Source organism: Pelecanus crispus, chromosome 9 (genome assembly GCF_030463565.1).
Source record: "Pelecanus crispus isolate bPelCri1 chromosome 9, bPelCri1.pri, whole genome shotgun sequence".
Lineage (NCBI taxonomy): Eukaryota > Metazoa > Chordata > Aves > Pelecaniformes > Pelecanidae > Pelecanus > Pelecanus crispus.
This window is the reverse complement of record NC_134651.1, coordinates 25,985,743-26,041,180: the sequence shown is the minus strand read 5'-3', so window position 1 is coordinate 26,041,180 and position 55,438 is coordinate 25,985,743. Positions and strand designations below refer to the sequence as shown.

The following is a 55,438-nucleotide window of genomic DNA, read 5'->3' as shown; positions in this document are numbered from 1 at the left end:
GGATGTCTTACATTCTACATTATGTTTTGCTTTAAGAAGAGTTTCTAAGTAACATTCACTTCTGGTTGTTCCTAGCATTAGCATTACCAATATACAGGCAATAATTTAGGAATTTCAAGGCAATATTTTCCACCTTGCATATGCAAAGAGTTAATATTTATTAAAAGTATAAGCATGTCCTTTTCATTAAAGGATCACAAATTGCTTTAGGTAAAATCCATATACAATATTTACACTCACCCTAACAGCTATACAAATGACATAAATATTTTAGATCCTCTGGAGTCTGGTAGGTGCCTAGCTGACTGTCCATGCAATCCTCTCCGAACCAGGCTGGTATGTTGCTATCAGGGCTGTCTCCCGAAGTTCAGTCCCCTCTTGCTCCTGCATCAGCCCACCAATTTTGGAAATATCCAGATTTCCAGCCTTAAAGCCCCAAGACACTGTGTGTGCCAGTTTTATTTTAGAGTTCAATGATGATGACTTCCTCCAGCTTCTAAAACAACCCTGGAAGTTCAGACCAGCTCCTTTGATGCTATGATTTCTGGTGATGCCATTTGGGGTCCTATTTCCAAAACCCCTCAAGAAGCTCGGAAGCCAGCCAGACACTCCCTGTCTTTCACCAGCCTACTTAGAGGGTGCTCGTAAATAAAACCCTTTTTGGTTTTAATTATCCATCCCGCTTGTGATTGTGTTCCCTCCCACCCTGTGTAGTTAAGCGTAGGGATGTTGCCTGCAATACTGCCTTTGCTGCCCAAAGTCAATCTCCTAATGTGACGCCAGCTGGCATAGTAACGAGCCTGCTCCTGTGAAAAACTAGGTCACTCCTTGCAGTGTGTTTTGCCAGTTCTGAACAGAGCGCTTTGCGGTTTGTTGTGTTAACAGAAGGTGTATGTGCATATCATTAACCACTGGAGCTGCTTTTGGTAACACTGGTTCTTTGATCTTAACACTCCTCATGAAAATTGCATAGTGATAACATCTTAACAGAAACGCCGCATTTAAGCTGCCTGGTTGTGAGGAGGGTCCAGGTTCACACGTTGAGGATCCGTGACGGTGCCTGGAAAACAGCAGAAGGGTTGGGGGAGAACCTGGTCTTCACCTCTGGGATCTAGTGGGGTGAGGGGGGAGAGAAACGTTAGTGCAGCACAGGGTGCGACTGTCTGGAGAGCGTGAGGGGCATCTGCTCTCCCCTGTAATGGGCCACTACCCAACAAGCGTTAGCTCTTGCCTGGGTGTCGATGAGACTGGCCTCGGCGTACAGGATGATTCAAGGGCAGGTGTGATGCTGCGCCACCAAGGAGGGGCTTTGTTGTAACCCAGCCCTTGCACCTTGGGATGTGTGGTGTGATTGGGATAACCGTGGCTGGGCAGGCCTTGGCAGGAGCCAGACTCTGCAAGGTAAAGAGCTGCCCTCTTTGCAAAGCCCCTCTGGCACATACTCTGTAAACAGGCTCCATCAAAATGCTCCACTGTAATGCTTTATGGGGCCACAAGCTATGTGTGCTGTGAACAAAGGCACCTGGAGTACCCAAAGGAGAAAAATTGGTTACTGGCTATGCCATGCTGTGAAACTGCAAGGACTTTGCAGTAAGGACTGCAAGGACTTTGGATGTAAACTGCTCAGACCTGGAGGAAAGGTATAGATAACAGAGGCTGGTGTCTCTGATGTCTGCCGAGTCAGAATTTCACTCAATATGCAGCTGTTGTGGTTGTGCTGAAGCATGAATAGCTAGCGATAGGACAAGAGGAAATGGGCTTAAGCTGCGCCAGGGGAGGTTTAGACTGGAAATTAGGAAAAATTTCTTTACGGAAAGGGTGGTCAGGCATTGGAACAGGCTGCCCAGAGAGGTGGTGGAGTCACCATCCCTGGAGGCGTTTAAAAAACGGGTAGATGTGGCACTTCGGGATATGGTTTAGTCTAGTCTACCCTTGATTAGTCTAGAGTGGGCTTGGTAGTGTAGGTTAATGGTTGGACTGGATGATCTTAAAGGTCTTTTCCAACCTAGATGATTCTATGATTCTATGATTCTATTCTATGAAGGACACCTACATGCTTGTGTCTTCCCTAATGCTTAAAAACCAAAGGATTTGAAACAGGACTGGCCTTAGTTGTGCATCCAGCCCAGGACTCTGGCCATAAAACATGGAAGGCTTTGCTGGGTGCTCAGTATTCTGATGGCACCATCCAAGTAGAGGAAGAAGAGCAAGACCACAGGCATAGAGAGTATAGGAAAAGCTATCGATCTGGTGGTTGTTGCTGTTGCATTGTTCTGATTTTTCCATTCCTCTGGGGATGCATCTGACTTGCTAAGGAACAAGAGGAGTGTCACAAACAGCCTGTGCACAGCTCAGTAGCTGGGGAGAACCAGCAGTCGTGAGTCCTACACGCAGGCTGTCAGAAACCTGACTCCTACATGTCCAGCAAAGCCACGGGCTTCAGGCAAGAGGGAAAGTCCAAATGGCCAAGTGTAAACTAGGGAGAGTCTGACTTGTTTGAAATGGTGGCTCCTTGGCACCATCTTCATTCCAGACTGCACCTTTCCCATGCTGTCTGCGAGAGAGGCCGTGGTGGTACCCTGGGGCTCCAGGAAATGGGACCTTTGCTTACGTGGTCCAGAGTGTGGTGTCCTTGGCGGCGTGTGTTTGTGTCTGGGATTCCAGTCTTCTCTTTCCATTCCTTGAGAACTGGGATAGGAACTCTGAGGGGTTCATCTAGGACCCTCTCCTTTGCATCCTATCTGCTGTATTTTGCCCCTCCAGGGTCAAATCACAAGATTAAATACAAGAGTCAAAATACAAGTTTGAAGGGTTAAATACCCTCCATCCTCATTACTGCCCCTCAGTAAGCAGCCCAGACTATTCAGAGCAAGGAGGAAGTTTTGGTGAGGTTTGCAAATTCTGTTTTGCCTGAGGTCACTGTCCCACTTCCAGTGGAGCTGGATATACCCATTGTGTGCCTTGTCGCAGCAGTGTGCCAGCAATCCTCTGTGGAGGAGGCATTTGGCTGTCTGCTGATTAAACACTTCTTCCTTGTCTCCTCAAAGGCAAAGATTTACTTTTTACATGCGGCCCTGGAGTAGCTGCTATTACCTCTAATGGCATGGCACACTGTGGCTGGGGAATTCAGCCCCAGCTCCATCTCTGCTTTCCGAGTCACTCAACGCAGCCTGTGAACAGCTTTTGCAGTTGGTTGTGAAGTGCCATTCTCTTTGGTGGTCTAATGCAAGAAGCAGCTAAAACAGAGCCTCATCGGTGTGCGCTTTCCTTCTTCATGGGGACGGGGAGTGTGTGGGGGCCCCACCAGGGAAAACGCTGAGAACAGAGAGAACGTTTCCTCGTGGGATTTTCAGTAATGCTTAGATGTATTTTACCAACAAGTAAAACGATCTTACGCTGGTATAGAGGGTTGTAGAAACTCACAGGGAAGTCCCAAGGAAGTCTCAGAGGCCCAAGAGCTATGTGGCTCGGCTGCTCATCACAGCCATATCATCCTTGGTGTTGGTAGCGGGGGCAGCTTCTGCCCTTGCCAGCACAGGGGGGTTTTGTCCTGTCTGGGTGAGTGCTGTTCCTTAGGCAGTGATCTGCAAATGTTCCTGTGCGAACACCTGTGTCCGTGGTTGATGGTAGCAACATAGGTTGAATCTCAGGCTACAGCCCTAACGCTAGTGGCACACTAACCGCTCTAAGTGTGTGCGGAGGGTGTTAAATGCACCTTTTGCAGAGAGAATGACGCACACCTTGTAGATAAGGTATCCAACTGAGGGAATCACAAATCTTGAACTTGCTGACTGTCATGCAGTTTAAAATCTTGGTCTTGGATTGAATTATGATAAGTTACAGTATGACATTCTCTAGCATGTCTCTGAAAGTAAAGGATGGCCACACTACCTAATGGGCAGTGTTGAAAGAGCGGTCAATGAGGACATGGCTTTATTCCACACACACCACACCAGTAACAAATGAGGACTTCCTGATGCATACTTTGGGCTTTACTCACATTGACTTTGAGATTTTAAAAAATGTTAATTACCTTAAAATCTGCCTTGTAGCTTGTCTCTTGAACAAAATGGTCTTCTGGGATAATGAAGCCTCGCTTTGTCTTTATAGGCTTGGATGGTTTTGCTCCAGTCCACGGGCGATACTCTTGCCTGAAATGAGATTGTCAAGACAGAAGAACCCATAAAACACAACATACTCGCAGGGTGCTTCTGCTCAGAGTGGTTGCAAAGCCAGAAGGCAAGGCTGGTTACAATCAGCTCGTAATATTGAACTTGTCTAAGGCATACTGAGAATAAAAGAAGAACTGAGCCTAGAGGCCTGCCTCTCTCAGAAAGCCCAGGCTGAAAGATGCAGCAGGGCATAGACTGGGCTAACTGGCTGCCCTGACTTAACTCTTCTTTTATTCCTGGCAAAATGTGCTCTCTCCTGGAGGTGCCTGGTGCTTTCCTCCTGGATGAAAAGTCAGGGTGACTTTTTGCTTGATAGCTCATTGACCATTACAATGTAAAACATTGGCTGACCCACTGGCCACTTACAATGTAAAACATCTTGGTCTGGGGCTGCGAGGGCCTAGCCCTCATGCATGTGGAGGGAGGCTGCTGATGTTCCCTTACTTGGCATTAGCTCTCTTGACCGCAGGCACGTTTGCCAATGCGTGCTGTGCTGTGCCTCTGTGGTGACTCAGCCTGAAATGCATCCAAAGGAAGACACCATCTCAGCTGGCAGATGCTTCCGCTGATATTTTCCTTCAGATGGGGGCAAGTGCTTTGACTTTGCATGATAATGTCTGAGAAGGTGGCACTTGGCTGACTTACTCTTGGAGCAGTGAAATCTCAGAAATGGGTGCAGAGACCACACTGGGAAAGGGGCAACACGTTTCAAGAACACTGAAGAACAGCATGGCGGGGTCTGGCTTAACTTGGCTGCTAGCTCCCTTCTGCAGCCTTCCCTCTGCTTCTCTGTACCTCTTGTCACTAACAGGCTTCACTAATGCCCTCTGCATCAGGACTTCCTGGATGCTGCAGTAGCAGCCAACTGAGCTGGCTTGTTTGCTCTCAAGAGGAGACAGAAGTCTGCTCTTTTTGTGCACTTATCTCTGGCAATCAATTCAGGCAGCTTCTGTAGCGAGAGGTGACTAACAAAGCTATGACAATTTTACATTCATACCCTGGCATATTTAAATAATAACTGTATTTTACTAGCCGATTATAGACAGGATCAAGGGGTAAGACTGACTCCTGAGCCATGGCCAGGCTAGGGAAATAGGCTGTGTTTTAAAGTGCCAAGCTTAGCTTTGGTCACAGCCTTTCTAATAATTCATTTTTTCCAAGCATGTTATTTGCTATTTTCATAGTAGCTGCAAACTCTTCTTTTAAAAATCTTATTTCAAGAGAATAAGTGTGGAGTATTATTTCAGAATCTGTAGTTTGGTCTTGATCCTTTTAGTGTATTACCAAAATATCCGCTGCCTGGTTTATGCTTGATTTCTAAAGATAGCCTTAAAACGCTGCCCCTTTTCTTGGTTGATTTGTAGATACAGGGTACAACCCTGGACCGTGTCTAAGCCAGTGAGACACCAGCATGCTAACAAAATTAATTCTAAAAAATTAAGTTATTGTTTCTTGACTGAGTTAGCTGCTGACACTGGCCTTCTGTCAGGGTGGATGAGTGCGGGTGCAGGCACGAGGAAACGGGCAGAAGCCCGCAGCTGAGGCTCACAGCAGTTTGTTAGCTTAAGTGGAGGTGGAGTGAGTGCTTAAATCCACTCAGTAACAGATACTGCTCTACAGAAAAGCTTCCTGCCCACTGGAAAGCAAGACCAGGCCCCAGTCAGGGCTGTCTATGTGCTCTGCAGATCTTCGTCTCTAATCGGTTTACTCTCGCTGTTCTAAGCTGCCACCTTCTGCCTTCTCTGCATCTTGCTGTTCAAGCTTGCTCAGGCAGCAGGTTAAGTGCCTGCACAGCTCTCCCGGTGCTGCTGGTGTGATTCCTGCTGCCTTAGCACCTCGGGATAAGGAAGCGCCTTTGCAGAAAGGTGATTTTGGCCAAGCGACGCCCCAAGAAAGCAACCTTTCAGCAGGGAATCCCAAACGCCTTGTGAATGCAGAGTTAAATCTGAGCTCTGCTCTGCTGTGCAGCCAGAGGGAGGACGCAGAGCTACTGGGCAAAATACCAGCAAAATGCTACAAAGCCATCAATTCCATTCCAGCAGTTTCCAGGAACTGGAACCTGCCACCCCAGATAAAGCTGGATTGCCGCAAGGATGCTGGTGGCATTGATTCCTAACCATTCATCCTCGTGCCGGCTGGTCTCCCCGCTGCATTACGCTGCAATGGAGCGTGTCCCTGGCTTTCAATGAATGTCTGTGCCGCCTGTCTCTACAGCCAGCTCTGTCTCACTGCTTTGTAGCAGATCATTTGCTGATTTGGCAGGCCCCCAAACACAGCCCTTTTGGATCTCAGGACCCTCATTTTGGCCAGAAGCCAAACTGTTCTCCTCTCAGCCTGGATAGCCAGAACTATTTTTGAGGCACCAACATGCAATGAGGAAATGCTCTGCCTTCAGCCACAGAAACAGAAATGTGAGGGCAGATACAGTCATGGCTCAGATCCACAGCAGCATTTCTTATTTGGACCCAGCATTTCCTCCTGGTGAACCCAGGACTCTGAGCCACAGGGAAGGGCTGGGCAAAACAGAGACGACTTACCTCCTTTGGGAGCTGGGGTCCTTGAAACAAAACAAGAAATTAATTATAACCTTTGGTCCAAGAAAGTACAGCTAACTAAATGTGCTCTGTCTTTCAGCTTGCAGAACACATGCACTCATCTCCAGCTGTACAGCCAAGAGTCAGAAGGAGCACGAGCCCAAATGCCAGTTTGCTGACTTGACTAGAAATCAGTCAAGGAGTCATGAGTGGAGTCAAAATGCAGGAGCTACTCACAACCTGGGGAAAAGGAATGACCTCTTTTTAAAGTTACTTAAAGACGTCAAGTGTCAAGATTTAGTAATTGTCTCCCCCTTGTACTCCCTGGTGCAACGTTTGCTCGCTGTGCTCGAGGAAGCCAAAGCCTCAGGTCCAGCTCAGCCGGTGCACTGCCTCTCCTGCCCTTCCCCATGTCCATCACTGCAGGTGGCATCTTGTTGAAGATCGCACAAGTAGCAGTTACTAGCAAGAAAACAGCGTGGTGGGAGAGGAGATCACAGGAATGGCATGGAGGAGGAGAGAGCCCTGCATGGTGTGCCATCCAGCTGCTGCTGGGGATGAACACAAGAGACATTGACTGTTGCTGCTGGAGATAATCTTCTTCCTGCTGTACCCCTCCTCCTTCTCCCCTTGCCCCTAGGCAGCAGCAGTTGCCAGGTTACTTTGGAGCTGCAAGGACCTCCTGCGGTGGAGGGGAAATGGCCCTAGCTCAGTGTCCAGGCTCTCTTTAGGTTCTGTTTTGCTCTCCATTGTTACAACCCAGAGGTGAGATTTTTGATCTCCCTAAACAGAAGTGACCCAGTGATACTTAGAAGTACTAAAGCATTGGGGTTGTGAAAGAAAAAGGCCTCCTGAGTTGTAGGAAGCCTTTAAAATAGTAGAGATCAAAAGGGAAGGGCTGTTTTTTGTGTACTGCTGTTGCTTTACATCTGAGTCGCTCTAGGAAGGAATAAGAAGCAGCTTTTTGCAGGTGGTTGCCCTGTTACTCTGTGGAACTGCTTTGATCACATAAATCACTGGTTTGTTGATCATTTCTTTGCTCTTTCTCGTAATTGGTTAATAGAGCCCAGGGAAAGGCATTTCTTCTTTTGTAACGTGTCAGGATGAGTTGTCTGGAGGGGAAGGTTCGAATCAACGCAGCGTGGGGAGCCAGGAGGCTTGTGGCCTGCTGGGACAGTTCAACCCCCCCAGGGGAGACGGGAAATGGAGCAAGTGGGAGTACAGCTACAGTGGATGGGCGAAAGAAAAAACAGTGTTGGACTGTAATTACCAGAGGGTTACCACGCAGCCCAGCTTTGAAGAGAGCTGTTTCAGTGAGCTGGTGGTTGTGTGCCATCCCCCTCCCCGGGTGAGCAGGACCACCTGTACCGGGGCTGTCGAACAGCCTGGACAGGGCGTCAGGCAGGGGTGCGCTCCCACCGGCTCTCACCATGTGACCTCACGGACTTCAGGGCATGATTTGGGAATGATGGACTCAGGATTGGTCCTTCTGTTCCTTCCAAACACAGTGTGCTGCTGCTACTGCCAGCTCTGCCTGCTGCGGCTCAGGCTGCTGGGTGCTGCGAGCCACGTGGCTGCCGGCCCATGCGCTGCCTCCCGCTCTTTCCCTGTTTCGTGTGCTCCACAAATATTTTCTGGCCTTGCAGAGAAAGCTGCCTGTGAAATCTCTTTGATTTCACTGACCTGGTGAAAACCAGAAGCCTAGAAAGCTTTTTGATTTCACTGAGATGAAGGCCATTTCTACTGGGCGTGGGGAGGCAGAGGGTGGAAATCAAATACCGACCATGCTGTTTGCAATGCTGGGGCTGCCATTTCCAGCCAGATGTACCTTCAGTATTTATGGTATTCATATGCCTCGTTGTATGCCATCAATGGCATCACAGTTGGCACTTTAGTGCCTCATCTTTATGTCATGGTTTGCTTCACGTGATTAATTATCCGTGGTGTTTGGAGCCACTGCATTACAATCCCATTTCTCATTTAAGAAATAGAGAAGGCTCATCCTGCATAGCTGAACGTAACTCTGAGCTACACTGCCGGAGCTAGTCTGCATTTATTCTTCCACTGCCCTCTTCCTTCTCATACCCAGCATGCCAGTGAGAATTAAGCAGCATAATGAACATTTGTTCCATTTTCCCTTCAGAAGAAAAGTTGTGCATACAGTTTGGAGGTCCCTGTTACTTTCTTTTCAAAGTACACGCTACTCTAGACATCTGTTGGGGAAGCCAGACTGGTGTGCAAGAGGTTCAGGCAGAAGGTACGAAATAGCACCCCCTTTGCAATGCAGCTCCTCACAGGTGCTCAGGCAGGTTCCTGGCACAGCTGCGCAGCCACCCCTTCAGGTGGGACAGTTTTGTTTTGCCCAGGCAGAGCTGGGCAGCCAGTGGTGCTCTCCCAGAGAACAGGCTGTGTCTGCTTATGGCAAAGACCTGCACAGATCAGGGCGGTATGACATCTCCTGGTCAACAAGGGATTGCAAATATCATGAGTCATGGATGCGGCGGTGAGAGCTCTGTGGGATGGACCAAGCCAGGAGCTCTCCTGGATAGCAGAACCATTAAACTGCTTTTCTTCTGAGCTATGTCAGACACCGGTGGGGTGCTGGAGGCCCCTCCAAGCCTTGGACACAGGAGCAGATTGTGCCCATTATTCTATCCAGCCACAGAGCACAGCATGAGGACAGAAATGAGGGAAAGGAAAGGCTGAAGGAGAGAAAAGCTAGAGGGGTCGAGGAAAGACATAGCAGAGGGGCAGAGAGACCAGCACACAAGAATTACAGAGGAGGAAAGCAGAAGATGCCTGTCTGCTTGTCTCAGCTCTCACCTGTAGCAAGGTCAGGCAGTACTTGGAGCAGCTCATAACTCACAGGAAAGAAGCAACAGCAAAAGACTGGACTGAAATGCCAGGAAAGAATCCTTAAGCCTAAAACTGTTGTCTTAGGGTGAGTTTTGGGCGCTTGCTCTGCTCACAGACAGATCCCCAAGGAAAGAGCACTTAGAGTTGTGTGATAGGACAGGCAGCTGCTTCCCTTTTATCAGAGCTGTGTGAATGTGGGTGGTCTTAGGGTCTTGACTTCTGTCATTATCCCATTTCCCATTCTTTCCCCTTTTCCTCTAACAGAAGTCTGGGTGTACTTTGAGTGGAGGAAATTCCTCCTACCTTTATGCAACAGCTTTGAATCTTCCCTGTTTCAGTTCTGCAGTGTACTTTGCAGAACAGACATCCTCTCTTGAGCCGCTATTTCCAGCCCCCCTCACTCTCTCCTCCCACAGCTCTGTCCCCCCCCCCCCCCCAAGTCCTCCCTTCCCCCAGCCAGGCTATGCAGCGCACAGCAAGTCTCTCTGGATCCATCCCAATGCCTGCACCAAGCAAGCTTACTTCTTAAATAGCATAAAAATCAGGGGCTTCGGTATTAATTTCCCCAGGCAGCAAGATACTTAAGAATGTAAAGATAACTGTAAGCCTTGATTATAAAAGATTTACTCCTATTATTAAGGATAAGCATGTGTTTAAATATCTTGCTGGATCAAGGATGGAGCTCCTCATACACAGTACTATTAACCCTGCCAGCTCAGGTGTGTGCTGTGATCCCATACTCTGCTGAACATGAGTGCAGGAATTTTCCGTTTTCCTCTGCACAGCTGAAATAAGATGCTTGTCAACGTGAAGCAGCCACCACAGTTCACCTTGCCCTTCTGCACCAGCACTATGCGAAGGCAGGTGAATAGTACAGGCAGCAAAACATGGGGAAAAGTGTCATTCCCCTTCCTTCTGCGGGATCTCCCCTGGTGGGGAGGATGTCTTTGCTCCTGGTCACAGTGCAACAGCACACGCTCACTCAAGAAGGCGGGAGTTCAGTTTGCTGAGGGATCTTCTACCCTGCTATTCCCAAAAGCATTAGCAATGGCACATAAGGCTCTTTCTCCTTAACAACCCCAGCTATTTACGTGTTTTCATCAAAGCGGGAAACCCTGCTGATCTCAAGGCCCTCAGTTTGGTCTGCTTTACTGCTGTGCCCTCCCACCTGCAATAAGTCAGGTGTTCTCCACTCTCATGCCTGCTCAAAACACCTAGAGTATGGAAACACCAACTGCAGAGATTAGGCTCAGCTCGGGGCTGGCATTCTGATTTTTGTGCAGAAATTCGCAGTCATCCTCCCCCTTCCCCAAGGGCTAATACAAGCAAAGCGGATGGGTGGGGGAAGAAGAGGCAAAACAATCGCTCACAGCTCTGATGCAACGTTTTCACTTACGTATTTAAAGTGCTTTCCAGAAACTGGCAGTTTACCGAAAGGGAAACTGAGGACTGAAGTGACTTAAAGAGGTACAGCTGAGCCTTGAACAGGGCTCCCCTCCCAGCAATACCAGCCCTAGCAGAGAGGTTGTGTCCTCATCCCTGTTGCCTTCTAACAAGGTAAGAAGATAACATACAGAGAACAGAGCCAGCTGGAGATACCTGCTGACAACAGCAGCTTCTCTCATCCACTGTAGAAAGGAGCTAAGTAAAGCACTTATCTATTTCTAAAACATCTCCTAAATGCAATCAAGACCTAGTACTACAATTAATTCTGTGCAAAGTCAGAAGTACACAGCACCTGCAACGTGCTGCTGGAAGAGAGAAGCCACTACCATGACCCCAAAGGACAAACCCTTGGGAAGGTGCAGAGGGGGCTGCTAAGTGTCTCCTTCTGCCTCCTCCAGAATCACTAAGGAGTAATCTCTGCAGCAGTCCCCGGGATCTTTTCACAGTTGGAGCACATCCCGTTTTAGCCTTTCAAGTGCAGCTTGTATTGATCTGCCTTGGTCTGCGTGCCTGAGCTCCCCCCGACATACCCCAGTTAGGGTTTGCCTTTATTCAGAGCCTGCAGAACTCCAGCTGAAATCCCAGGACTGGAGACAGGAGCTGCCCCAAAGATCTGGAGACATTGGGCAATAGTTTGGAGGGCAGGCAGCTGTGCTGTCCTTCCACATATAGAGTTACTCTTTAAAAAAACCTTTGGTTCCTCAGAGGTACAGGTATTCTTCCAACACCCCCTACACCTTTATCTTTCTTCTGGCCATAGAAAGACTCCCACCAGAAGTCACTAGGAATGAGACTGGTCTTGGTCGCTGATCCTGGGGGCGGCTTTATTTTGTTCTGGTAAATGCCAGGTCAGGCTGGCTGCCTGCACCACATACAGCCAGTTTTGTATGCAGCTGACTTTCCTTCTGTGCTTAAACAAGAGTGCCGAGAGAAAGATGTAGTAGGAACTTGCAGAATGAAACCTCATGGGAGCAGTGCACTGATGCACAAAAGCATATCAAACAGTGCTGAACGTTACAGGGTGCTTACTGCTACAGCTGGGTGATCTACAGAAACAAACATGCCATAGGCTGTTGTAGAACCATGCAGTCGAAATCCCTGAATTAAAAAGAAAAAAAACAAACCACAAAACCTAAAAAAACCCCCATTGCCTTGCAGAATTAAGCAAGAAAACCACTGCTGCCATTGAAATCTTGGAGTGGACCATGTATGAACACCAGCTTGCCTGCACTGTCCTGTTCAAGCCAGTCTTTCCCTCCCTTCAAATGTCTTGTCTTTCACGTTAAGCAAGCCCAGCCAGCTGCTGAGTCCTGACAAAGTCACAAAATACAGCTGGGGGCTGCTGGCTGGCAGCATCCATACGGCAGTGGCCGATCCTACCAGCAAGAGCCTCGTGGTGCATGCCTGACCCGGCTGGGTGCAGAGCCTGCTGAAGCACCTGTAGCACATAGGACTTAAATGACCCGTTTCTTCCGCGAGTGGATGCAGCTGACCCCATACACAGAGCCAGGTCCTCAGGGCCACCCTCCCTGCTCGCAGGGCTGAGCCATAGGGAAGGGCTGATAATCCTCCAACAGCAGAAAAGGGGGCATCTCCCCAAGGTTCTCCCTTAGCGAGGAAATTGAGAGTGTCTAACGAAAAATGCGTGTGTTTTGCACACCTTTGCTCCTCTCTAACCATCTACCTGCCGTGGTCCCTGCCTGCACATTCTCTGTGCAGGACACTCCCTTTTCCCCAACCCCACTAAAGACATTATGTGGTTCACCAACATTCTCCTCAGAGCCCAGCACCCTTCAGCTGCCCCAGGTAACAGAACCCCTCCCTTGCTCTGCCTCTTCCACAGCTGATCTGCCCTTCCTGCTTCCCCAGCGCTGCCTCCTCACCTGCAGGTGGGTGCAGCCTGCAAGAAGCAGGGCAGGTCCCCGCTGCCAGAGGGTAGCAGAGCTGTGTGTGGCCACCAAGGGACAGCTTACTGCACAAGTAGGGTCCTTCTGGCCTTTGTCAGAGAGGAAGATGAAGAATATCAACCGTTAATGGCGCTATTCAGCTGCTACCCAAAGATGAGATAAATGTTTGCAGACTGCAGTGCTGCCTTTGGAAAAATAATATGGTAAGAGGAAAGGACTGAATGGAGTGACATTAGTGGAAATGTCCTTGTGGTTGTGAGTGCTCAGCTCACAGCGGGCGGGTGTGCTGGGAACTGCCCCTTCCCTGCCTCACACTGGGGGAGTGCTCCTGGGGCTCTGGCATGACTGAAGCTACCAAATACAAACCCAGTACGCCATGTGTAACTGAAAATGAGTGTGAGTAACTCTGCCAAGTACCTGCTTAGTCTTCCTTTAAAAAAAAACCAAACAACAAATCTAAATCAAAACAGACTCTTGCAGCCTGTGAAGCTACTGTGGACTTTTTTCCTGCTGCTTCTTGTGACTCCTGTGTGCTCAGCGGTTTGGGCATTTCTTAAATTTGCAATGTTGTACTAGGTGATAATTCAAAGAAACTGTGGGAATTACTGGAATAAGATAAAAGTGGTTTGAATTGTATATTCCCATCTGTACAGCCTTCAAACCGCTTAAAGGTTTTATGTGAGAACTTTTGTCCTGGTGTAGCTGCCCTGGCTTGTGCCTACACCCTCCCTTATCCTGCACTGCTCCCCTGGTCAGCCGTGAGGAGTCCCTTGACTACCTTGAAGTCTTACTTTTTGTAAAATCTGTTTCGATTTGCATGTTGGTATGTCACCCCAGCCAGTACTTTGTCATGTGATCTGTGAAGTTCTTGCTCTTTCATGACAGTAGTTGAGAGCCCTGCATAAGAACAGACAAGTCACGGGAAGAAAGGTGGGAGAAGTGACTCTGCTGAGCGTTAGAACAGCTGCAGGGAAGCTGCGGCTCTAACACAGGCTAACGCACCCTTCCTCTGCGGTCAGGCTGAAGAAGCAGGGGAGGCTTCAACATAACGTGGAGCTGGATGCATTTCTGAAGACGAACCTTGCTAGTCTTGTTCTAGGCACGTTTCTCTGAAGTAATTCCTGTGCTGCTTTGAAATTTAAAAGTGCTTTTCTTCAAAAATAATCATCGCTCTGCGATTGTCCTGTGAGATGTGGCAAAGGATAAAATAGCATATGAATTCAAGCACTGCAGTTATCCTTCCAGAGTCTGTATGTTAACTGCACTCGTACCAGGGCAGCTGCCTGTGTGGGGAGGAGTGGGATAAGCAATACGCTCTCCCGTGCAGGCCTGTGATCCTTCCCAGGCCCCCCAGTGTGTTTGTCTTAAAAGCGCTGTGATAAATAGTCTAATGAATTGCAATTATGTACCTAAGAGACATTTCTCTTCATAATAGATAAGAAGTGTCTAAATACTTGGGATTCTATTGGAATAAAAATAATTACTCTCTTGATATACCTATGAGGTATATTAATATACCTATGAGGTATATTAAAACCTGCCAAACATCATTAGGAGGGAGCATGTGGTAACAATGTGAAGCTGGTACAATATTTGACAGCAGCCTTGTAGGAGCTGAATCCCCTCTCTTCCCGTGGTGGATGTTGGTGAGAACAAGGGTTGAATTTAGGTGCATCCTGCCTGATTGCTTGTTCTAGAAAATAAGCATCTGTAATCAGTCATACTGATCACAAGGAAAGGAAGGCATCAGTAACAGAAAAGTCACTTAATTTTTCCAGGCTCTTTGGGAAAGGCGGTTTGTGACAATTTTTCCCATTACCCATTAGATGGCATATTTTTGGGGCTATATCCCCTATGTCTGCGCGTCTGACTAATCTTCGAGGCAATAATTTGGCTCACCTTGAACGCGGCATTCCAGGAGTTTTAAAGGGAAAACGCTGACGGCAGCGACAGACTCGGGGAGCGCGGCTCAGCGCGACAGGTCGCGGGCAGCCCCGGCTGTCGCGAGTCCCGTGTCTCCTCCCAGCAGCGGGCGGGTGAAGCGCTGCTGCGCTGGGGATGGCATCCTCACCTGGAGCCCTGCGTCCAGCTCTGGGGCCATCGGCACAAGAAGGGCATGGACCTGCTGGAGCGGGTCCAGGGGAGGGCCACCAAAATGATGCGAGGGCTGGAGCACCTCTCCTACGAGGCCAGGCTGAGGGAGTTGGGGTTGTTCAGCCTGGAGAAGAGAAGGCTGCGAGGAGACCTTATTGCGGCCTTCCAGTACTTAAAGGGGGCTACAGGAAAAATGGGGAGAATCTTTTTAGCAAGGCCTGTTGTGACAGGACAAGGAATAATGGATTTAAACTAAAGAAGAATAGATTTAGACTGGATATAAGGAAGAAATTTTTTACAATGAGGGTGGTGAGGCACTGGAAGGGGTTGCCCAGAGAGGTGGTAGAGGCCCCATCCCTGGCAACATTGCAGGTCAGGTTGGCCGGGGCTCTGAGCACCCTGATCTGGTTAAAGCTGTCCCTGCTCGCTGCAGGGGGGTGGGCTGGATGATCTCCAAAGGTCCCTTCCGACCCAAAGCATTCTGTGATTCCATGATCACGGATCCCCCCTGCCCGCCGCCCTCCAGCCGCGGCGGGAGCAGCCAAAGGCAGCGCCGCTCGCCGGGCCGGGCCAGCGCAGGGGGCTCGGGCACCCTCCTGGGGGGCAAGCCACGCTTGGGAGGACCGCGCTTCCAAAAAGCAAACGCGGCTTTGGCGACGGGTCGGGCCCGCTGGCGAGGCGGCAGCCCCCGCCCCCCCCCCCCCCCCCCCCGTTTGCCGGCACCCGCGGCAGGGAGCGGCCCGCGGGCTCGGGGCGGGCAGCGGCGCGGCGACCCGGGCCCGGTTACCTGTAGGAGGTGGTGTGGCCGCCGTCCGCCTGCGAGCGCGGCCGGAGCTGCTCGGGGCCGCCGCAGCCGTCGGCCGCCGGCCTCCCGCCGCCGGGCAGGGCGCAGGCGGCGCGGCCCGGGGCGGGCTGGGGGGCGGCCCCGTCCCTCCCGCCGCCGCCGCTGCTGGCGCTGACCCAGGGGAAGGCGTCCCTCCTCGGGAGGGGCCACGCTCTGAAGTCCCGCCGGTACTGGGTCTCCGCCGCGAAGGGCTCTCCGGCGGCGACCGCCCGGCCCTTCCTGCGGCCGCCCGCCTTCCCGGCGGCGGGGTCCCGCGGGCGGGGGGCCGGGGCGGGCGGGCGGGCGCTGCCCCGCGGGGGGGGCCCGCCGCGCTGGGGCGCGCCGTCCTCCTGCTCCTCGATGTCCGAGTAGTTGTGGATGGTGAGCGGCACGGAGAGGTCGGACTTGTCCAGCTGGCTCCAGAAGCGGGCCAGGCAGCACACCCGGCTGATGCAGGGCCAGGCCATGGCCGCGGCCGCAGCCCCCGCCTCGCCCGCAGCGGCGCCCGCAGCCGGCCGCGCACCCGGCTTCAGCCCTCATCGGCGGCGGCCCCTCCTCCCGCCGCCCCCTCCCCCGGTAACGGCTCCCCCTCTCCGGGACTGCGGCCCGCACACGTGACCCGGGCCGCCGGCGGCAGCTCCGTGCGGCTGCCGGGGCCGCCGGGGGCTGGCGGCGGTGCGGGGCGAAGCCGCCGAGACCGCAGCGGGCGCCGGGCTGCGCTCGGCCGGGCCCCCTCCGGCAGGCCGGGCCCCCTCCGGCAGGCCGGGCCCCGGGGCGCTGCGGGCCGCCGGCATCCGCGCCCGCCGGCATCCGCGCCCGCCGGCATCCGCGCCCGCCGCCCCGGCTGCCGTGGCGGGGCTGGGGCGCTGCGGCCGCGCTCCGGCTCTCCCCGCTGCCGGCGCCTTGCGGTCCCGATCCCGGTTTAGCGCCTTGGGATCCTCTCCCGGGAAGCGCCGGAGCGCATCCAGTCCCAGGCATCGGCCGGGCACCGAGGACAGCTCTGCTCCCGCCGGCTGCGCTGCGGTTGCGAGGTGGCCGTAAGCGTTTATGACCAGAGAAAGCATTTGCACACGCAACCTGATCCTCATAAAATAAGCGATCGTGGTGAGAAATAGCTTTGCAATGTTAGTTTCCTATAGCTGTGTACACCCCCCCACCCCCCACCCCCAATTCACACCCCCTCCTCCTTTTACATTAACAGCTGAACCACTCCGCTCTTAAAATACTACCCGTTGGCAAAAATCCAAGCGGCTATTATAATACTTAATGCCGGATCCACATCATTTACCGTCTGCCAGAGGCTGGCAACCACAGCTTTTCTTTGTACGTTCGTATTCAAAAACCAAACAGTCCTGGCGCAAACCACTGGAGCTGACAGAATTACATCGGGCGTTAAGTCTGGCTTTTGAAATTTGACATCTCATGTATTAAATGGCTACGGGCCGTAACGCTCCGCCCCAATTCCCCGCTCAGTGTGTTATTACACAAGAAGCTGCATCTCCCAACGGGTCGCCAAACTGTGAACTACAAGGCTGTAAAAGTGAAGAATGCAGATAAACTGCGATGCCACCTATTACAAAATCATCTATTTAAGGGCTGACTAGATAGGGAGCTCATTTTAGAATGCAGTAATCTAGTTACAGGTGGTTAGCTGATAAGATCTAATAAGAAATTAAGTGTGCAGTGGAACTCAAAAAGCTAAGATTTATTGCTTTATTTCAGCTGAACAGCTTGTATCTGTAGTGTATTAGCACCTCAGTCCAGCTTCACACCTGCTTCTGGTGGGGAGAAGGGCCAGAAATGTGGATATGGACTGAGGCAGAACCTCTCCCTCAGTGCTTGGCCTTCTTTGAAACACAGTTATCAAGGGATAGCAAGAAGTGCCTTTCCAGATGATCGTGTGCACCTAAATATCTGATTTGGCACTTGCTGGTGCTCCTAGCAGTTTTAATTTCTGTCTCTCCCCACGTCCCCCACCTCCCCCCACCCCCCAGTGTCAGTCAGGGCAAGGAGACTCAAAAATTTCAGGTAACAACGTTTTGGTCCCACACAGTAACATATGGGATATTGGATGCTGCATTTCATTTGTTGCCTGAAAAAACCCACAAACGTAATTTTACTTTTAGGAATATGCAGGGAGATGTTTCTTCATTTTCTGCTGCTCTTTTTTTTCCTAGAACTACTCTGCTCTACGTAGTAATTATTAAAAATAAATCACATTTGGGTGAAACGTACACTTCACCCTGGTAAAGAGAAATGGATTTTACAGCCATGGGAGAAAATAGAAGATCCGCTTTATCATCTGTTACCACCAGCACAGTACAAATGATGCTCTGATCCTTGTTCCTAGGCCTGACTTAGCAAAATGCATTGGAGAATAAATCGGATGTCTCTGCTCTCCCTGTGCCTGCCACTTCCTAGTACTGAGTTCAGCTCTGGCACGGCGCGTCTCGGAGCCCACCTACAGCATCAGGGAGTGCTTTGAGCAGCTGCTCATCACGGCTTGTAGGATGAAATTGGCACAAAGGCTCTCTCAGACAGGGAAACCAGAAGAAGCTGGATGAGATTAAAAAGTTGTCTGCATTTAGAAGAGATTTATCGTGATTAAAAGGCGGGGGGCGGGGGGGAGAGGGAAATACTGCGACAGTAAGACAAAGGCAAGCCATCCAATCGGGAAGCAAAACGGCTGTTGCTGCCAGGAACGGGGGCTGAAAGCTCAAACAGACAGTTTGTTCTAATACTAAAATGAAATTTCAATAGAGCAGATCGCTACACTGAAGCAAAATATTCCTTAAACGTGGCAAGGCCACAGCAGATTTTCTTAAAGCAATTGAAAAGGGGTGAAGGATTGTCTCTACATGATTAACCATGACTTTATGCTTATTGCTGTTTTCCTACACAAACACTAGCTGTTGTCTCTGCCAAGCTTCTACATAATTACCACATTATATTTTTTTGTTCACAATAATCAGCTCTTTGAAAAGGGGGGAAAAAGTCTTTCCATGTGGTTAGTTTTGTTTTAGGTGGTTGGTTCTTGTTTTTTTTCCTGGGTTTGGGGTTTTTTTTTAATTCTTTTAACTTCTTTGCTATTCAAAGGTCTGACTAAATACTGAGATACTGGCATATACTGATGCCAGGTTTTGCAAAAAGGGCATTTTGCTTGCCAGAAAGTTATCTTTACTCTCGTGAGCTGTCATATCTGCAGGCCGTGCCTTGTCTGACTGACTTCAGTATTGACTTTCCTATTGCGGTTTGAAAGTAATTTTGGCCCAGAGAAGATACTTCACCTTTGGCAGAGAAGGCTACACGAAGGCTAAGGTGCCAAGTGACATGAAACCCACTGCTTGGCCATGTGAATGTTTTTGTACAACCTTATGTATGTTAAATACCTCTAGGGTTTCTCCAAATGAGGGAGATTCAGCTACTGAACAGCCTTTAGAAGGGTGAATGCTGTTAGGCCTAAAGTTACCGTGAATCTTAGGCATGAGACCCTCAAACCATAGCCACTGACTGAAGATTTCAAACCTCTCTGGCAGTTCCAGGTTGGTTTTTTTTCAGGAGCTTTGTGCCCCTGCAACTCTGAGAAGCCAGCAGAAGTGCAGGCATTGCCTCTGAAGGGTCAGCGTGAATATGCCTCTCTGCTCATCTGCACTTTCTTGCAAGCTGAAGGGGTGCAGCAATACCAGACTGCCTTAGCAGGACTAACAGACCATGAGAATGGGACTCGAGTCTCTGCAAGAGATACAGGGGCATGACTTTCAAACTTTGAGGTAGGCACTGGCTACTATGGTGAAGAACTTAATTGTAACCTTGGCTCAGTCTTCTAGACCTGTAAAATACAATATCCTTCAGGGTTATACACTGCATTTCCTGCAATATTACTCCTTGCTGCTTTCAGCCAGGATCTCTAAAAAGCCCTCGGCAAATACAGAAGTGTTGAAGAGACTAGGTAAGTTGAGTGGACAAGCGGTAATGCAAGGAAGAGAAGGGGAAAAAATAAAAGGGAGTGGACGAAGACAACAGGTAAGTGTTAAACAGGTAGAAAGCCAACATGCAAAATACTGTGAGCTATGGCTTTTGAGCTTGTTTGGCATGAAATACTCCCTTATGACAAGCCCATCCAGTGGCCATCTTCTGATGCTGCTGGCTTCTCCCTGCCTCTGCCGGAGGCAGCCGCTGCTGGCAGCAGCGCATCTGGCTGCGTGTCCAGCTGCCCTCTGCTGCAGGCAGGGCTGCGCTGTGGCTGAAACCCTAAAAACTGGCATGCTTGTCCCCAGCGTCAGAGAAGGAACTGGGAAAGGAGACGTAGAGACAGATTAGAAACAGAAAGCCAGAAAGCTTCTGGAGCAGAGCACAGGAGGATTAGATACTCCAACTCTCTTCATTTTTTAAATGTTTAAGTTGACAGGCACTTACAGGAACAAATCCTCAAGTGTCTCATTTTCCAAGGAAGAAAAAAATTTAAACTTGAGCACTGGCTTGTGGCAGTAAGGGAGTTTACAGCAATTTTGTACTAGTACATCATTTATTACAACTGGTGCCATTCAGCATTATTTATTGTTTATCCCTACAGGAAATGTATTTTCTGCAAGGCACAGCTGTAAAGTAAAAATGTGTAAGTTGCTTCTTACAGATGCAACGTGTTCTTTGCTAAGTCAGTCCATCTGGAATGACTAATTCAGCCTACAGGGAAGACTTAAGGGTTTGAACCCACCAGCTCATATCTGGGCAGACTCCTCAGCCCTTTGCAAGGGGTTTGGTAGTCATCCTTGTAGGACTGGCACAGAGCAGCAGCATACCCAAAATCCAGTTTTTGGTTTTATTTGTGTAATAGAAACATTGGTCATGGTACTACCCACAGGTTTACTTTAGTAGTTAGTTACAGTGTTGCTGATCTCAAGCATATCATCTATTTTTGCTGAAGCTACTTATTTTTCTAGAACTGGCACATTCTGAACCAAATATTACTGTTTTAAAATTTTTAGAAAAACCTTAAAGGAAACTAGCAATACAGCACAACTTCAAAAAAAAAAAAGAAAAAAAAAAGGCTAATGCAGTGAAAGAATATAGAAAGCAGTATAACTCATGGTAAATATCCAAAACCACAGTATAAGTCATTCTTCCACTGCATGTAATTATGAAAGATAAATTCTAACAAGATGTGACAGCATCTTGGAAGCAGACAGAAATGGAAAACATAAGTTGAATAAGCCACAGCTGACAAATAAAGCTGGACCATTAACCAGTATGTAAGCTTTGGCAAACAATCCAGTATTGCTTCATGTATTTCAAGTTTAAGATGCAAGAGACCATGGCTTCTTTTCAACAATAAAGACCACTGAACTTCACCCCATTAGCCTTATGCTGAGTCCAATCTGTCTAAAGCGTGCCTTCTAGGAAAGCACCTAGTGTTGTTTGGCAGGCGTTAGGGGGTTGCGTGATCCATTAACTTCTTCAGTTTTAAATCTTCTTAGGTATTAACCAGTTGTATCCTATTTTGAAATTTTTTGGACAGAGCTTTCACTCACTTCATTGGAAAGCTTTTTTTTTATTCCTCCTTGTCCTGGTTTCAGCTGGGATAGATTTAATTTTCTTCCTAGTAGCTGGCACAGTACTGTGGTTTGGATTTAGGATGAGAATAATGCTGATAACACACTGATGTTTCAGTTGTTGCTAAGTACTGCTTATGCTAGTCAGGGACTTTTCAGCTTCCCATGCTCTGCCAGGTGCACAAGAAACTGGGAGGGGGCACAGCCAGGATAGTTGATCCAAACTGCCCAAAGGGCTACTCCATACCATATGGCGTCATGCTCAGTATAGAAACTGGGGGGGGTTGGCCGGGGAGCAGCGATCGCTGCTCGGGAACTGTCTGGGTATCGGTCTGCAGGTGGTGAGCAATTCCATTGTGCATCACTTGCTTTGTATATTATTATTATTATTATCATAATCATTATTGTATTGTTATTATTATCATTACTATTTTACTTTATTTCAATTATTAAACTGTTCTTATCTCAACCCAGGAGTGTTTCTCACTCTTACTCCTCCAATTCTCTCCCCCATCCCATGGGGGCAGGGGGAGTGAGTGAGTGGCTGGGTGGTGCTTAGTTGCTGGCTGGGGTTAAACCACGACCCTCCTTTAAAATATGTAATGCAGACTATTACCTCAGAGCGCAATAGGATAAAAACCTTTATTGTTCCACCTTTCTCAGAGTTCATTTTCTATTGATATACATTTTTGTAACTGTAGTTTACATTAGAAACTTCAGCTCCTTAGAGGCGTAATGTGGAATAGCAAAAAACCTTCAAAACCAATTCAATCCCATGTCTTCAAGTAATATACCACCTGGGCACAAGGAATCTCTAGGATTAGAATCAGTTAGATCTTCCACCTCCTCCTTTTCCTGTGTTCTTTGTCCTCATTTCATGCCAGGCTTTCACCAGTGGTTCTCTGTTCTTCCATATGAGCTCATGGCCGTATGTCACATACCACCTGAGAAAGAAAATACCAGTTAAAACTAACTGTAACTTTTCGCTGTATCTGAGGAACAGGCTGATCACTAAAATCAAGTAACTCAAATGCTTAGTATAGGAGACAAGATAAACCGAGGCAGAAAGAACAACATTCTTGGAAAGTGGGTGGCAGATAAGCCACTTATTCTCTTGAATACTAATAGCTAACTTCTTTGTGTTCTTGCTTGTCTCGGTCCTGAGAATGAATGGTTTTCATGTCTTTAATTTCATGCTCTCATGATTCCTACTTAAAGATGCAAAAAACTATTTCCATTTAAGAGACTGTTGAAACAGTACTGTTGCTTGTGCTAATCCTTACTGACAACACCAAGTAAAAATATTTTTCTCATATGTAAATACAACTGCCCCATAATGAACAGCCACATTCCATTCGAACTTAATTTTCTTCTGTAAACATCTAAATGAAGATTTAATCTATCAAAGTGTTCTAGCTTAATTTACGTTCAGAGAGAACTATATATGCTGATATATGAGTATTAACATAAGCAATTAAGCAAGGGAAGTTATGGTGGAAAGGCAGGAGGGGAAGCAACTGCATGGAAATAGGTTGAAGGTTCTCCCACAAACCTAACTTCATACCTCAGTCCTGAATAACAAAAGCACTTTTATGAGCCAGCCAGTGCTACATAAACTGGGCATTCCTTTAAATCATGTAGCCACTTTCCAAAGCAGGTAATTGTCTGTGAGGCAATGCATAGAAAATACTTCGCCCATTCAACATATATCCTAAATAGAGGCCCTGTTTTAAGATGAAGTGGCCAAAACGATCCCAGAGTAGAACATATAGGCAGAACATATGTACGCGAGGAAGGCAAGATACTTGCCAACTCAAGACAATTTTTACTGCAGCTGCTATCCTATTTTAATAATATGTCAATCTGTATTATAATGAACAAACTGGTATAGATACATTATGGCAGAAAGTAGTTACGAATCAGCAAGACTACATCAGATGCATTTGTGATGCCAGAGAAGGGGAGAAATGGAGACTGTGCAGCACAGAACTTACAGACACCAAAGCCAAGAAGTAGCAAACAAAGGCAAACCAGTTTGTAGACTAAAATAAAAGTGTCTTCCGCCCGTTCTTTGTCTGGCCTAGTTAAATCTTAAATGCCTACATAAAATGTTTAAAAATGCTCTTAGCAATAAGTGTGCAAATTAAGACAATATTGCTATCAGGTAGAAGCGGAAAAACTCAGTAGGTATTTGTCCTGGTTTCAGCTGGGATAGAGTTAATTTTCTTCCTAGTAGCAGGCATAGTGCTGTGGTTTGGATTTAGGATGAGAAGAATGCTGATAACACACTGATGTTTTAGTTGTTGCTAAGTACTGCTTATACTAGTCCAGGACTTTTCAGCTTCCCATGCTTTGCTGGGTGCACAAGAAACTGGGAGGGGGCACAGCCAGGATAGTTGATCCAAACTGCCCAAAGGGCTATTCCATACCATATGATGTCATGCTCAGTATATAAGCTGCGGGGAGTTGGCTGGGGGACAGCGATCGCTGCTCGGGGACTGGCTGGGCATCAGTCAGCAGGTGGTGAGCAATTACACTGTGCTTTGTATATTATTATTACTACTATTATTATATTGTTATTACTATTTTACTTTATTTCAATTATTAAACTGTTCTTATCTCAACCCAGGAGTTTTCTCAGTCTTACTCCTCCAATTCTCTCCCCCATCCCATCGGGGCAGGGGGAGTGAGCGAGCGGCTGCGTGGTGTGACAGTAATGTTGTTCAAACATGGAACAATGCAGAACTGTTTCCTACAAACTGGTTTCTAGTAGTTCTTCCCAATTAGGAAGGCTCCACACAAAGACAACGCAGCAACACTGAGAAACAGCAGTACAGGCTTCTCAAAGGAATTTGGCCTGAGCTTATACCAACTCTGTAGATCCCTCTAAATTGGCAATTAGGGGAAAAACACTGAGACAAAGAAATTTTCTTAGCCGTTTAATTCTAAAGTTATTTTAATTTGTCCATGCTGTGTTTTGTGAGAATCTTTTCTGCCTTGTGACTCTGTCCTGCTCTCCCCAGCACACTGAAAAGAGACAGCCAGTCCAGGTTATGGTGACAGGACAATCTGACATCTAATCTATCACTCTAAGGCAGTTCAGCACAATTTCTTTCAGTTCTAAGCATCTATTAACAGTATTTTCCACACAATTTTATAGCATGACAAGGATAACAGTGAGTTATCTTCAATGCTACTTATGAGAACTTTCCAAAAAACACCCACACTTCAGAGATAAGAGGAAAACATATAGGATTCGTTTAAGTACAGAACAAACAGGAGTTAGTAAATACAGACTTACATTCCAAAGAGAGCTCCCCCAAGATGTGCAGCATGGTCAAAAAGTCTCCAGCCTAGAGCAAGCCCTGCAGTGTCAAATGCAATTATGGCTTTTAAAGCCTGGAAAGGAACAGAACATGGAATTGACAGGATTAGTCACAGCATATAATGGCCACTGATAACACAGTTTCATATTCTGGCACAGAGCAAAAATTTGGGATCAAAAAACATCCCATAAACTTTATATCAAAGCAATCACTGTAAAAAAAAAGTTTTAAAACAACAGACTCAGTCCTTAGCTGTACTGTGCTGTCAAAACACAGACTGAGCAGCTACAGAATAGTGTGGGGTAGGAATGTGTCCCTTTCAAATACTCAGTCTCTTCCAATCTTCATTTGTAAAGCTACACATACATTCCAAACTCAGGTCAGGGGGAAAGGAAAAAAAAAAAAAAAAAAAAAAAGAGGAAGTTACTTGAAAGAGTACATGCTATAAAAGACACCACAAAATACATAATTGCAACATTGTCATTCACTAATTCTGACATATTAGATTTATGTGCACCTGTCCTCCCAAACACAACCCTCTAGTGGATAGAACATGTGGGGCAGCACCCCTGTCATCTTATCTGATATAAATTGATCATCACACTGTCCTAATGACACATCTGTTGCAAGGTAGAAAATCAGAATGATAGTGAACAACTCCACGGCCGGAAACAGCATGAGCAACTGTATACCATCCTCAGGAGACACAAACCACCATAACTGTAATTATGCAAAAATTTTACTAAACACCTCATTCCAAAAAGACCAACAGCTTTAATGCTAAGATGAAATGTTACTTTAAGTAGGATTTCTTTCCTTAAGTATATGTGTTAGAATAGCAGCTATACCGCCACATTGGCTTGTTTATTTTAAAAGCTGATTACAGTATATATAAGGTAGGCTAAAAGAGTACATAAAGTTTGGAAATACAATTACACAGTAGGGCTAAAATTATTCCAATGTTTATACTGCAATAGCCAATGTTGCTCTTGTTTTACTGTTGCAATGAGTACTTCCTCATGGCAATGCTCTCTGTGGGTCTGCCAATATTCTACCTTCACCATCTTTTTTAGGAAAGATGCAGTTAAAGGGTAGCATGCAAAAAACCAGGTCCACTCAACAGAAGTGCAAGAAAAACACGAAGGCTACATCTAAGAACACTTGTTCAAATCTATAAGCTTCACTTACAAAAAATATTAAATCTCATGATCTTGAAATGACAAAGCTTAACTGCTTCAAGTAAAACAACTTCTAAGTAGTGGACCAAAGATGATTAACTTATTGAAGTAAGTCAAGATATACATGAGAAGCTTTTCTTAAGTGGGGTAGTAGATATGCCTTAATGAAACAAAAAAGGGGTCCTGGTACTACACATGAAGAAAAGCCTCAATAGTTTATTTCCAATCCCAACATTGTTCTTAAAAGTATCAAAAGATGGTATCCTAATGAGGAGGCAGGTACTCCTCCAGGGCTGGAATGTTATCTCCCTTGAGAAGTGAAATTCTGTTTTTCCCACCTTGATTAAGTTTTTCTTCAAAAAGAGTGTATCAGTATTAAATTAGCCTGTAACAAGTGGTGCTAAAAAAAATATCATCCATCAGAAAGAACAGTATATCTATGCACGTTTCCTTAGATAGGTGAACCCAAGTTCCTCCCAACTTCTTTCACCTCTTAGTATCAGATCTGAAACAGACCCATGGAGGACAGCATTTAAGATAATTCTGAATTCACTACACACTTGTGTAATGACTGTGTTAGGCTGCAACAATTCAGAATCGGTCTCCAGGACTTCCCCATGACCTATATTGTCTTTCAAAATAAATTTAACAGCTTAGAAACACGAATGAAGAGGACACACGCTCGGATACTGGAGAGGTGTGGGGAAAATGTTTTAAGAGTGGGATTTCTTTGAAGTTCAAAGGCACTTACGTTTCCTGCTGTAAATGTGAACATCGGAAGAAATATGATGGCTAGTTTTGCTTCTGGCATCTTTGTACATACAGCTGCAAGGACAGTCATTATAGCTCCTGACTGTAAATACATTAAAATACATAAAAGTATGCTGAGTTGTTACATAAGGGAAAATTTGTTTTTCTGCATGTGAACCCGCTTTCCTTTTGGCTTTTATTTTCAAATGCAACCCTGTAGTAAACCTTAAAGTACAAAGCACCACAGCAAAGTTCAGAATAAAAATAAAACAAGACACCATTATTTAATGTCAATATCTGAAATTATACATACTGGAAAAAATACCCCTCAGATGCTCTTATATAATTAAGAAATAATCTCCCTGACTTTTAAGATAACTATTTATGTTAACATGCTTTTTTCCCCAGTAAGCCCTAGAAATCTAACATATATTAATCAAACACAGACATCTCAGATGAAGGGAATGATTCTGAAGCTTGTACCAAAACAAGGAAAATAACGGATGGACAGAGACAAGAAATCTTTTGTCAATGAAACAAGCAATTCCCTGGTCTGTACTAAACTGACCATGGGCTTTTGTATCCATGAAATACCTCAATGGAAAGGCTGTGAATACAGTAAACTAACACAATGTGTAGCAATTTCAGTAAGTTCAGATCAATAAGACTAATGGAAAGTAACTTGCTCCAGATATAGTTTATTCACAAGATAAAGGGACAATACATAGACAGCACTACCAAAAATTCTAACTTAGGGACTGCTCAACAGATTTTTTTCATTCCAACTGAGAAGTAAGAATCTGACTTTTGGCTTTTATCAGAATTATTTAGTAAAGTAAGTTAAGAAGCCTTTAAAACTTGGCAAATGGCTAAGTTATAGCCTCAAACTTATAGCAAGTTAAGTGTTTCAAAATGTTCTACTACTAAAAATACTTGCAAAGAACAGACAACCACAACACCTCCTCAGCCTGCCTCATATCTTTCATACTGTGAGACTTTTGGCAGGAGCACTACCCTTTCTGCAGAGCATGCCCTACAACTTCCACTAGTATCACATGCTGATTTTGTTTGTCTGACTAGATTATCTCTTTTCTGAAGTATTCTATTTTCAATTAGAGGAGACTGTGATACACAATTATGCAATAACATTTATGAAGCAAGCTACAGAACTGAACTATCTGCTCAGTGACAAGAGGTCCTGCTGTTAAGTACTCATTTACAAGCCATTAGCATTAAGTGGCATTAGTTCTGGGCTGCTGCTACAAAAGTTAACATATTTGAAGAATAGGCAAGTTCTTACACAGGAATCACTGCCTGGTTACTTGGTTTTGGTCAACTTTCCTAGTTTCCACTATCCCAAATATATTCTTGGCTTTTAAGCAGGTTAAATAATACAGCAGGCTTCGAAAATGGCTTCAGAGATCATTATAAGGTCTCTCATATTCTGAAATACTTACAGCTCCAAGGGATGGTTCAAACCTTCCAGTGGCCATTTTAGCAACATAACTGACAAAAGTGGAGATAACCCCTAGAAAGGAAAAAGGACTATTGGAAACAATGCCAGCAATGCAGACAAACATCAGAGATTACAACAACATTATCCATACATCTTCCTAAGGAAGCTAGTGTAGGTGGTGTGGTTTGGTTTTCGGGTTTTTTTTTTTTTTGGGGGGGGGGGGGGGGGGCAGGGAGGCGGTGGTGGTGGTGTTTGTTTTAACTTGAATTAACTGTCATCTTTTCCCACAAAACTCCCATGAGGCTGTATTAACAGCTATTTTATTTTGGTAGCTAAGCACAACTTAAAACCAGATACTTGTATTGTCATGATATTTTGAAGCCAAATATCCTAAACCCATCAAAATTCTGTACGACAGCAAGTAAGTACTGCAGCTAGTATAGAGCAATGTGTGGGACTGAACGATGTCCATCTGTCATCATACATCTATTAACCATGCACACACTTTACTTGCATTAATATATATTTATATTTTTAAGTGTTGTAAATATGTATTTAACATTACCAGCAGAAAGATACACTGCAATAAACTGCTCACATCCCAGAAGAGAGACAATGCTGCTAGAAAAACTCCATAAAACATACATATTTGCTGCCATGTGGAACAGAGAGAAGTGACTAAATGTAGAGAGCAACATGGGAGAACACAGGGCTCCTACAAAAGAGAAAAACAATAGGGGAAGAAAAAGTCAGTGTTTTAATTTGCTTTAACTTACCTGTCATGCAGACTAGAAATTTATCAAGACATACTATAGGCTAATTATGCTTAGAATTCTCAAATACAAGCCATATAATAAACCCAGAAATGTAACAAATTTCAAATTCTATGCAATATCTTTTGAAAGGTAGAACATATACCCCAGAGATATGCAAACTGTACAAACAGCTACTTTAGAAAGCCTTAATTACCTACTGGGGAATGTTTCATATGAAACATCTTACGACACATCTCCTATGCTTTTGAAATGAAAAAAGATTTTATTCATATACGCATATGGGGAAAGATTTTTAATATATTATATGAGCATCTATATAAAATTATTTTGCTAGAGATGGACTCAAAGGAAAACTCATTTTCTTTTCAAAAAGCTACTAGCTCTCCTCACTGAAACAGCAGTCTTGAAAATGCAAAAAAGCCAATTAGCAGGTTTAAAAGTCAACATTATTTAAAACAGGGGTGTTTGGGGTGACTGATGCTCAGATCTGGGTAACAGCTATCTTTAGCTTTAGAGTGTGTGTGGGGGGAATTGATTGAGTTTCCCCTTTTTCAGCAGAAATTAAGAGACTAGCAGAAAGTACTCTCCTAATGCATATTTGTCTCATCCTTTTAATTCTTTACTGTAGAAATGAATACTAATTGTTCTGCTATTAAATACTAGCAACTGAATGCAGGAAAAGGCCAGATAGCAGGCAACACTTTTGACATTACAATATTTAGAAAAGCACCAGTAAGGTTTTTTTTCTTAATACATTACTTCTAACTTTTTCCCCTCAAAGTGTTTGCTGTCTAAACAAAACAATGTATTTAGGCATAGCTGAGATTGGTTGTAGGTGATGGAGCTGCCAGTAAGCTGTGTGCCACCCAACACTTTTGCAGTATGATCAGAGGTTCTACTACATCCCAATGTAGAAAAGTCCCTCAAACTCCTGTTCACTTACTAGAGGATGGATCTGAGGTGAAATATGTAAACATAATCCGTCGCATACCAGGCAGCCTCCATAAACAGAATACAAAGACATTTGCAGCTATAATACCTATTAAGAGGAAAAAAACAGTATAAAAGCAAATTATGAACATAACGCACCATAATGCTTGCATTCAAAAGTAAGCTTACAAGAATCATACTTTTTCTTCACTACTTCATTACAAGCAGTATCCACTTCTTACTTTATAAAGAGTTTAGAAAAAGCAAAGAAAAATACTGAAAGCTATATTTATATAATGGAAGCATGTCAGAAATATGACATTTAATTGCAACTGTTTTGACGTACAATGTAACGAATGAATGCATGCAACAATCCAGAAAATCCGTACTTAAGACATTCAAGCCATGGTTTCAAACTTCTATTCCATTGAACCAACAAAACAAGAGCCAGCTTAAGAGGTCTCATTGCTTGCCTCTCTAGCTGCTTATTCCCAAGTGCCACCAATCTGCTGCACGGTTGCATTTAACTGCACACGGAGGCCAGGGGAAGCACACAGACATGCAGTACACATCCCTTCCACTTTCTGGGGAGGTTTGGTTTTGAAGCAATTGTAAAGATACTGTTTAGACATCGAGCATAAAAGGTTGAGTTGGCATTGCTAAGGCATAGTTACCTTTGGGAGATAGCAAATGCACAGCTTTTTACTTCACAGATGTTTATTGCAATCTTATTTCAGTTTAAATAAGAATGTAAATAATTAGAAACATAATGATGCAAAGTTATTGTTTCTTGTTTAAAGTGCCTTCTCTATTTCTAGCCAAGCATTTAGGTATTTAAAATTCTTATAATAGTTAGAAACATTAAAGGGGAAAATTGTGCTTCCTTTACAGAATGGTAGATGTCACATAATTATTCTCTATTTGAAGTTTGCAACCAAATGGAAGAACTGTGAAAAACTATGATACATAAATCCCAGAACCAAAATTTTAATAGCCCTCTTCTTTTGGCACTCCATCCTATTCCATCATGCTCTTTTATTAGAGGAAATATTTTCGCTGCATGCTACACTAAGATGTCACAGAACTCTCAGCAATTTCAGTACAGTAAGCCCAACCTTGTTATGGCAATCAGGGTTAAGTATCCGAATGGCTCAGGGTCTACCAGCTAGACTTTATACTGCTTGTTAGATTAACTCGATGTTGTGGGATACTCTAGGGACTACAGAATATGAATCTTTGCCCCCCCCCAATACAGTATTTGTTTCTGTATCGTGACTTGGCTTGCATGCTGAAGAGCAATTCAAAGCATTGTACAAAACTTCTTGACAGGACTTGTTAACGTGTAGAATATATAAGAGCAGATATGGCTTAGCTACTTTATTTAGATTTTAATCAAGTTTTCAACAATTTCTCTCCGCACATTACATTTATCTTAAGGATTTCAAGTGATGTTAGGCTAACCAGTCAAAACTACATCATGGCTAAAGGAAAGCTCACAAGATAGTTCCTTCTTGTTTGCAACGCTACATACGTAAAATAGCAAAAAATTATAAGGGAGTTTTACTTCCACATATCAGTGGAATATATACTCATATTCCTTCTAAAAGCATTTGTCGTTTTTCACAGTTCCTGAGAAAAATGTTGCCAGGGGAAGATTCTAGCTAATCCTCCACACTCTCTCACACAGAGGCATAGGAATTTCTTTAATGCATACAAAAAAAATAGTTTGTGAGAAGGAAGTGTAGCAGAAATAGTGTATATGCAGGTGTAAGTTTACACATGCTTTGTGCCTAACGATCTAAACATGGTATGAAAGCCATCTGTTTTAACATACTGTACCTGTTTGCCATATTTCTCTTCCTGTGAATGTCTAATACTTGTAAGCTAACACAAACCTGTCACAGTCCGCTGACCCTCAGTCAGGTTATTCCACCAGCTGTTAACCTGAAATGGAATTGTTGTACATCAGTGCCACTGCAGAGTATTTGCAATTTCAAAAACAGTCACACAAGGTTCTACCTTTTTAAGAATGAAAAGCATTTGTTTGAAATCTGTTAAGTAAATCAGTTTCAAAATTTTTTATTTCTGATTGGTTTAGCTTTTCAAGTTGGCATTTCCTTACTCAAGAATAGTTATCTACCCTCCTTTTCATAAAATATTCGAGCATAGATGAAGAGTTTCTTCAAAAAGAACAGGGTTATACCCTTTTACGCAACTCCACAGGTTTATCTCTACTTGTACTAAACAAGGATCTAGCCCATAATGCTTACTTTAGCTGACTGGCCAAAGTTAGCATAAACCCTGCCTCGACTAAGCCTCATCCTAATGCTGTCTAACATCACACCACCCACCTTTGAGAGATTCCACTTTTGTGCCAGGGTCACTTTTGCAGAGGTGGCTCACAAGATGTGGAATCCATTCCCCCTTGCGTCCAGCTCACCCAGCCCTCCTCCAAGTTTAAAACCCCTGAAAAAGTTTATTTTGAGTGCAGTCAGCCCACAGACAAATTCCACCCCTGCTTCCCTTCCTCAGCTTTCAGAACAATTTTGGACAAATATTTTATTGACAGCTCAATGACCTTCCAACCATATTGATGAGGACAATGTCATAAAAATTACCTGTAGGTTGGAGGCAAGGGGAAATAATGCTGTATGAAACAAATCATTCACTGTTTCATTGCATTTTTTTTTAATTCTCTGGCAGAGGATACAGATACCGGTATTTCCTACAAAGTTCTCCAGTACAAGAACACTAAGCGAACATGTTTTTTGTAAAATATAAGAAGTAGATGCCCTCAGAAGCTATTGGGGGGATTCTGAACTTTTAAAACTAGAACTTACCAGCTGAAGATGGGGATTGGGAGTTTAAGCCTATTAATTATAGGGCAGTTTTGTTTTATTTTTTGGATAGCTAACCACCAGATCTTCCTCTTCAGGTTTTGAATGAGAACAAAAGTATAAACCCAAAATTATTCAAAATATTAAGTGGCAATCATAACCTCACCTGCAGTTCATACACACTGAGCAAGAAAGCATGCTGTACTGGGCCTGGCTAGGACAGAGTTAATTTCCTCTACAGCAGCTCATACATGGTGCTATGGTTTAGATTTTTGACCAAAACATTACTCGTAACACATTACTGTTCTAGTTTTTGCTGAACAGTGTTTGCACAGCACCAAGACCATCTCCATTTCTTACTCCACCCCTGCAGTGGATAGACTGGGGGTGTGCAATAGGCTGGGAGGGGACACACCAGGCACACGACCTGAAATAACCAAAGAGATATTCCCTACCATATAATGTCATGCTCAGCAACAAAAGGGATAAGACAGGATTTCAGGAGGTTTAGCCATGTTTTGCTCATGAACTGGCTGGCCATTGGTCTACCCACAGCAAATGGTGAGCAACTGCCTTTGCATAACTTGTTTTGGTTCCCCCCCCCCCCCCCCCTCTTCTCCCATTTATCCTTCACTTATTATTTGGTCGTCATTTTATCTTCACCCCCAAGTTTTCCTGCTTTTATTCTTCCTTTCCTCTTCCTCCATCCCACTGTGGGTTTGTGGAGGAAGCAGCTATGTGGAGTGTGCCCATCACAGTTAACCCACAACACATGCCCATTTCGAAAGAAGTACCACGGTGCATGCAATATGCATTACAAAAACAGCTCCTCTGTGTCCTACCCAGAACCCTGTGCTTCTCCAGCTCCACACTCAGCCCTACTTCCCTCGGACAAGCAGTCCTGAAAGAGTAATCAAGCCTGGTCTATCACAAGCCACAGTAGTAACCTTGAAACAAACATAAAGCATACATGCACGTTCAGTTTAGTTTTAAATACACTTAATTGAAAACTAAATGACTGGCACTTTCGGGATGTCAACTAAATTTATAACAAGTCTTGCAGTACTTACGTTGCTCGTACTGCCCAAACTCCGAAGTATTGGCATGGAAATGTTACCTCTCATGAAGAAAAAAAGCCCTCTAAACCCTTGTATTTGCGTAGCACAGGTTGAAAATACAGATGCATTTCAGAAGCCAGAGCATTATGCTTAAGGTTCAGAATTTAAACTAGCTCTGTCCTCTTTCAGAGTTCATGCTCACTTTTAAGAACACTAGCAAGACATAGCAAGAACAGAATTTTTTTTTAGTGAAAAAGTAAAAGGTACCTAGTTTAGATCTATAAACTACTACTACTGACCTCTCTTCCCTGCATTTCAGGGTGAAGATGGTATTTTTCTCCAGTGTAACTTTTGCAGTGATATTGTGAGTTACAGTTTTCTAGAACGAATTCGATCACGTTTTCTTGTAAGGACACGTACTGTAATTTGCTGAGAACGTATTATTTCTCCAAGTTAAAAATCAGGATAAACTGCACGAGCATCTGTTGTACAAACGGTGCTCGCAGATGTGCCTACACCACAGGAAAGATGTGTTCACGCTTTACGCTTCCGCAGGGACCCACCCGTGTGCGAACAGGCCGGGCCTGGCTCCGTGTACCTGCTTTCTGAAGTCCCCCCTCTTCTGCGGCCGTATTTTATCCAACCAGTCTGCTCGAGCTTCCTCAAAGTAGGTCTGGACCCGCGACTTGAGCGACTCGTACTGCCAGATGGCGGCGGATCCGAAGGCAGAGCCTGTGAACTGGGGGGCATCGGGTACGGTCAAAACGAGCGCACCGTCCCGAGGGCAGCCCGCGGGTGGCTCCGGGGGCAAGCCAGGCTCGCCCCGGGCCTACGTTACACGCCGTCCCGGTGGCTCAGCCCTGAGCGACGCTAGCACGTTAACGGGAACTCAAGCACCGCTGAGAGACGGGGTCCCGCCACGCAGCCGCCCGCCGGGGCTCCCTGCCGACCCCGCTCCCCTCCCACAGCCGGGCACGGCAGCCCCCGGCCCCAGGAGCCACTTACCCCCACCGCGAAGAGCAGCGGCTTGACCAAGCGGCGCGGCGAGGGGCGGCCGGCGCGGGTCGTCGGCGGCGGCGGGCAGAGGCTGCGGCGCGGGGGCGGCGGGCCGGGCCGCGCCTCGGCGGCGGCGGCGGCGGCGTCAGGGGGCTCCTCGGGCCGCGGCCGCGCCCGGCGGAAACCCTGTCGCTGCTCCAGCAGCACCGTCAGCCTGCGGGGGAAAGACGCGGACCGTCAGCACCGCCGCGCCCGCCCGCCCGCCCCCGGCCACCCGCTCCCCGGCCCGCCGGTACCTGTGCGGCCGCGGGCCGCAGGCGCTGGCCCAGCACCGCCACGCCATGTTGGGCGCCTCCCCGCGCGCAGAGCGCTTCCGGGGCAGCCGGACGCCATCTTGCGGGCGCGGCCTTGGGCGCCCGGCGGCAGGGCCGGGGCAGCCGCTCGACCGCCCCCAGCGCGCCGGACGGGGGCGGCCCGAGGGCTCCCAGCGCTGCGGGACCGCCCCGCTGCTGCCGGCCGCCGGGGTGGTTCCGCCCACGTCCCGCCCCGGCCGCCATGTCGAGAGGGTCGTCCCGGCTCTGCCTCGCCATAGTGAGAGTGGCGCTGCGGGGCGCCCTTGGCCGCCATGATGAGTGTGGCAGCTCCTTGACCTCCCGCGCCCCCTTAGCGGGTAGGGCTGGCACCGTGTAATGAGGTGTTTCCACGGTTTTAATCCATCCTTTTCTCTAGAAGCCTTCTGGAATAGACAGATCCTGTCTCCTCCTAGCCGAGAGCTCAGCCTGCAGCAGCCCAGGAGGCAGGGAGGAGGCTGGGGCTGCTGCCTCAGCCTTGCCTTGCTCTGCCATGTGCCTCCACCTCACCACGCCTCACCACCTTTCCTCACCTCGCTGCTCTGTCCTGCCTCCCCTCACCATCGGACTGCTCCAGCGAAGGGCCGTGCATGGCTGAGCAGGCGCAAGGCAGCTGCTCCTGCCCCACAGCCTCCTTTCAGGCCTCTTCGCCACGCTCTCCCTCGCCTGGGTTGGGTGCCCGCAGGTGCCCTGTGGTCCTCTCGCTGCTGGCTGGGGCTCCCAGTCTCTGGCACTGTGCTGCTCTTCCTGGCGCAAGCTTCATGCCAGCAGTGTGGCCGGGGGCTCTCTGCAGGGCTGGTGAAGCATCCTGCTGGCAGAGAGCAGTCCCTGCTCAGCTGCTGCTGTAAACACTGACACCCTCCTGAAATTAAATGGAAAAAGAAAATAGGTGTGTTTGCTTTGAAAATAATTTGCAATTGGTAGGTTTCTAGAAGTTTCATGCACCCTTCTGGTTCTCTGTGTTGCCGTGGAGATACTAATGGGACGGCCAAGCACCCTAAAGGCCAGTCACGCCAGGGCCTCCAGAGATCAGAGTGCAGAGCTGCCAGAATGAAGCAGCTGAATAAACAGTGGTTTATCTCAGAGGTGCAGGGAGGATAAGAGGCAGCAGCCACATGTTGCAGCAGGAAAAGTTCTGCGTGGGTGTGAGGAACACACTCCACCGGAGAGCGGTGGTGCTGTCTGCAGCCCTGGAGGCCACTCTGTTGTGACTGCATGAGGCTTGGGCGATCTGACCCAATGTTGAAGCTGTGCTTTAGCAAGAGGTTGGTGTCAATGTGGTCCCTTCCAACCCAAATTATTCTGTAGTTCATTGTGGGAAGGGAAAGTTAATAGCAAGATGAGAATGAACTGCATATTGTAATTGCAAATGGCTGTAAGCCTGATTAGACTACTAGTAATTTACAGCAACTTCAGGAGCATGGTTACAAAGGCAAATCATTTGGAAGTGGAGGGGAAAGGAATTAACACTGTCTCTTTTTTCTTTCTTTCTTTTTTTTTTTTTTTAAGAAGCAGCAAAAGAGTTTGCCTCCTCAACTCAAGGCCAGTCGCTGACCTGAGGAAACCTCTGTAAGTTAGTGGTGGGAGACTACTCTGAGTGGTTTAGTACTGTATTTAAACCTGCATTTTATCTCTTTCTGATTGCACTGCTGGCCATGGGTCAGCCTCAGAGTTTGCTTGAACTAAGAAACGATTAGCAGGTTCAAAGCCATATATTGCTGGTGTTAAAAATGTATATATACATATGTAAATGAAACTAGTGTTGTAATCAATGCTCTGTCTCTGTTTTTCTATGTAACAAAATGAAAAAGAAGTAAAAGAGTTTTTTAACTTTCCAGTTTAGACACTTTTATCACTCGTTTTTGCCTCCAGAGACCTTATCAGGAGTGATTTGTTTAAGTGACTTAAATATTTTTCTTTGTTAACCCTTCATGTCCTGTGTTCAAACCACATACATTTTGTCTGTGCTGTTTTTAATGTTAAGGTGATCTTTTTGCTCCCCCAGGGCTTGTTTTATCACATGACTGCTCTTATTTGTGTAAGTCTATGTGTGCTATTTATGAGGGATGATGCTCTGGGCTTTATGTATTTATTTGTTTTTGGTTTATGGTCATTCTCCTTTGGACAGTTGGAAAGCATATTTGCTATTAGTTTTGCCATTATCTTAAATCTATAAATGGTGACAGTGAATGGCAGCTAGTACGATCAAGTCCTGAAGGGTAGGGTGTACGTGGTACAAGTTGAAAGAGGAGGATGGATGTGGTGTCAGCTGAAGTAACAAGCTATTTGCTTTTGAAAGCTGCTTTTTTGTAGATGGTTTCTATTAGTGAACTCTTACCCTGTTAAAGCAACGCATTCGGTGGCATTACTTTTATCGTTAAAACTACAAGAGTCATAAGAAATCTACACTGCCATCGCATGGGGACTGCAGTCTTGTGCATGACTGGTGGCCCAGAGGGAATAAGGTATTGTCTGGACTGTCCCATGGGTTTTGTGTGTTAGCAGCAGGGTCAGGAAAGGATGAGTGAGAGTGGCTCCTTGGGCAGAGGAAGACAAAGAGAGGAGGAACAACAGCAGCAAAGTAGTTGCAGAGCCAGCCAAGCTCAGACCTCCTTTGGCCAGGAGCCAGGGAGGTCTGTCCTACCACAAGGCATGTCTGAAATCACAAACAGTTTTGTTAATGTGATCCACTGGATGGGTGTCTGTCTGCACTGATTACTGATTGCAGGGCTTAAATGCTGCCAGGGAAATATAAAGAAGATAAATAAAATGGATTTGTTTAAACAAACACACACACACCCTCTTTTCTTTTTTTTTCTTCACTGGTCTTTGTCTTACCCACTGGAGATGTACATTTCAGAAGAAGCTCTAGGGCTCTCTGCTCCTGCCTTGTGTGGCCTATTGATAATGTGACCCATCCCTGGGCTCCCATCCTCACTGAGACACCAGACCTGCTCCCTGGCCCCTAAGGATTCAAATACCAGCACTGCGTGCTTTGCTTTCCAAGTAGTAAAGGTTTTCTTTGCATGCTTGTCTTAAGAAGATCTGGAAAATAAAACACTTTTCAGTTGGTCCGTTGTGCACCATACTGTCAAAGTTTATTCTTCTTGCCACTTTACATCTCTCTGTGTATTGAATTGAAATGTCACCGTCTAGATTCAGACCACATGTGCACCTTTCTGTTGAGGAATGCACACCCACAGTGAGGAGCTCATGGATGTTATATCACCTCTAACAGGTGCAGTAATATGGGACAGTTGTTTTAAGGGTGGGAGAAGGACTCTTACAGTGGTATTTGTAGTCCTGCTGTAACATGGTTGAATTTGGGTCAGGGTGGAGGAAGGTTGATATTCTGTATTTGTGAAATCTAGTTTCCAAGCTTCCTCATTTTGAAACCTGCAAAGAGTTAATTTATTGTATTTTAATGAGAATTTATGTTTACAACTCTGACATATGTCCTACCCATAGTGATGGTGCAGAGTATATAGTTTTATCTTCTTTTCCTTACTGCCAGGAATGAATTGGGGTTGCAAGGGTCATACCTATGTAATAGGCAGAAACATTCATTTGGATTTTTGGCCTGCCCATGTGGTGTGAAGTCTGCTTGAATTTGTTGCTTAATTTAAATTTATCATTTATTCCAGATATTCTCTGTTGACAGTTATGTGCATTTTGAAGAGGTTACACAACCACTTGAGAGACAAATGATCCCTCCTCAATGTGAGATTAAACTTTTATAGTGGAATATACACATTTTTTAAGAATCGAGTACACTTAATCCTTCTTTCCTTGTGCAAATTCTGAGTGTTGCAGTCATTTAAAATGAATGATTATGGGAGGAGGCTTGAATTCTTCTTCTCTTTTTTTTTTTTTTTTCTTTTTATATGCAGAAAACTTTCATATTCCTTCACAGTGTGGGCTGCTTCCTAAAACAAATCCTGTCTTCAATTGTTTGCCTGTCTTATATGGACACAGGCCTCCTTTCATGAAAACAGTGTCTTGGTGAGAAGTGCAACAAAAGTTTCAGGTAAAACTATCATTGTGAAAATTATAATAATATTTTTCTGTATTGCTTTGGAGTTAGATGGTGTGTGGGCAGCTCAGTGGCACTGACAAAGCAAATTAATATGCCAATGGTTGCCAGGTTAATCTGAGCATCTTTGGTACTCACTTACATGATTTTGTTGTAATTTTCTTATTTGAGTCATCCATTTCACTGAAACTTTGCTGTAGCAAAAAGCCATGCCTGAGCCTTTGTGCAACAGTTGGGCAGAGCTCTGGCCCTGGGTCCTTGATTTTTAGAATGGGGGGAAAGGTCCTAAAGAGTACGAAACTGTCATTTGTTTGATCAAACTGGTCTTCACAAAGTGCTGACACTAGCGTCTAGCAGGAAGGTATACGAAAACAGGTTAGAAACATCGTAAACGTGAGTATCAAAATTTATTTTATTTTAAATTTGTATTGATAGGCATTGTAATTGGGAGATGAACAATGTATTAAAGCATTTGATAATTTTAATTTTAAAATAATTTTGAGTTAGCACACAAGTAAAGAGCAGATGAAACATGGCAAATTCAAATTAGAGAATTCCTCAGCTGGGTCTCCTGTTATTGCTCTGTTGGTATTTTTTGTGGTAAACATATATGGTAATAAAGGTGTTCCTAAGAAAATAGTTAGATGTCATAGCATATTTAAGTATTCCAATTATTTAATGAGATTTAGATTCCAGTTCTACAACTCCCTTATGCAATAAATTATTTTGTAGGTCGGCATCTTTTGGTGTTTTCATAAAGGTCAGGCTTGTGTAAAGATAACTGCATATACTGTATGTGTATAAACTGTTTTAACAGGTTTCTAATATCAGAAATTTTGGGAGGCGTCTTTGAAAACAACTTCTGTCAGAAGAATGGCATCATCGTCTCTACAGATTTGTGCATTGCTGCTGGCTGTAACAGGATTCACCATTTTAATTTTTACTACCATGTCTAACAGATGGAAAACTTCAGACACCGCAACAGTGCTAGTTACTGCAGACTGGATTTCTGAAGGTCTTTGGATGGACTGTGCAGTGACTGCTTTTGGATCAATACAGTGCAAGAAATTTATCTACATGTTGAGTTCAGACAGTAAGTGCACATGGCATATGTATATAAAATGCAGGGATGTACTTTTATTCCTTCTTTCTGGACCGCATGTTAGCGCAGTTAGACAGCATATACTGTGGTTGTCACAGAAGGTCTATCACAGACAGGATTTGTTCTGTAGTACTTGCAGACAAGTTAAAGGGCCCCAGTGAAACCCATGCACTTCACCCTGCAATTCAGCTCAGTAACTGCTGTGTCTTTATTGCCATCTCTGTTCTGTTGGCATAGAGGTATGGGTTATATACAATGAATCTAAGGGGTGTTTTTTATTGTTTTGGAAGAAATAGTATCCTTTAACTTAGCCTAATTCTTAACTACAAGCAGATCATGGGTCAATGAGTGCTGGTGCTTGTTTGTGCTTTGGTGTGAGACAGGGCTTCACAGATGTTCCAGAACTTGTTTGAAACTTTGTGCTAAATCTGTGTATTTGTTCTGGAATGTCTCAGAGGTGGTCAGCTTAATACGTCTGTGTGACTCATGCCTTTGTGTTTTCTGAGGTGGACTCTGCTAGCAGGGTAGTTTATTTACAAATAGAAAGAGTTATGTGCATTGTCTTTATAGGGACTGAAAAATATTTGTTTGGATTATTCTGGATCTTTAAAGTACCTTTCTGTAAATACCTTTCTTATGGCAGAGGACTAGGAAGGACTGACATATAACTTCTTTCCTCAGAAAATTGAGTGTAGAAGCAGTAACAGTATAGCCTTTGAAAACTGGCATTTTGTTGAGCTTTTCGTCTTAAACAGAACTTTGCATTTATTCTTTTACAACTTCTAGTATTGTGCAGTCACTTTATGAGTTATGACATGGAATAATTTCTTCAAGCCTTCCCTGCTTTATAGATCCCTGATTACTGTCATTGCTGTTTATCTGGACTCCTTCCAGCTGATTTATTCCCAATGCACAGTGCTCAAAACTTACAAATACCACATCTTTACAGACTATGAATGCTTTCTTTTCTTGACACAGGCATGGACTCCACTGAAGTCAGAGCTGCCTAACTGTAAGGCAGATCTCTAAAATGTGAGAGTTTAACTGTCAAGAGTTAACTCTCAAGATTCAGCATATTTGTGGTTCTTCCTCAGGGCACTGACTTCAGTGGACTCGTCTGCTTTCATAATGATGGTGCCAGTTTAAGAATAATTATCAGCATCCTCTAATGAGACCAGAATTTGTAGTCTCGAAAGGAGGCTAATGATACGCTTCCAAGGATTTTAAACACTCTACTCATTATGTCAGAGACAATGTCAGCTTTTCATACTGTTCTAATACCCAGTATCAGAATGCTCCTCTCCAAGACTCAGCTTTGGGGCCAGTCTTGTTTAATATCTTTATCAACGACCTGGATGAGGGGATTGAGTACGCCCTCAGTAAGTTTGCAGATGACACCAAGTTGGGTGGGAGTGTCGATCTGCTGGAGGGTAGGATGGCCCTGCAGAGGAACCTGGACAGGCTGGACCGATGGGCCGAGGCCAACTGTGTGAAGTTTAACGAGGCCAAGTGCTGGGTCCTGCACTTCGGTCACAACAACCCCATGCAACGCTACAGGCTTGGGGAGGAGTGGCTGGAAAGCTGCCTGGCGGAAAAGGATCTGGGGGTGCTGGTTGACAGCCAGCTGAACATGAGCCAGCAGTGTGCCCAGGTGGCCAAGAAGGCCAACAGCATCCTGGCTTGTGTCAGAAACAGCGTGGCCAGCAGGAGCAGGGAAGTGATTGTCCCCCTGTACTCGGTGCTGGTGAGGCTGCACCTTGAATAGTGTGTCCAGTTTTGGGCCCCTCAATACAAGAAAGACATTGAGGTGCTGGAGCGTGTTCAGAGAAGGGCAGCGAAGCTGGTGAAGGGTCTGGAGCACAGGTCTTATGAGGAGCAGCTGAGGGAACTGGGATTGTTTAGCCTAGAGAAGAGGAGGCTGAGGGGAGACCTTATCACTCTCTACAACTACCTGAAAGGAGGTTGTAGTGAGGTGGGTGTTGGTCTCTTCTCCCATGTAGTTAGCAATAGGACAAGAGGAAATGGACTCAAGCTGCATCAGGGAAGGTTTAGATTGGATATTAGGGAAAATTTCTTCAGAGAAAGGGTAGTCAAGCGTTTGAACAGGCTGCCCAGAGAGGTGGTGGAGTCACCATCCCTGGAGGTGTTCATAAAACGGGTAGGCGTGGCACTTTGGGACATGGTTTAGTGGGCGTGGTGGTGTTGGATTGATGGTTGGACTGATGATCTTAGAGATCCTTTCCAACCTTAATGATTCCTAGTTTTTACTTTCTTTAAAAAATAATCCAGCCACCAAGCCAGGAAACATGAAATTATTCCTCTACCTTTAATTGGTTTAGTGGTGGACTTGGTAGTGTTAGGTTAATGGTTGGACTGGATGATCTTAAAGGTCTTTTCCAACCTAAACGGTTCTATGATTCTATAAGACTTCCTCTATGTAGATACCAGGATGCCTAGGTTTCATCTAGAAACTTAGATATGATTTCTGGAAATTAGAGTGATGAGATGGGGCAACGATCTTTCAGTTCTCGTATGTGGTAGCGAGACAGCATGGATGCTTATAATGGCGTGGCAGCTCTGCCTTGCCTTATGTAACAGGGAGAAACAGATGTTTCAGCCCTGTTATGGAGACAAGCAGAGTCAATGTGGGACAGTCTCCTTTTTTTAAAGTGCAGTTTCATTACTCCCAACATGGAAAGCAAATATTTCCCAGGAACAGAAGAGCTCCTGGTGAACTGAAGCAGTCACCTCCCCAGGGCTTCTCTTCCCTCCCTTCCCGTAACCCCCATAATTGGAAAAGAGGATCCCTGGTTGACAGGGCTTGGTGGATCATCTTCAGCTGTTCAAAGAATTGTGTGCCCCCTAAAATCAGCGCAGGGTTCCTCATGCCAACTGACAGGCATGTCACGTGGCTGCCTGGAGTGTAATTGCTGCCTGTCACAGGGCTGTTTCTCTTTCTACAGTGCTCAGTCAGCATTCCCGGGTCTTGGAACAAATCTACAGAAGTGATCAAAAAGGTACAGCTCATGTTGGTCAAACATTTAGGGGCTTAATATTTTCAGTATTTTTTTCCCAACTGTGGTTGATTGGCTGATCTGATTTTAAAAAATACTATTTCTGTAACCCCTCTCTCAACCATATTACGTGCAAATATGCTCTGTTCTGAGAATATCAGAGAGATTAGGAGCAATTTCTCTCTATGGTCATATACTGCTATGGTCATATACAGTCACATCTTGGCATGTCAATGTTAGCATTTATTTACATCGGGAGTACACTTTTGTAGTGAATTTTCCAATTATTCCCATTTACTGCACTTGGTTTGCGTTGCGGAGTGGTCTTGGAGCACGCAAATTGGTTTCCTCATGGATGAAGCAAAGCAGGGAAATGTGCTCCAGGAATGCATCTCCTGATATCCAGCCGTTGATGGGTGATCAGTTCACCCGACTGGGTTAGAGAGAGTCTAAAGGGAAACTACCACGTCGTGGATGGTGTTGATGTGAAGCTGTCAACACCAACTCTTTTACTCTGCTGATGCAGAGCCCCCTGCAGAGCAGCATTTGCTGTTATGTCCATCACTTACCAAACCGTAGTTTACAAAATTTAGTGAAGAATAACCCTACGTTCTTCAACAGCATTGAAGAATGATTTCCTTAAAGGAATGATTAAAATAGGAAAAACTCATGCATTCTAGGTCTGCAGTTTAATCTTTTCTGTTTATATGTGTGCTTTATGACTGCCTGTTGAAATAGCTTTCTTAATTAGGAAGAGATATTTTTTAAAAATGAAATTCTTAAACATTTTTTTATCCTTGGTAGCAGTATAAAGTCTGGGGACACTTGATTCCTGGTCCCAACTAAACTCAACTTTGAAAGTGGTGTCAGCAGAAGTGATTGCTGGGGTCACCAGGGTAGCACCTGTGTATGGATAAATTAATTTGAAACTCTTTGAAGGGGTTTTAATGGAATGCAGATACTCCAGCATACTGGTACAGTGTGTTCATTTTACTATGCCATCATTTTTCAAATTGCAGTGGCTTAGCAGAAGGATCTGTAAAAGTCACCTGAGAAGATCAATTCTTACCACACACCTTCTGGTTTCCTTAAAAGTTGCAACTACAGAGCTGCACAGGATCACACTGGCTGTACTGCCAAGTCTGTTCTTATTTAAATCAATGGCAATGATCCTCTTGGCTGCCAAGGGAACAAAAATGTTGCACTGGCACTGCAGTATCCTTTTGCACCTGAGCCTGCCAACCTACAGCATCAGCTCAAAGTGACCAGTGAATTTTGAAAAAAAAACCCCAGATATCTGTCATGAGCAAATTGTGAGTCTCAACGGCTGGTAGTCTTTGTGTAAATACTGTGAATCTGTTGCCATGCTGCGTCACAGCAGGATTATTTTATGAAGAAACTCTGACTCCATTTCCTGGAGATAAGAGCAGGTTATCATTGCAAGAGATTGTTAACCCTGTTTGGATACACAGCAGTTTAATGTATTAACATTAGTGGGTGATGTGAATTGAGTCTATGATTTTGTCTAGAAAGTAAACCAAGTTTAGCATACTTCTACTTTGCCTAGAATAGAATTTTTTTTTTAATACTAAGATATCCTGACAAACAGACACAATCAGCTGACATGTATGATTTTTCATATAGCTGTTTTCCTTCATCATTTGACTCCTTTTGAGATAGTTCTGTTACACTGGCTCATTCATTACTATATTTCATTTCTGTGAAACATACATTATTACAATTGTATTCCAGCGTAAGTGGGACTATTTTTAAGACCGAATGTGTTTAACTGTAGATCAATAGACTGTAAAATATTAATGGAAACCACTCATCCACAGACTTAACCTTCCTGAAAGAAGCTGGCAGTACGGTTGCTATGGATTACTTATGACCATAACTCCAAAAAATGTGCTAAATTTTCTAGCAACAGAATAAAGTTCCTGTTCTCAAGCTTTTTTATGCTTGAGTCATCAAGAAAATAACACAGTAAAGCTTTTTGATTTGAGATCAATAATAAAATCACAAACAATTTCAATCTTGTGTAAACCCTAGCTGACTTCAGAGGAGAGACAGAAATAAAGTATTTGCCAATATTATCACTCTTACAAGATATTTTGTAGGAATACTGATTGGACTTTCTAGGCTGAGACTAAGAATAGGCTCATTTTGTGACTTCTCATTAGAAAAAAATTGTCATTTTTTTAACATGTTAGTATCTTTATCATGAACTGCTCCCACTTCTTATTGTCATGCACTGTAAGTCTTATCTGTGGGGTTGAGCAAAGAGCAAAGGTAGCCTCATTTTGGATTGAAACCCAGAGATAAAACAGCAAGGAGACTTCTGAAAGGCTTCACTTGATTGTAATCTAATTATAGGGATATTTAACTGTTACTACTCACAAGCATGACTGCTGCATCAGAAATTGTTGGTTTGCTCTTGTGCTTGGGTGGGTGGGCAATTATTGGAGCTACCTTGCCGAATAATTACTGGAAAGTCTCCACTGTACATGGTAGCGTGATCACAACATCTACGTTGTTTGAAAACCTGTGGAGGAGCTGTGCAGAAGACAGCACTGGAGTATCCAACTGCAGAGAATTTGACTCTATGCTTGCACTGCCTGGTATGTGACTTTGCGCAGTCTTGTTTATATTGCTTAAAAATTTGTTGGAAAAAAGTAGTAAAGCTTTTGTTTTGGTAATTTGGTAGTACTGGAAAATAACTGGCCAAGAAGGACTTTGTGGGTTGAAGTAATAAAAATCTCTTGAGCAGCAGAATGTGTCAAGCACATTAGGAAAGGCTATAAAATAAGGCAAATGAAGTTGCTCATCAAGCATTTATTTTAATAGGCATTTTAAATATGGTGTAGTTTCTTTCCTAGCATCTTGTGGGAGGAATTAGTAGGAGACGTTTTTTAACATATCTTATGACAGTTGCATGTTTATTTGGAATTATTGCATAGGCCTTCTTTTGCAATACTTGATAGCCAATGTACTGTAGCTGGAGTTTTTTCATATAATAGATAAGAAATACTATTTTTAGCTAAGAAGTGGTAGTGGGTTTTGCATGTTGAGACTGAAAATTGTAGATAATGCAAGAAATACAATGAGTATATGTTATACATATTATAACATATTATAAGTTATACAATGAGTATATGTTATAAATTAATATACTTGTCAGGACTTGTAAACTAATGTCTTGTTAGATGTGGTTCTAAATATAGGGAAATTTAGATCTGCTGGCTCCTGTACTCTCTATCAGTCTTCAGCAGAATTGTGGATTGCCCTCAAATACTCAACTACGACAATATTCTGTCGATAGTAAGCATGTTTATGGACAGTAAAGCTAGTTTTTATTAATCTTGAATAATTTAGTATGTAGATACTTATCCCAGAATAAAAATGCCTTCCTACTTAGTTGAATCTACACTGGGAGGTGATTAAACTAAATAGGTAGAAGGATACTCCTAATCTGAAGAATGTGTAATATAGTGGGAAGGAGGTATTAAATTCACTTTCTCTCTCAGTCTGAAATAAGCTGATGTTGTTGACCAGCTCTGACACTAGCGTAGCAATTCTCTGAAACTGTCTGTGTCCAGTATTTAGGGAATAATCTGTTCTTTTCATCTTTCAGTGTTATCTAACAATTGGTTTTAAAATGCATGTATGTATTAAGAGGAACATCACCTTATTTAAGCTTCTCAGCCTCAGCAATAGCAGGATCATGTCCATTGGACATTGTCCTCTGCAGAGTGCTTATGTGAGCGTGCATTTGGTTCATGTATAAACCACTTCAAGGGTTGGTTCATAACTTACTGCCACTGACTCCAGGCAGCATCTTGGCATTGATGTATTTACACATGGTGTTGCCTCTGAAAGTGTCATAGAGCTCCCATGTATGCAGATGTGGGCAATGGGGCCGCATCAGGTCAGCATCTTAGAGCTGCTGAGAAAAAAGTGGTTTTAAAGAAATTGGGGGGGGGGGGCAGAAAAGAATGGATATGCTAAAGCGAAAGAGAAAGGAAGGCAAGCTCCTGGAGAACTGCAGATAACATGGAGTCAGCAGGAAGGAAAAAAATGGGGCCAGACAGAAAGTAAATGAATAGGCCAGGCTCTGAAAGTGAATTTGTGAAGATTAAAATTGATCTGTTGAAGAGGAGATCAGTTATGCTGTTGAGAAGATGGCAGTATATTTGAGGGGTATAGGAAGGGGGAAGGGGAAGGGAAAAGCAGCTTGCAGAATTGTAGAGGAAAAAAAAGGGTTTAGAACGGAAAATTGAAAAAGAAACAAGTTAGAAGACACTGAATTGTAGAAAAAGTTGAGAGGACAGTTGGGCAAACCAGGAAAGAGGAAGAAAACGGGGCTGGTAGCAACGAGGGCTGAGCAAACAGTGGGACCTCCAAGAAACATCCGTAGCACTTGCAGATGTGAGCCAAAGCAGACTAAAAATTATCATGGTCAGTTTAGGTGTGTTTCAAATTGCTGGACAGAAACTTAGCTGAGACTGCTGCAGCAGAAGATGCCAGGGATTGGGGGAAGGGGCAAAAAAGAAAAAACAAAAGTGTCTTTGTTACCTCTCATCAGACGGACCATAAAGATTTTATGTGAAGGTTTCCTTACTGGAAGCTGAGCTATGTCGCATACCTCTGGTTTTTGTTTTGTGCACGGGAAATATCAGACTCGGTTCTTTTAAAAAGATTTAAAGCTTTTGAATTCAGCAAGCCATTAGCCCAAATCACAAATGTTTGAAGTGAGGACCTTGTCAAAAGCAATATTGCATAAGATTGAAACCATGACTGGCTACTATGTGTAGCTAGCACTATCTATCTGGTCACAACTAGATCAAACATTTGATATAAAGCAATTAGTTAGCTGCCAAATGCTTTTTAAACTCTTTTTTTTCTTCTTTTTGAGGTTCCATAGATGTTTCTTCCAATGACAGGATTTTGGGATAATTTCTTACAATTAGTATTGATTGATAAAATGAACTCTGTATCTTGTTTAATAAGCTCATTTTTAAGACAAAGACAACAATAAATTGAGCTTTCTGGATTGTGAAGTAAGCTCCTCAGTTAAGGCTGTTGAGGTTATTGTATTGTGGTACAAAGAGGATATGGTATGAAATCTCTTCCGTTAAAATAATACAGCCATTGGCTTGCAAGCAGTTAGCCTGAGGGTATGCTTGTGTGTCCTGGAAGGATATGAAGAGTCCCAGCTAATACTGCAGGAGTCCCAGAGACCTGAAACGTAAGTTGTTGGATCCCTGCTATGGGTAATTCCTGCTGCCATGTTGTAGGATCCCAAACTAGAAAGCAGTGTTGGCGTTGAGTGCTTGTCCTAACTGTATCTTCTGCAAGCAAAAACCTTGAACTGTTTGTTAATGGTACTTTGAGGGGTCTTTTCACTTTTATTACTGTCTGTATTTTTTTCCCCCCAAATTTTAAAATTAGTCCTTAACAAAACATGAATTCCTTGAACGATGTTATCCTTTAATTCTGTGTATTTATCTTATGACTGCGTATTACTGGCTTTGATAACTCTCAAGCTCGCAGGACCAATACTCTTAAGGCACATAAAGATATACAGCCTGCTGAATTTGAGTGTGAATCTATCACTTTGCCTCCTGTTTCTGTGCCTGATTTTTGTTGTCTGGAGAGTTATGTACTCACTCCACTACAAAGCTAGAGAGCGAGTTACCATGGAGGACATGGAGGTGATCAGGGAGCAAGAGCTTGAATGCTAGCATCAATGATGCAACTGTCCAGATGCAGTCCAGTTCAGACCATTTTCATGTGTGGTTAGAATCATAGAATCATTTAGGTTGGAAAAGACCTTTAAGATCATCGAGTCCAACAAAGTTGGCAGCCAAGACCTGCCGGATTGGTGACACTTGGCATATTTATCTCATAACAAAGGTGCCAAAGTGCCATTTGACCTGGAACCTGCCAAATCCAGGGTGCCATTTTAAAGGAGCCCAAAATGTCTGTCTGACCTTCCTTCGTAGGCTGGTTAATAATCTGGTCCCGGTTTTTGTGCAATTGATACCTAAATGTGAAGATGGGAGCTTAAGTGATGCAGAATCGTCAGCATACCAAATTCCCTAACGCGCCTGCACCAGCTGTAACCTCTCCGCAGAAGTATGTCTTAGGGAGGAGAGGAGTGCTGCAGCTCTCTGATCCACTCATCCCCGACTCAGAGTTTAAAGTGCACTGCTAACTCGAGCACTTTCTTTCCCATCTCTCACTGGAAGTAGCAAAGCCAGGACATTTTTCTGATTCCTCTGTAGTGCCAGAGCCCTGCACACCTTGGCGAGGACCTGGAGTTCAGAGGTGTCCTGTGCACTCAGCTGTACAGGTGTAAGGAAGTCACCAGGACTTGTGAGTAGGAGACTTATTTCTGTTCCTGTAAATTACCATATATACTGCTATGAGTTTTCACAGGACTTAAAGATGTAAACTATGAAGGGCTTGCAATAATTTTTCAGGGTTTACTAAAGCCCCAAGAGGATTTACTGAGCTTATAAAGTGCAAGTGTAGTTCAACTCTGAATTCTGATTGACTTCAAGGCTAAACACTCTAGGGTTTTGATGCTTCTCTGAACCGAAAAACAAAGTTGGACAAGATTCACTCTTTACTGCTCCTGTTAATTTTGTCATTCCCTCTAATCACTTTTATTTTTTTCAGCACAAGATTAATTTAATTTCAGTATAGAACCTGATTTGTTTTCTCTTTTTCTGTCTTACTCAGTTCATATTCAGGCATGCCGTGCCTTGATGATTGCTTCCATCCTTTTGGGATTCATAGCTACAGTACTCTCGCTGCTTGGTTTGAAGTGCACAAATGTTGGGTTGAGCGATGAAGATGGAAAAATGAAGTTTGCTGTCACGGGAGGATTTCTGTTTATTTTAGGAGGTAATATCAAGGCTGAAATGAGAATGCTGTCAATAGTTTGTATTGCTTTCACAGCTAGACTAAATGAAATGAACACTTGTTCTTGGTATAAAGTTGTTACCACCATTCATCATTCACCTGTGTGCTTTTTAAACTTTTTCTGATAGGTCTCTGCTCCATGGTGGCTGTTTCTTGGTATGCTGCGATGGTTACTGCTCAGTTTTTTGACCCGTTGTATGCTGGAACCAAGTAAGTTAATAGATCTGTCATACCAAACTCCATCATGTGTTACAGACAGCTGCACTAACCTCAGCTGCTCCAGAGCTTCAGAACCTGGATGGGTCCCATTATCCAGTCCTACAGGAGGAAAAATTTGTCTTCAGGGAATCTTTTCACCTCAGAGATGTTGGGAGGGAGGAGAGTTCTCTTCTGGAAGGTTTAGTGAATGTGTGGGGAATATCAACCCCAAATCTGAGGGGTTCCTGTACTGTGTTTACATTTTCTTGTGAGACTCAGTTAAGTGCACATCTCAATGCTATGAAGAAGAAAAGGTAAAAGTCTTAATTTTCTTCGTCATTTAGACCAAGAGAGGTACAAAATTCTAGCGATGGCTAGAATACAATGCCTCAGATGTACAAGCAAATGAAAAAACATACAGAAACCAGCTTGAACTACATACTAGTGACCTGCAGATAGCTGAGAAACATCATTGAACTGTGCTGCTTGTCTGAAAAAAGTAAAAAAATATTTTTCACTGTGTATTAAAAGCTCCACATCTGTTTGCCTTATGAGTTAAAATGAGGCAAAGTTTGTAGGACTATCAGCTCAGACAGTTGTGCACAAACAAGTTTCAAGGTATAAAAGCCCTTATTCTTGTCTGATATAAAAGCAACAGTCTTCAAACCCAAATGCCCGCTTAATGGCACCTTATCTAGGTCAATAGATTCAGCAATGAAGAACAAGTGTGGACGTGACCAGGCCTCTCTTCAGAGAAGGGGAAAAAGGGAGAGGGAAACATAATATATTGTCTGTGGAACATGAGAGAGCTGGTTTGGGGAAAAGGGGACATTTATAATTTGCCAGTACCTCTACCAAGTATATAATTTTTAGATCAGTAAACTATAAATCTTTAGTTGCTGGGATCATATTTGAAGTGTTTTTTAAGTTTCTTCCTGAGAATCAGTTCAGGGAAGTCAGAGGTGAAGTGGTTTGTTATGAATCAAAGTACTTTAAGCAATTGCTTTGGATGTTTGTCAGTTTTCCTTGTGTTTTCAAACACGCACTTACAAAGGAATTGCACTTGTGAATACTTTTTGTTGTTTTATATCCCCATGAGAGAATTATATGAAGGGTAATAAATACGTTAGAGGACCAAAACAACTGTTGATAAGGAATTTCAGTTAGTGGGATAATTAACGAGTTTTACAGTTATCTGGTGTAGCTTTGGGGCTTCAACATCAAGGCATGTTAATCAGTTACCAGATTGTTTGCATTCAGTAGGTAGAGAATTTTTTTTTTTTTTTAATATCTAAACTTCATGTTTAAGACTATCGATTCACTAAGCAGTTCTTAGTGAATTAACTTTGATCATTGGTAAAGCCAGACATGCTCTTGAGGAAGTTTGTGCTCCTTGGACTCTGTGAGACAGGTTTAAATTCAATTGCAGACCAGTATTAATCTTCACTCTCAAGAGACTGGCAAATCTGGTTTTGCAGATTGCATTTTTGTGGCAAAATTTTTCAGCAAATTAATAAAGTTAACCTCTACTACTTCTTAGGGGAATTTATCGTACAGCTCTGAAGGCAACCTAAGTTCTCCTGCAGATCCCTCCTACATACTTTCTTTTGGTATGCGTCTACAGCATTCCTGTCTATAGGTGACTAGTGAGTTGAGACAATTGCATGCACTGGGCAACACTCTCTGGTTGTTCCTTAGTATTCCTCCAGCAACTTGCACTCCTGCTTTTTTGAGATAATTATTATCTCCTTGTTCCATGTTTGGAAAAGTGCCTAAAACAGCAGAGACCTTGTGGCTCCAATGTGCAGTGAGGACAGTGAACCCATGTAAACCTCTGAAACCTTCCTGTTAGCAATTAATTCTAGAGTCAGAAACTTCGACACTTTTAAATAACGATTTTGTGTTTACAGGTGGAAACACAACACACATATCCTGTTTCAGTATACCTCCTACTCAGTCCATGACTCTTATTTTGCTCTTATATTGGTTATCTCAGACCACAGAAGTACAGCCGTATTGTGGATATAGTCTTTGTCTGAATATAAAAATTTGTTTGCCTCTTTTTGTGAAACACCTGCCAGACTTTCCCAGGCTCAGTTGTGTCTAGTCTTTGGGTGAAATTCATTATCAGTGAATTTCTTGGATGGGACTAGGGGGTTTCCTGAAGGGTGTAGTTTTGTACAGTAAAATGGGGAATTATTCTTTTTCAACCTGGGACTATTCATAAATGTATTTCATCCATATAATCACAGAGAGTGCTGAATATTCTTTAGGATACATAAGTTTGAAAACTAGCCCTATGCACATAGCTACTTGTAGGTGATCTAGCATCTTGTCCATAGAAAACTGATTTCTATGGTTAGCCTTTTCTTATGACACAGACAGTAAGGTCCGAATCATTTAGTTTCACAAAATTACTTCAGTGGCACAGCCAATACAAAGGCAAAATAAGTGTTCTGGACTGCACAGAAGGTCTATTATTATCAGTTATTATCAACAATTTATTAAATATATGCAAGTATTTATTGCTGCTTATCTTTATGTTGCTTAGTACTTTCTGCACTGTCGCTACTTTGGCAGAGCACTTAAATATACACGTAAGAGTTTTTCTGAACAGACGCAAAGCCAGATCTGTTCTCCTCTGTTATCTGTTGAAGTACCTTTCAGTTAGCTGATTTCTACACACACTAGAATTTGTTTGTTTGCATGATTTGTGCACCTTATGGCTCAGTCTAAAAATAATGGCTTTGTGATGCTGTTATATGCTGTTTCCATAAAATCTTTCATGTTTCAGGTATGAACTAGGAGATGCTCTGTACTTAGGCTGGGCTGGATCTGTTCTTTATACGCTTGGTGGGATCTTACTGACCTGTTCATGCAAAGGGAAGAAAAAACAGGATTACAGGTAATCTTGGATTTGTCAGTGGAAATAGTACCTGTCAATTATATGCCATTTTCTAGCTGTATACTATTCTCTCTCCCTCACCCCCTGGTATAAATCTGTAGCTGTATAAAGTGCAAACAGGAAATTGTACCTTTTAATTCAGCGCTATAGCATGTCACAGACTTGTGATGGCAGGGGATGCTGTACCAAATCCTCGTACCTCCCTGACAGTGTACTTGTTGATACTGTGCCATCAGCAGTCCCCTATAACTAGTATTTGGTAATTCTGGGTACTGCTGATGGTTCTAAGATCTACATGATGAAAATGTGCAGTGAAAGAGCAAACTATCTATTGCCAAAAGAAAAGTATATCAAAGAATATAGTGCATTATAATCAAGTTTTTCTGCAATACTCACTACTATTAAAATATTCAAATGCCATTTAATTTGCAGAAAGTGTAATGGCATTTCCCTCCCAAACCATATCCAATTGATCATTAGACACATATGATCTTTTTCTTGTTCCTTATGGAAATGTCTTGTTGCGCATCAAATCAGAAAAGTTGAGATTTCTGGCCTCAATATTTAACCTTGCCTGGATTTTTTTTTTTAATCTTAAATTATTCACACATACAGAAGTCCCTTTCTGAAGGAGAGGGATGAAATTGTCAGAAGTAGCAGAGGTCCATATCTACCCAGAAGAACCCAAATGGCTTGGAGGCTATACTGGCTAAGCTTGAGAGGATGATAACATGGAAGGAAGAAGCATGCTCACTGCTGCTGTATTTAATCTTAGAAAAGTTATGTCAAAACACCTAATAAGTGAGAGTGTTCCTCTGATACTCCATTGCCTAATCTGAAGCCATTTAAGTTTTATGGTAATATTTCATCAGCCACACTGGACTTTAGATCTTGCTCACCATACTTTGACACAAAGTCCCAAATATCCTGAAATGTCTTGGAAAATCAGGTAAAACTGATGTATGAAATAGAAGTGCAACATGACAAATGACAGCTGAAGGGGTTGGCTGAAGATACTTCTGGTTTACTTTCTCATCACCTTGATTCCTGTATTAAAAACTGCAACTTGCACAAAGGCATTGATGTCTAGGTTCTCTTCTGCTTTAGGGACTTGACTAAAATGCCTTGAGGAAAAGCACATGCGAGTTAGGAGTCCCGAGTGTGTTTCTGGTTAAGAGATGGCTGTGCTGCCTGCCAAAGAGCCCATCTCTTTCCCCTTAACTACAAGACTGATGAGAACAATAGGCCTCTAATTTCTGCACCTTTGTGAAGTATGTGCTATCAGTGGGTTAGATACAGACCTAAATGAGTAACTTCCTAAGTATCTGAAACTGCGGATGTGTGTGTAGTACCTATTATTTTGTATCTTTTTTTTCTTAATTTACAGTTGCAACAAATACGCATATTCAGCAGGCCAGGCAGCTCATCAGCAGCGCATTTACACCAAAAACTCTGAGACAGGCATAAGCAACAAGGAGTATGTCTAAACTTATCTTTTACATCACTTGTAACGTTATTAGGTTATGAACTCAAATAAAGAAGTGAACTACTTCCAGGGTTCTGGTTCCAATTCATCTTAATTTGGAGCAGTACAAGGAGGAGGTATGGCTTTCAGTGTAAATAGGAATGGTTTTCTGGGAATAGTTTTCAAATGTAAATAGGTTTCTACAGAAAATGCTGTGATGTGAAATCCTGCGGCATGAAGTTTTTCTGACTGCTGAGAAGCCTGGTAAAATTTAACCACAGAGTGCAGTGTATCCTGACAATCAAGAGCAACTGTTCCTATTTCAGCTGACTCAAAAATGTGGAACTGATATGCTGTAGCTGACTGCAAGTTAATACATCTCACAGTTAGAAATGTATTGTGTTTTCATAATGTTTAGCTTCCCACTTTTGTTTAGCAGCTTTAGCTTTTGACAGGAAATAAACTTTGTTCCACAGACTGACTGAAACTTTTTTTTTTTTTTAATGAGTGGTATCCTGGCCGTTAATAAGGATATAGTCTATATACTGTGGGCTTGAATTCTCATGTTACACTGAAATTCATATTATGTATGATAGTCAAGATTTATAAAAGCTACAAAAAATTCCCTAACAACCACTCATCTCCAAATCTACAGCTATGCAACAGATTTCTTGTTGGTTGTAATGCAGATAACAAAGATAAACGATACAGAATGAAACAAACAGCTGGGAGTCGAGAGAGCAGCTGGTGCGA

The 55,438-nt window shown here is 44.1% G+C and overlaps 3 protein-coding genes across 3 annotated transcripts; 1 reads left to right on the top strand and 2 right to left on the bottom strand.

Moving 5' to 3' along the window:
• Positions 1 to 1,033: 1,033 nt before the first annotated feature.
• On the bottom strand, positions 1,034 to 16,299 carry MAP6D1 (MAP6 domain containing 1). Its single transcript, XM_075717141.1, has 3 exons — positions 15,797 to 16,299; positions 4,034 to 4,151; positions 1,034 to 1,111 (listed from the first exon to the last, which is right to left on the bottom strand). The coding sequence occupies exons 1-3, from the start codon at positions 16,297 to 16,299 to the stop codon at positions 1,034 to 1,036; spliced, it is 699 nt and encodes a 232-aa protein (XP_075573256.1).
• A 5,718-nt stretch (positions 16,300 to 22,017) lies between these two features.
• PARL (presenilin associated rhomboid like) lies at positions 22,018 to 35,031 on the bottom strand. The gene is made up of 10 exons (XM_075716196.1): positions 34,985 to 35,031; positions 34,698 to 34,902; positions 34,291 to 34,431; positions 31,693 to 31,741; positions 29,811 to 29,906; positions 28,657 to 28,806; positions 28,093 to 28,163; positions 26,637 to 26,738; positions 24,683 to 24,780; positions 22,018 to 22,325 (listed from the first exon to the last, which is right to left on the bottom strand). Exons 1-10 carry the CDS (start codon positions 35,029 to 35,031, stop codon positions 22,208 to 22,210), a joined length of 1,077 nt encoding a protein of 358 aa, XP_075572311.1. The 3' UTR covers positions 22,018 to 22,207.
• A 4,913-nt stretch (positions 35,032 to 39,944) lies between these two features.
• On the top strand, positions 39,945 to 54,707 carry LOC104032555 (claudin-19). Its single transcript, XM_075716945.1, has 5 exons — positions 39,945 to 40,164; positions 49,935 to 50,099; positions 50,246 to 50,327; positions 53,110 to 53,220; positions 54,608 to 54,707. The coding sequence occupies exons 1-5, from the start codon at positions 39,945 to 39,947 to the stop codon at positions 54,705 to 54,707; spliced, it is 678 nt and encodes a 225-aa protein (XP_075573060.1).
• Positions 54,708 to 55,438: the final 731 nt, after the last annotated feature.

Coding starts and splice junctions, on each gene's coding strand:
- MAP6D1 (XM_075717141.1), bottom strand. CDS start 16,299: ATGGCCTGGCCCTGCATCAGCCGGGTGTGCTGCCTGGCCCGCTTCTGG. Junction 4,152..15,796: donor GGCCACACCACCTCCTACAG/GTAACCGGGCCC, acceptor ATCTCATTTCAG/GCAAGAGTATCGCCCGTGGA. Junction 1,112..4,033: donor GCTACAAGGCAGATTTTAAG/GTAATTAACATT, acceptor TCACCCCACTAG/ATCCCAGAGGTGAAGACCAG.
- PARL (XM_075716196.1), bottom strand. CDS start 35,031: ATGGCGTGGCGGTGCTGGGCCAGCGCCTGCGGCCCGCGGCCGCACAG. Junction 31,742..34,290: donor GGGGGGACTTCAGAAAGCAG/GTACACGGAGCC, acceptor ATTCCATTTCAG/GTTAACAGCTGGTGGAATAA. Junction 28,164..28,656: donor TGCAGTGTATCTTTCTGCTG/GTAATGTTAAAT, acceptor TTTCCTTTCTAG/GGGTTATCTCCACTTTTGTC.
- LOC104032555 (XM_075716945.1), top strand. CDS start 39,945: ATGGCATCATCGTCTCTACAGATTTGTGCATTGCTGCTGGCTGTAACA. Junction 40,165..49,934: donor CTACATGTTGAGTTCAGACA/GTAAGTGCACAT, acceptor TGTCTTACTCAG/TTCATATTCAGGCATGCCGT. Junction 50,328..53,109: donor CCGTTGTATGCTGGAACCAA/GTAAGTTAATAG, acceptor TTCATGTTTCAG/GTATGAACTAGGAGATGCTC.